Here is a 72089-nt window from a genome sequence, read left to right as displayed (position 1 = left end):
AAGGGTTGTTTAGTTTTAATTAATTAGGTTTAGGTGGTTAGATTAGAATGGATTAGTGTTTATTAGTCAATTGTGATGCGAATTAGACAAATTGAGTGCGCATTTAACAAGTAGACGTGATCTACTATTTATTGAAAGTATCTCAGGATTTTCCCGACCCTTAGTGGTCTTCAATTAGGCTTTTCGGGCCTAAGTGGAATTTTTGGTATTTAAATATTAATTTTCGGAATTAAATTAAATAATTATTTATTTTTCAAAAATTCAACTGGATGGCTCATGACCGGAATTTTATGCTGGTGACTGTGGTGAAGTCCGTTTATTTAATTGGGCTTTATTTTGAGCTAAATTGAATTTTTGATATTTATTAATTAATTTTCGAAATTAATTAATTAATTAATTATTTTTCGGAAATTAAGATTTAGATGGCCAACGACCGAAATCTCGTGCTAATCATTATGGCGTAGTCCGTTTATTTGATTTGTATGGAGTTGATTTAATTATGAATTTTTAGGAGTTATTCATATTGAGTTGATTTTTAATTATTTGATTGAGAAATCGTTGGGTATTGGTTATCACCAGAAAGGAAATACGTGGGCTCGGGCAATTGGAATATCACCTGGGAATGCACGTGAATTCAGTGGTCGAATATGTCATCTTGGCGAAGAGGTCACCTAAGAGAATGCACGTGGCTCGAAGACTCGGTATGTCATCCTAGAGAATGCACGTGCCTCGGTGACAGAGTTTGGCATCTAAAAGGGCACGTGGCTCGGTGAATTGATGCATCACTTTGGTGAGTTACCACCTAAGAGAAGGCACGTGGGCCCGGGCATTGTAAAAAGGACACGTGGCTCGGTAAATTGATACATGCACTTTGGTGAGTTAGCACCTAAGAGAAGGCACGTGGGCCCGGGCATCGTAAAAAGGACAGGTGGCTCGGTGATCTGACGCGTCACCTTGGCGAATTAGTGCCTTAGAGATTGCATGTGGGTCCAATATTCGTAAATAGCATCTAAAAGGGCACGTGGCTCGGTGACTTGATGTATCACTTTGGCGAAGAGGTCGCCTTAGAGAATGCACGTGGGCCAAAGGTTCGAGGCACGTGGCTTGGAGACTTGGGATGTCATCCTAGAGAACGCACGTGGCCTAGCTTTTAGATACTCCTCAGTGGAGAATGTTTTGTGTGACATGTAATCAACTGGTTCGATTCGTATAAGTAAGTGGGTGCCTATTATGAATTGTACTGACTTGCAGGTGAGATTTGAGGCCAAGGTAAGTCCTCTGACCTATGTGTGTTTAGGCAGCCTATAGTATAATGGTTTACTAATCGGGCCTTAGTGGGGTAGAACTCGATGAGACGTAGTCTCATCCTGGTTTGGGGAAAACATTTCAGGACCCCAATAAGGAGCTGAGGAGGAGGGATCTGAGACGGAGAACTCTGAGGTGAAACCTGAGGAGAAGAATTTTGGAAGAAGAAGATAATCCCGAGAGGGATCTTGAGTACGACTCGGATGGACTGAGATTCTATCTTCTTTTGAGATCTCCATTTTGATGTGAATAGTTAGAAGTACTTTGGTTTGTGTTTTGTATAAAGGTTTGGTTATAAATTTCAATATGAAAATTATAGCCCTGCTTTTCTATCCCATCGATTTATTGTTTGGGGATTTATAACTGCTTCTGCATGTGCTTAATAAAAGAAAAGGTCGGCGATACATAGTCCTGGGATATCGCATTATAAAATCGACCAAGTGAGAATGATGTGTGCGTGCCCGAGGATCGGGGCGTAACATCCCCTTTTTGTGGTATCAAAACGAAGTTCAAGATTGGAGTGATAAGGAGCGATGACCATGGGATAGTTAGTAGGAAAGGCCTTTAAATTCATGCTGGTGCATGTCTGTGTTAGCTGAGTACTAAAATTGTTTGTTGTTTGGATCGCTTTGTTTCTAATTTGGTGTTGAATTGGAAATAGGTGTTAGTTGAGTAAAGCTACACCATGAGCGATCAGAAGCCGAGAACTCCTGCAAAGAGGACTAGTAGGGTCGTTATTCGGGGTAGAGCTCTAACTCATGTCGGAACCCAAGGCGGACGTGGTCGAGCGCCAGCATAGGCTAGCGCAAGTGGAATGGTTCCCCCTATCATAGATGTCAGGGTAGCAGCCCCTAATGATCCCAGGGTGGATGGGATCTTGCGTGTTCTAGAAGCGATGGGCACTAGAATGGATCAGTAGGCCACTACTGTTGAAGCCGCTACTCAGGCCGCTGCAACTGCCGCTGCCGCCACCGGAATTGCCCCTACTACCGCACCTACAGTCGCACCTACCGTTGCTCTAGCCGCAATGAATGTTGAAGGTCCACCGGAGATAGTGGTCACTGCAAGACCAATCCATAAGTTGGTGGAGCATTTCCTAAGGCTAAATCCACCATTGTTCACTGGGTCTAGAGATCTTGAAGCTGCTTCTTCATGGGTTCAGAAGCTTGAGAAGGCGTTTGCATTGCTGATGTGCAATGAGACTGGGAAGGTAATGTTAGCAACTTACCAACTGGATGGAGTTGCGGACACTTGGTGGATGACTACTCGTGAAACAATCTTTCCATAAGGCACTGTTCAGGACTGGAACACTTTCCGTGAAGCCTTCAATGATAAGTTTTTCTCTGAGATTGCCAGAGAGGTGAAGATGGCAGAATTTCAATGTCTTCGCCAGGGTTCCCTATCTGTTGATGAGTATGAGGCGAAGTTCGCTGAACTTTCACGATATGCCCTCGAGTTAATTGAGAATCCTGTGAACTGAGCGAGGAGGTTCAGAGATGGATTCAAATAGGATTTGAGAAGCGCCTTAGTCATTCTGGATCTGAAGACTTATAACGACATATATTAGAGAGCTCAGAAGATTAAAAAAGATTAGAACAATAAAGTTGCCTCATCTGGATCGAGGTTTAGCTCTCATAGAGACAACATCCGCCAAGGAAAGAGGCCGATGTTTGGAAATAGATTCCAAAGCCCCCCAGCAAGAAGAGTGGATTTAATAGGTCAGGACCTATTATAAGTGATGCGTGTCGCTTGTGTGGGAGAAGGCATGGGACAGCACCGTGCCCAGCTAGGATGGGTGCTTGTTTCGAATGTGGTCAACAGGGCCACATAGCCAGATATTGTCCAAAGAAGTAAAGAGGACAACCTCAGTTGCCGCCGCCACCACCAATGAGACAGATATGAGGGTATGCCCCTCAGAATGCACCGCAAGGAGGACAGCAGAGACCTCCAGTTCAGGGCACTGTGTACGCGATTACCCAAGGTCAGGTAGAAGCTGCGCCTGGCGTGATCACAGGTACGGTCTCACTCAACGAACGACCAACCTTCTTATGCTTTGTTTGATTCGAGAGCAACCCATTCCTTTATTACCGAGCAATATGTTAGGATGCAAGGGTTGAGTCCTGTATTGTTGGAGTCAGCAATTTGCATATCTACACCCTTGAAAGATAAAGTCATTGCTGCTTTGAGATGTTCAGGGTGCAAGTTAGAGATTGGTGAGTGAGTGGGGAAAATTGACTTGTTAGTTCTAGTCATGTATGATTTTGATTTGATAATTGGCATGGACTGGCTCACCAATCAACGAGCTAAAATGGACTGCTATTACAAGGCGATTCAGTTTGACCCGTTAAGGGGTAAGACCTACGAATTTGTCAGGAATTGAGGAGGACCCTCGATTTCCTTAATCTCGTCGCCAGAAGCAGCTCGTTTGTTAGACAAGGGTTGCCGTGGGTACTTAGCAACAGGAGTTGAAGAGCTGAAAATGGAAGATATTGTAGTGGTACAGGAGTTTCCAGATGTCTTTCCAAAAGAATTGCCAAGGTTACCGCCAGAAAGAGAGATTGAATTTGTAATTGAGCTAGCACCAGGGATAGAATCTATCTCAAAGACACCTTATCGAATGGCATTATCTCGAGTTGAAGGAACTGAAAGTGCAGATGTAAGAATTACTGGATAAAGGATTTATTCGTCCTAGTGCATCACCTTGGGGAGCACCAATTTTGTTTGTTAAGAAGAAAGATGGTTCATTGCATTTGTGCATCGACTATCAACAGCTCAATCAGGTAACGATCAAGAACAAGTATCCATTGCCGATGATAGATGACTTGTTTGATCAACTGCAAGGAGTGTCAATATTCTCGAAGATCGACTTGAGGACAGGATATCATCAGCTGAGAATTAGGAAGGAGGATATTCCTAAGTCAGCATTTCGTACCCGGTATGGTCATTACGAGTTTATAGTGATGCCGTTTGGGTTGACGAATGCTCCAGCTGCTTTCATGGATATGATGAACAGAGTGTTCAAGGAATACTTAGATTAGTTTGTGATTGTGTTCATTGATGACATCCTGGTCTATTCGAGAAGTAATGAAGAGCATGAGAATCATCTAAGATTAGTACTTCAGACCTTAAGAACTCATTAGTTGTATGTTAAGTTTAGCAAATGCGAATTTTGGTTAAACCGTGTTGCTTTCTTAGGTCATGTGATTTCCGGAGAAGGAATCTTTGTCGACCTGAGCAAGATAGAAGCCGTGATCAAGTGGCCGAGACCGACAACGGTGACAGAGATAAGAAGTTTTCTAGGGTTCGCAGGTTATTACAAATGGTTTGTGGAAGGGTTCTCATCGATAGTGTCGCCTTTGACAAAGCTCTTGAAGAAAGAAGAGAAGTTTGTATGGACAGACAAGTGCGAGCGTAGTTTCCAAGAGCTGAAGGAAAAGCTTACTACCGCACCTGTACTGACGATTCCATCTGGTCCTAGAGGATTCGAGATCTATAATGATGCGTCATTTAGGGGATTGGGTTGCATGCTGATGCAACATGGCAGAGTTGTTGCATATGCTTCTCGGCAGTTGAGACCTCATCAATTGAATTATCGACGCGTGACTTGGAACTTGCAGCCATCATATTTGCGTTGAAGATTTGGAGGCACTACTTGTGCGGAGAAAAGTTTCAGATCTTCACGGACCTTCAGAGTCTCAAGTATTTGTTCTCTCAGAAGGAGTTGAACATGAGACAGCACCGATGAATGGAATTACTGAAGGATTACGACTGTGACATTCTACATCAACTTGGAAAGGCGAACAAGGTCACCGATGCATTGAGTCAGAAGTCTTCAATAGCACAAATCTTGGTTAAGGAGTGGAACTTAATCGAGAGAGCTCGAGATTCGAAATTCAAATTTGAGGTAGGCCACCTTTCAAGTTTTATGGCCACCCTCAGAATTAAACCGGATGTCCAGGTCAGAATCAAAGAACTCTAACCGACAGATCCAGATGTACAAAGAATTCTTCAAGAGGATACTGATAAAAGAAATGCTGATTTTCAAGTTTCTGATGATGGGATATTGAGGCTTCGTGGACATTTGGTTGTACCTGACGATGTAGAGCTTAGAGAGGATATTTTATCTGAAGCACATCGTAGCAGTTACAGCGTTCATCCTAGAAGTACCAAGATGTATCAGAATCTGCGTCAATTAGTGGTGGTCAGGTATGAAGGCGGATATCGCCAAACATGTGGCCAAGTGTTTAACTTGTCAACAAGTAAAAACCCAGCATTGCAAGCCGGGAGGACTTCTACAACCTCTCGCGATCCCAGAATGGAAATTAGAGCATATCACGATGGACTTCGTGACTGGACTACCAAGGAGTCAGAAGGGGGAATGATTCAATTTGGGTAGTAGTCGACAGGCTGACAAAGTCGGCTCACTTCATTGCAGTTCGAAAGGACCTCAGTCTTGATAGGCATGCAGACCTGTATGTGCGTCAAGTGGTTCAAATGCATGGAGTGCCAGTTACGATAACATCCGATAGAGATCCGAGGTTTACTGCTGCTTTTTGGAAGAGCTTGCAGAGTGCTTTAGGTACAAAGCTTCAGTATAGTACGGCATATTATCCTTAGACGGATGGCCAATCTAAAAGGACAATTCAAACTCTTGAAGACATGCTGAGAGCGTGTGTAATAGACTTCAAAGGAAGTTGGGAAGATCAGCTTCATCTGGTGGAATTTGCCTACAACAACAGTTATCAGCAGAGCATCAAGATGGCTCCTTTTGAAGCGTTGTATGGCAGAGCATGCAAAACTCCAGTGTGTTGGGATGAAGTCGGAGAAAGGAAGATAACAGGCCCAGAGTTGGTTTAGCAATCAGTAGATGCCGTGGCAGTGATTAGAGACAGATTAAAGACAACACAGAGCAGGCATAAAAGTTATGCAGATAAGTGTCGAAGGTCTTTGGAATTCCAAGTTGGTGATCACTTCTTTCTGAAAGTGTCACCAATGAGGGGAACTTCGCGCTTTGGTAAGAAAGGCAAGCTGAGTTTGAGGTATGTAGGTCCGTTTGAAATTCTTGAAAGATTCGGAAACCTAGCGTATCGTCTTGAGTTGCCACCAAGATTAGCACAAGTGCATGACGTCTTTCACGTGTCGATGTTAAGGAAGTACGAGCCTGACCCGACCCACGTGCTCAATTTCGAGGAATTGGACGTGGATGACCGTGTGTCATACGTGGAAAGCTCGGTTCAGATTGTCGATCGCAAAGAACAAGTTCTTCGTACAAAGACCATTCCGTTGGTCAAAGTGGTCTGGCAACACCACGGCACTGAATGAGCGATTTGGGATAATGAAGAGTCGATGAAACAATTGTACCCCCACATTTTTGAACAAAGTGTAATGGTTTAAATTTCGAGGATGAAATTTTTATAAGAGGGGAAGAGTTGTGACATCCTGAAATATATTTTCGATAAAGTGAAATGGGCATTTCGTCGACATGCTTATAGTCCTTTTTCTCTGAGTTGATCACTCACGAGTTAACTAACCTATTGGGTGAAGCTGTTAAGCGATGTATCTACAAGAAAAATCCCGAAAAGCTACTCAATTGGTTGGATTGGACTAAAATCACGTTTGATTGATTCTAACCATGAAATTTAATTTGGTTTCGGGAATCGAATATTCGAGCGTGTCACAATTCATTTTAGGATCCTGTCTCATCGTCTGTCAAATTATTGACGAGTCCGAAATTTCAATAAAGAAATTATCGGAGGAAAAATTTAAGACCACAAGAAAATAGAAAGGGAAAGGGAAAGAGAAAAGAAAAATAAGAATAAGACTTATTTTATTTCTTTTTCTCTCTCTCCCTTTTCACTCTTTTCTCTCTCTTCTCTCTCCTCTCCCCTTCCCCCTTCGTGCGCACCCCCCCACCGAACACTCCCCTTGCCAATTTTAAATTGGCTTCTCTTCCTTCTTCTTTTGCTTTTTTTTTTTGACTAGTCAAACCCCCTCCCTTATCTCTTTTCTCTCTTATCTTCTCTCTCTCTCTCTCCTCTCTCTCTCCTCTCTCCTTCTCTCTTGGTACACTCTCTCTCCCCCTCACCATTCGAACGAAGACAAAGGCGGAAAAACAGAGGTAGTAGCGCTGATAGAAGAGGAAGACCGGAGCAGCTCGCCGAAGCCATTGCCACCGCCCGCCGTGCCGCTCGCCACTTGCCTCCTCCTCTCCTTCACCCCATTCGGCCACCGTTGAAGCTTTTTATTTTTGTTCCCCTCTGTTTCGTGCGAAGACCAGCGGCGAGACGAAGCGAAGCAATCGCGGACGTCGCACGAAGAACAGCTTGCCGGCCGTCGTGCTCGCTCCTCCGCCCGCCACTGTTCCATCGTTCACACGTGCGCCGCCCCACCGAGCTGCCGTTCATCCCTCTCCGCACGCCAGTCCAGCGTCGTCTAGCTCCAGGCGCCTCTGCCCAGCCCCTGTTCGGCCACCACCGGCGGTTGCCCGACCATCTCCAGCCACCGTTCGGACCGCCAGAGCTCCTTCACCCTCCGTCGGCCTCCCCTCGCCGCCCTAGCCGCCGGATCAGCCTCAGCCAAGCCAAACTAGCAACCCACAAAGTGGGTTTCCAGCTGGTTTGGGCCTGCTTTTGGACCGTTTCTGGGCCCCGAACCTGAGGCCCGCTTTGGAGTTTGTTGTTCCTCACGTCGCCCCCATCGGATTGATCCGATTTGCGCGTGATTCCGGTGAGTAATCTCACTAATCCCTGATTAGTTGGCTAATTATGCTTAAGGGTTGTTTAGTTTTAATTAATTAGGTTTAGGTGGTTAGATTAGAATGGATTAGTGTTTATTAGTCAATTGTGATGCGAATTAGACAAATTGAGTGCGCATTTAGCAAGTAGACATGGTCTACTATTTATTGAAAGTATCTTGGGATTTTCCCGACCCTTAGTGGTCTTCAATTAGGCATTTCGGGCTTAAGTGGAATTTTTGGTATTTAAATATTAATTTTCGAAATTAAATTAAATAATTATTTATTTTTCGAAAATTCAACTGGGATGGCCCATGACCAGAATTTTATGCTGGTGACCGTGGTGAAGTCCGTTTATTTAATTGAGCTTTATTTGAGCTAAATTGAATTTTTAATATTTATTAATTAATTTTCGAAATTAATTAATTAATTAATTATTTTTCGGAAATTAAGATTTAGATGGCCAACGACCGAAATCTCGTGCTGATTGTCGTGGCGTAGTTTGTTTATTTAATTGAGCTTTAACTTGTATGGAATTGATTTAATTATGAATTTTTAGGAGTTATTCATATTGAGTTGATTTTTAATTATTTGATTAAGAAATCGTTGGGTATTGGTTATCACCTGAAATGAAATATGTGGGCTCGGTGAATTGGAATATCACCTGGGAATGCAAATGAATTCAATGGTCGAATATGTCATCTTGGTGAAGAGGTCGCCTAAGAGAATGCACATGGCTCGGAGACTCAGTATGTCATCCTGGAGAATGCACATGGCTCGGTGACAGAGTTTGGCATCTAAAAGGGCATGTGGCTCGGTGAATTGATGCATCCCTTTGGTGAGTTAGCACCTAAGAGAAAGCACATGGGTCTGGCATCGTAAAAGGACACGTGGCTCGGTGAATCGATGCATCACTTTGGTGAGTTAGCACCTAAGAGAAGGCACGTGGGCCCGGGCATCGTAAAAAGGACATGTGGCTCGGTGATCTGATGTGTCACCTTGGCGAATTAGTGCCTTAGAGAATGCACGTGGGTCAAATATTCGGAAATAGCATCTAAAAGGGCACGTGGCTCGGTGACTTGATGTACCACCTTGGCGAAAAGGTCGCCTTAGAGAATGCACGTGGGCCAAAGGTTCGAGGCATGTGGCTCGGAGACTTGGGATGTCGTCCTAGAGAATGCACGTGGCCTAGCTTTTAGATACTCCTCAGTGGAGAATGTTTTGTATGACATGTAATCGACTAGTTCGATTCGTATAAGTGGGTACCTATTATGAATTGTACTGGCTTGCAGGTGGGATCTGAGGCCAAGGTAAGTCCTTTAACCTGTGTGTGTTTAGGCTGCCTAAAGTATAATGGTTTACTAATCGGGCCTTAGTGGGGTAGAACTCGCTGAGACGTAGTCTCATCCCAGTTTGGGGAAAACATTTCAGGACCTTGATGAGGAGCTGAGGAGGAGGGATCTAAGAAGGAGAACTCTAGGGTGAAACCTAACGAGAAGAATTTTGGAATAAGAAGATAATCCCGAGAGGGATCTTGAGTACGACCCGGATGGACTGAGATTCTATCTTCTTTTGAGATCTCCATTTTGATGTGAATAGTTAGAAGTACTTTGGTTTGTGTTTTGTATAAAAGTTTGGTTATAAATTTCAATGTGAAAAATATGACCCTACTTTTCTATCCTATCGATTTATTGTCTAGGGATTTATAACTGTTTCCGCATATGCTTAATAAAAGAAAGGGTCGGCGATACATAGTCCTGGGATATCGCAGTATAAAATCGACCAAGTGAGAAGGGTGTGTGCATGCCTGAGGATCGGGGGCTTGACAACAAGAGTATGAATAAAGAAGGAAATTAATGATCCTATAAATCAATCTATTCTAGATCTAATCTTAAATCGATTTGTACAAATCAATATCAGATCACAATCAATTCAAATCTTCTGTCAAAGCTGCATATCTTCCAACATAGGGCTATCTTCTTCTCGAGGACTTGTTTCGACAGAGACTTGAGATCCCTTGTGAAGTATATGACCATGAAAGCCAGGCGCCATCTTCACCTATGGATGATATCCATCAGGCCATCGTGGCAGTCGAGCACTGCATCAGTTGCTGCTTCTTCACTAGGTTTACGAAGCCTCATCAATGACATGGATGAACAACAAAGAGAGAGAAGACAAAAGGGTGTGCTTGGATCAACAAAACGAGTCGGGTTGAGAGGACGAAGATGAGTCTGTAGGAGTTAACACTGACTGGCTTGGGTTGAACGGATGGATTTGGTCTTGATAGATTATATTGTCGCATTGTAGATATATAGTGCAGTGTGAGAAAATATAGGGTACCTTAAAAGTGCCACGTAATTTGTGCTCTGAACCATTCAAAGCGTGACACCTATCCGTGCAGCGCAAAAGGGTGAGAGCAATTTGGTCACCGTCTACCCCCACACTTTTTTTTTTTTTTTTTTACATCAGCAATTCCAAATTTGTATATATGTGACACATATACCTCAAATCTATACAATGAGATATATCTATACCAAACTTCTTCTTATGATATAAAAATTCTCAAATTTGTGTTTGTATGATACATTCACCCTTAAAATTTGGTGTCACAATTTTTTTTTTGGAGATTTTGGTATCACAAAAAAATATTTGGATCTAATTAGGCCCACCCACAATTTATATGCAACTTTTCCTTTTTAATCTCGTCTTTTTCACTTTTTTCATGTATTTAGGTGATATTTTGGTAAATTTAAATGTACTAAGTTCATTTCGCTTTCTGATGTATACGCCACCCTCCCAGAATTAGGAGATATGTATATATGTAATGAAAATCTTATTTAGAGTCACATCCAGAAATTATGTCAAAACATAAATAATTGTATCTTTGGGCATTTTCATGATACAAAAAGTTTTACGGTTAGTGCTTTCAAATTTTGTCATGCATTATATATATATTCAGAGAATCCAGAATCTCCACGTATGATTCTAGAGAAAGCATTCGACTCCTCTATGTTCTTTTACATATAGATCAAAGTTCAACGCAATATCTCATAGAATTTGCCCAACATCCGGCGTGACCAAAGCATTATGGATCCCCTTTTATCTTTTTGTTTGTTTAGTGAAAAATTTCTTCCTTTATCTTTAGGCTAGAAATACCAGATATTAAATGCTTTTGTTTTGCTCATCATATTAAAAATGATCAGCTTTTTTAATCAGCCTACTATTAACTGATTAGTGACGTATCCTGAAAAAAATACGATTTTGCATGTTAAAATGATTAACCTCCTTGCGATGGATAGAACTTGAGAAAGTGCTAAGATTAGCTTTTCTTGGTTGGGGCCAGACTTCCATTCTGCTTTGCTGAGCCAAACAAAGCAGATCTTCTTACATTTAATCTGAAGTCATGGCCTGATCAATTGATTTTTGCCTATATTCCACTTTCCACTCGTTTTCCTTCGTCAGAGCAAAACTAGAAAATGTGAAATCAGCATAAGGTCGCCTTGTGCACTTAAGAGTCGTTGGTCGAATGTAATGCATGATGTGCCATTAAAAGCCTATGGCTTTTACAAACCCATGGCTTTTACAAACCCATGGAACTTTAAAATCTACTGATGGTCTCTACATTTTATCGTCTTGGTATATTCATGATCGTAGAAGTAATTAGCGTGCTTAATAAGTATGAATTAGTCTAATTGAAAAAAAAAAACATTTTACCTTGCCGCAACTTCAAATTTCCGGTTAAGTTTTGATCATGTACTTTTCTCCATCAACTTCTCTAGATTGCATTCTTTCGGAGGGGCCAACTAATCACACTTCTTCACAAGGGCCCGTTTGAGGCTAGATCACTCATCAGGGAAATGTATGTAACCATCCAACTAAGAGCTTACAGTACATGATAATATGATATGGAGTTCAATGTCTGAAAGATACCATTTCTAATGAAGCAGAGAACAATATTTGTAACTATTGAGCTCAAGCTCGAGCTCATTTTATAACTAGATTGTATCGAGTTGAGTTGAGCTTGAATATCTTGATTTTTTTTGTTTCAAGTCAAGCTAAAGCTTGATATTTAATACTTCATAGCTAGAGCGGAACTCCAAGCATTGAATATCTAATAGGAGTTGAGCTTGAGCTTGGCCTTATTTTATTGGCTTCACCCGAATGGTAATTATTATATAAAAAAAAAAGTTATCCATTTAGTAATTATACTATTATTTAATAATTAGTTCATTTATTTTTTAGTAATTATATTATGATTTAATTCTCATCGATTAATAAAATAATGGTTACTTACAGTAGAAATTAAAACATTGCAAGTATTTAGAAATTATAGTAGGTTTTCATTTATGTCCTATGAAAATATGATAATAAAAGAAATTAGACTTTGATTATATATCGTCAAAGGGTATTATGGGTATTCTCTACTATTCTTAACTTATTCTCCCTCCTATCATGGTAAAACAAACAAGAGGGTGGTTTTGAATCCATTCTACAAACCAAACTACAAAATAGTTGTTCCATTCTCAATCCTACTCTCTTCCAATTTTTTACAAACATCACATGACATATCTGAGATGGCTTTTTCTAGCAAAGTCACCTCATCATAAGATTAGATTTCTAACTATCATACATAAAGAAACGTAAGAAAATTAATCTCAATCGTCTCACTTTTTCACTTGATATATAGGTTACTCAGTCTTGTCGTAAAAAAATATTTTTGGAATAAATATCTTCTACATGGTAAATATCATTTCTTTGAGGTAAAAAGATTCATTTGCAATAAGGAAGTGGTCTCTCCATGCCACATTTCCTCATTGTTACGCCGATCATCTACAATCTTGTGCCTTGATGTATTCATGATTTATTTTAATTACACCGATTAGACAATAATTCCAAAGAGATTCTTTCCAGCCAAGAACAAAAGAAAAAAGCATATTCACAAACAAAAGTCACTATGACTATACTGATGAATTGTGCCATGAAATATCATAGCACAGTTCATCAAACCCTTTTATACAATGACAACAAATAACGTGAACATATTGCAGATGATTTCATTTGAATTACTTGGGCTCATAATTTTCCATTGTCCTTCATAGCCAAATCTTGAGCCCACGATTTGTCTCGTCACTTTGAAACCGGTGCTCTAAGCCAAAGAAGCTGTGAAAATAGCAGCTCCTACCAAAATTCTGAAGTCCGTTGCTTCGAAGGGAAGACTGTCAGTCTCAGATGCCGAGAAGAGAAGACTCCGTAGAAATTTTTTTATTCGTCGAATTCTATCATCTATCCCTTAACAAGAATTGTGCAACTCCGGATGACATGGTTACTGACCTCGTATTATCATGCCCCCTCTTTGTAACAGTGGAATCAAATTCATTTAAAAAAGGAAGGCAAGCTGTTGCAGCTGCTGCCTTTGAGAATATATCCAAACTGTATTTTTCTAATTGCTATTACTCTCAAATATTCATAATCTTTCCATTTTACTAACAAAATCAATGCCATCAATGTACATAATAGAAAATCTAGTAGACACTTGATCACCAATTTCAAATAGAGAGAAGCTTCAAATACTTTACATCGTAATCTCTCTCTTAACCAAATGGTCATGGAGGATCCTCTCATTCATGCATGACGAAACTCATCAACCATTTTAATTTGGCCACTTCAACGGTTATGGGAGCTGTTGTTGACAATAATTTAGTTAGAACACCTTGGCTGCAGTGGGAGCATCCTTATTGCTGCTGCTAGTTATCCGATTTTGATTGCTAGCATGAGCGAAAGAGTCGTGACAGAGACTTTAGCAAATCCTTTATGGAAACTACGTGGACGTTGTGGTTCCTCCTTCACAATGATTCCAACAAAGTTGAGATTTTTGAAACATTTTATTCTTGAATGTTTATCTTTGTGCTTTTTTTATGATATCAACCTGAGTTTCCTAGTATTTTCGAGGAATTGAAATTGCAAAACACATTATGCTTGTGTGAAATTGACTAGACAAAACATACTTCAATACTTTCTCTTTTGCCTTCACAAGAGGGTCGGACAAAGACTTGACGATGGACTTGTGTATGTTCTAAGCAAAGACAAAATGCCACAAATTTGTTCTTAATTCCAACTAGGCAATTCAATCATGGCGTGAATCCTAGAATCCCAATCGAGATATTTTTCATAGTGCATTTCTATTTGGACATACGTAGAATAATAATAACATAAGATGATTTAAGGGGATGATTCAAAAAACAAATTATTTCAATTGGCGCATTAGGTCCACTCAAATTTACAAAGCAAGCATAATGGATCTCTTCCTTCATTTCTAGGCTAGAAAAAGCATTGATTTTGTTCTGGTAATTAAATTTGTTGGAATTCAAGTCGGCGAAAGACGACTTACCTTTATTTGATGCACAAACAACAATTAACCTCGGAACGAATGTTGAATTGCGGATGAATCATGAACAAGATTACTTCACGTTCGTCTGAATGCAATCACGAGGAAAGCACCTAATTTCCACAGCATAAATGCCGATTGTTATTGTAAAATTGAAATGGAATGCCTTCTCTCTTTGATGGAAAGTGAGGAATTTCTAAGTGTGTAATTTGCCAACCGGTGCCAACGGTTGTCTACAAAAGACTTTTATACAACTCCCTTCGTACCCTTTCAAATGATGTCTTTCCATCATAGCACATCAAGACAAAATGGTGCGGTCCAATCGCACTCCATCATGGGCGTACTAGCTAAAGTACAACATCTCCCACTCGGACATGGTGGGCTTGCTAGCGCTCTATCAAGAATATAAAGCATTCAACATTCATTAACTTTACAAAACAATTCATATTGGCAAATAAGCCGTGCGACCAGTGAGTACATCTGCACTTGGGAGCTCAAATTATACACATGTTATGGATGACATAATGGCTACAACCTTGAAAAGGAATAAACAATCGATGTCTCACGGTGCCCCTGACATATTTTGTTACATCAATCCAAGTGTACCTATCCCTTAAAGACTATACTTGACTTTTCTCAAAAATACTATGTATTTACAATTATATCCACAACCACAGAGGGCGATATAACTGGTTGACCAGTAAATACATGTAATAGATGTAAAACAACAATAATCTTCCTTCGCACTTATGTCTCTCTCCATTTAAGAACAACCGCTTTTCTAGACACGTCCCATAAGGCCATATCTATTCATGACCGTCAGTAACATGTTAAAGTAGCAACATTGATCTTTTACTTCAAGAACATAGTTAGAAGTAACATAGGGCACAACATTGAGGTAAATTATAAATTACTGCAAGGGCTCACATGATGAATAAATATGGATAATATTACACACCTTCCCTTGTTGGTCGTATAATGCACATGTAGTATGAATTACATGGTATAGTGAATTTCTCTTTCTATAAGAGCATATGTCATTTATTAAATATATCCACTATACGAATCTTAGCCTAAATATAGTCACGTGCTCCTCACGTGCTCATGTTTAGCTCGAGTACTATATCAGCTCGTTTTCTATAGTGCCCAATTAAGTACTCGCATCCGACATCTTTTAGGCATACATGATTGTGGGACTATCATGTTCAGTTTTATTATAGACAAATCACAGACCTCATCTTGAATCCAATCAAGGTGACATCTTATTTTATGTACTAAACTTGCTCTTCAACATTCATTTGTACATAATGTCTCATCTCAACATGCTTACTATAGCACTTGAGGCGACTACTCGTGTGAGTGAGCCAATCAATGCTCGCTGACATACTTTTTAATAATATATGTATGTATGTGCTAGTCTCATAATGGATTTGTACTTATTGATAAAACATTAAGTCACTAATAAACAAACAAGTATAATACATATGTCCAAAAATACATAAGCCAATGATCCTCTACAATAACACATATCACATTCTAGGTAATCCTAGTGACATCATGTGAGTCAAGAATATGTCTCTAGGAATAACTTTTGTAAATGGATCAGCAACTATTCTATTGGTTGAGATGTATTGTGGGATCACTTATTTCTGCGCTATAATATCTCTGATGAAGTTGTTCTTTATATCAATGTGCTTCGTCCTTCCATGATACTTGGGATTTTCACATAAGCAATGGCTGCTTGATTATCGCAATAAACTATCACCGGTCTTAGAACTTCAGTCACAGTGGCTAAATTTTTCAAGAAACGTTTTAGCCATATTGCTTCTTGCACTGCGGCAGAACATGCAATAAATTTTGCCTCCATAGTAGACAAGGTCGTGCATGTCTGTTTCTTGCTATTCCAAGAAATTGCACATTCATTTAGCAAGAACGCATATCTAGAAGTCGATTTACGCTCATTTAAGTCTCCACCCCAATCGGTATATGAATAGCCTAATAGGCATAAATCATTCCCTTGGTAACAAAGTTGATAGTCCATAGTGCCTTTCAAGTATCCAAGGATCCTCTTCACTGCTTTCTAGTATGCTTGACCGGGATTTGATTGATATCGGCTCACCAATCCCATGGCATAACATATGTCGGGTCGAGTACACATCATAGCATACATCAAACTTCCGACCGCACTAGCGTAAGAAATGGTTTCCATTGCTTTAATTTCTTCTAGAGTCTTAAGACACATCTCAGTACTTAGGCCTTTACTTTGCATGACAGGGGTATCAATGGGATTACAGTGCTGCATATTGAAACATTCAAGAATCTTCATAATATAAGACTCTTGTGATAAAGCAAGGAGTTTCCTTGATTGATCTCTTTCGATCTTAACTCCTTCGATCTTAACTCCTAATATATAAGCAGCTTCTCCCATATCCTTCATTTCAAAATTAGAGTACAACCATTCTTTTATAGTAATAACCAAAACTTTGTCATTTCCAGCCAACGGAATATTGTTCACATAAAGTGATAAAATCACAAATTTATCTTCGAACCGCTTGACATATACATAGTGATCTTCTTTGATCATCTTGAAACCAAAAGTTTTTATGGCTCAATGAAAATGAAGATACCACTATCTAGATGATTGCTTAAAGCCATATATTGAGCGATGAAATTTGCAAACTTTATGCTCTTGACCTTTTAACTATGAGACCTATTGGTTGTTTCATATAAATTTGCTCATCCAAATCTCCATTGAGAAATGCCGTCTTTACATCCATTTAATGTAATTCAAGGTATAAATGTGCAATGATGGCTAGAATTAGGAGTATTGAGGCAAACCTTACAACTGGTGAAAATATTTCCTCATAGTATATACCCTCTTGTTGAGTATAACATTTTGCCACAAGGCGAGGCTTATACTTTTCAATGGATCCATCCGTCCTTCGCTTAATCTTAAAATCCCATTTATTTCTAATGGTCTTATGATTGGGTGGTAGATCAACAAAGTCCCAAACATGATTTGTCCTCATTGACTCCATTTCATCTTCTAAAACTTTCCTCAATTCTTCCTTATCAGAGGATGAGAGAGCTTCTTGAACAGTCTTAGGTTCGGTATCGTCTTTTTGAGCAATCATAAATGCTTCCCCTTCAATCTCAAAACGACGAAGGCAAATACTTTTACGATTACTTTTACGCAATTGAATTTCTCTTCAATTCAATTCATCAGGCAATGCAACACTCCCACTAGGTCTTGTGTGTTGAGGTAAATCTTCATTTCCCTCTACAACATTAGTGGGTGTATTATCAGGATATTCCATCTCATATAATTAGAAGTTATTGTCAATCTCACATCTACTAGGAAAATCGTTCTCCGAGAACGTGATATCTCGTGACTCCATTCCAGTCACACTTCCATCGGCTTGTTCACTTATGAACACATACCATTTAGAGTGTTCAGAATATCTTATAAAGATACATTTCTTCCCTCTATGACCTAATTTGTCATATTTTTGGGAAAAATCGTGAACATAAACTGCACATCCCCATGGACGTAGAATACTCAAGTCTGGTTTCATACTAGTCCATAATTCATAAGGGGTGGAAGTGGCCGATTTTGAGGACACTTGGTTAAGTACATAGGCAGTAGTCAATAATGCATCTCTCCAATAGAAGATAGGTAAATTTGCTTGCGCCATCATAGACCTAACCATTTTCAATAGGGTTCTATTCATTCTCTCAGCTACCCCATTTTGTTGTGGAGTACTAGAAATAGTCAATTGTTGTACAATTCATTTTTCATCACAAAGAGCCTTGAATTGTTTAGATAGATACTCACGTCTACGATCGGTTCTCAATGCCTTTATTATTTTATTCAATTGATTCTCTACCATCGTTATATATCATCTAAAGTAGTCTAATGCTTCTGACTTATGGGAGATCATAAAGACATAACCGAAATGTGTGAAGTCATCTATGAAAGTGATGAAATATGAGGCTCCATGCCTCGCCCTCACATTCAGAAGACACAAATGTCAGAATGTATGAGTTGCAATGAAAATTCGGCTCTAGTCCATTTTATGAATGGTTTTCTAGTTGCTTTTCTCGCTAAACAATATTCACATACAGCTAGATTGACATTAGTGAGTGACCCTAAAAAGCCTTCTCTAGCTAATCTTTGCATTTTTTTGTAACCCGACATGACCTAATCTAGCATGCCAAGTACTTGCATCAATCTCAACATTACTAGAAGATGCAATTAATAAAAAACAACCGTCGATATTAATATTGTACTAATCATAGGCAATGTCTAACACCATAAAACCATTCGATACATAATCTAAATCATAATAAATTGTTCCATACAAAACGTCAACACAATTACCATGAAAATTCAATATATAACCTAAGCTAAGAAGAACAACTATGGAGACCAAGTTTCATCAAATATCCGGAGCATAGAGGACATCATGTAGGAATAGGCTTCGACCACCATGTAAAATTAATTTACATGTGCCGATACCCTTCACTTCAACTCTTGAGTTATTCCCAACATATATCCATCTTCTTCTAGGTTGTATCCGATGATACTCCACAAATGCTTCTCAGTCTCTAACTACATGGTTTGTTGCTTTTGAGTCTACAGTCCACATTGGATGAGATTTAGCAAGCATTACAGTGCTTGAAACAAAAGTATTACTTAAAGTAATGGAGTAATTGAGAGTGCTAGTATGAACACCTAGAGGGGGTGAATAGGTGTATAAAATAAACCTTGGCAAATATATGCGGAATAAAATAAATTTCGAGTAAAATAAAGGAGTTAGGGAAGAGAATAAGAACACAAGATTTATAGTGGTTCGGTTTCAGCATAGAGTCTGTCTTCTGGTTCAGTCTAGAATTAGTCAGAGTGAGCAGACTTCTGATGTAGAACAGACTTTGACACTAAAGTCTAGCAGTCTTCAGACTTTGAGTCTTGAGTCTTGAGTCTGGCAGTCTTCAGACTTTGACACAGAAGTCTGGAAATCTTCAAAATATACTCTAGACATATGTTACGTTCAGTCTTCTGGCCGTCTTCAGACTTTGACAATATCCTTTACATGTTCTATTATCTGCATGGTCTATTACTTAACCATTAAACATGTTAGTAGCCTTTGATTTATTTTGTCATCTTCAAAACAGCATAAGGGATTTCCCTAACAGTATTAGGGTACCTCTTTTGGCTCAGTGCATTCAGGAGCAAAGTGACCCATCTTGCAACAATTATAGCACTTCATCTTGGTCTTGTCCTTCTTCCCACCACGCTTCTTGCGTTGGAAGGTCTTAGCCCTCTTAGGTGCCTGATCAATCTTCTTCCCTTTATTGTTGAATTGAGAATTCCTTTTGCACTTTAAGCCTGAAGCTTTGTGCGGACTCAATTCAGCAACATAAGCATGGATAGAGGATCTCGCAGCCTCTAGGCACTCATTCTCTAATTCCAATTACGTACAATATCATCAAAAGTGACAATATTCTCATTATGCGTCGTATTGATCTTCATATGCTCCCAATTGTCAGGAAGAGATCTTATAACAGCCTGAACTTGCTGGTCATCAGTAAGGGAGTGACATGTCAACTTCAACTCACGAATCATATTTGACATCTCCCAAAGATGCTGCCTCATCGTTACATTTTGGCGCTTTCGATATATGTCAAACTTGATGGTGAGTCTCCTTAGCTTAGTGGCAGATGTACCCCTAAACTTATCTTTCAAGGCAACCCACATAGCTTAAGCTTTATCATAACTTTGAAACTCACACATGAGATCATCTTGCATACATGTGATGCGAGCAATGTTATTTTTCTTTTGTCAAGCTTAATAAGCTTTTAGATCTCTCCTGTGTTGAGCTGAAATTCCATGCTCAAGTTCATCCATGGTGTGGTTGAGGGTTTCAAAACCTTGCACCTCAAGGATGTACTGAGCCTTTTGGTGCCAAATATCATAATTGTCACCGTTTAGCTTCTCACCCTTATTGAGGTCAGCCACAATGATTTTAGATGCCGAAGCCATAATCAATCGCTATAACATATCGACATAAAAAACACAGAATCAATACTAGCACACTTTATCCGAGTAACACACATATTTAATTTGCAGTAAAGACAAACTAAATTAATGATAATTTAACAAAAGACACAGAATTGAAAGTTCACTATATTCCCAATCAGCTCCTATGTACGATTGTTCCATTATCATTAATTAGTTTAATTTGCACAAATTTTAAGTTCTAGGTGAGAACTCCTTCGAATTCTACCAACCTACGAACTCCCACTAAGAAAAATAATTACATGACCTCATGTAATTTCTACATTTTTGCATTTACACAAAAGTATAGCATGATGTAAACCAACGTACTAAAAACAATCATGCTACAACTACAATCAAAACCACAATTCAACATGTAATGGAAAAACAAGGATTTCCTACCATTGTTCGAATTTTCATGGAACTAGAAAATTGCAAGTAAATTAAACTATATACATGCTACCATCGAACCAAGCTCTACACAACCTATATTATATCATTTTCATGTAGGCAAGCTACTGTATTTCCAAAACCTTAAGAAATACAAGCCAAAAAATGAATAAATAGTGTATTTAAACCTCCAAAATACGTGTATTTAGGGTTCCCTACACATTTTCATACGTTTAAAAAATTAAAAATTCAAAAATAATTATATCACAGTGTAGAGAACATCCATACGAACCAAACGTCGCTGACCATGCTCCAATCGGAACTCCCAAACACCCACATGCGCCAACTGAGTGCGTAGCGCGTGTGGCACATGCGCTAGTGAGCCAAAAGGCTCTTGGCCGATCCAATCGGTTTGACCGTTGACCAGTCAATGGTCGGTCAAGTCAGGTCAACGGGTCGGTCTCCGGTCGGATCAACGGGTCGGGTTGGGTCGCCGGCCAACCAACCGCCACCGTCGGTGATGTCATTGATGACATCATCCGGTAGTTACCAATGGTTGGATGACGTTATCCGTGATGTCAGCACATGTCGTTTCGCAACACGCGCGTGATGCTCATGCGCTGGCTCTCCCAGCGCTTTGAGCGCGTGGTGCCCACGCGTCGCAGCTTCTGGCGGCGCGTGTGGGCGCATCCGGTCTCCTCGGCGGTGCTCAACTCATCGTCGAACTCGTCTCGACGAGTACTTTCACCCTATATATTTGAAAATTAATTTTGGCTGAAAAAATATTTTGCAAAATGGCCAAAACCGTACGGGTGTACGTGACCCCAAACCTGTTCTTTCTCTTTAGTTCGTTTTTTTTTTTTTTTTACGAGTTAGATTCCAATTCCGAGTAATAAACTTCCAAACAGTGTAGATTTCATAATTTTGATCTCAACATCAAATGGTAAACGAGAAAATTCGATGAGAACAAGGCAAAAATCACAACCTGGCTCTGATACCAATGTTGGAATTCAAGTAGGCGGAAGACGACTTACCTTTATCCGATGCGCAAACAACAATTAACCCCGGAACGAACGTTAGATTGCAGATGAATCACGAACAAGATTACTTTACGTTGGTCTAAATGCAATCATGAGGAAAGCACTCAATTTTCGTAGCGTAAATGTCGATTGTTCTTGTAAAATTGAAACGGAATGCCTTCTCTCTTTGATGGAAAGTGAGAGGAATTTCTAAGTGTATAATATGCCAACCGATGCCAACAGTTGTCTACAAAAGGCTTTTATACAACTCCCTTCATACCCTTTCAAATGGTGTCTTTCCATCGTAGCACATCAAGACGAAACAATGCGGTCTAATCGCACCCCATCATGGACGTACTAGCTAAAGTACAACAAAAATTAAAAAGAAAAAGAATTAGCTTTCGTCAGCTGGAGCCAAATTTCATTCTACTTTTGCTAAGCCAAACAAAGCAGATCTTTTAACTTTCAATCTAGATTTGTGCTAATCAGCATGATCAATTGATTTTTACCTTTATTTCACTTACTACGCTTGATGTACCACTAAAATGCCAATTGTTTATGTTTGGTGTTCACACAATCTTAAATTTTTCAATTAGAATTTTGTTCATGACCACCCCCCAAAAAAAAAAAAAAAAAAGATCTAGCTCATTAATATTCTATTTGAAAGGCCCACAATACTAATCAAGTTTTTATTATTTTGTTCAGTCAAATATTTGATAGTAACAAAAAAAAAGGGTGAGTTATTTAAAATTTGTAATTTACATATATAATTACATAAATGCAAAGGATAATATTTGAACTTATTGAGCTAAAGCTTGAACTCATTTTATAATGGTGATTGTATCGAGTTGACTTGAGCTTGACCTTAATATCTTGATTTTCTTTTGGTCAAGCTCCAACTAGAAATTGATTTCTTCATAACTTGAGTGGAGTTTCAAGCATCTAATATTTGATAGGAGTTGAGCTCGAGCTTCGCACTAACGGAGTATTATACATCTGAACATTGGTAGGTTAGAGTGCAAAGCAATGGTATTGAAAAGAGTATCAATAGTCGTTAATACCATAAATAAAAATTCATGTTATTCTAGAACTATGTAGGGGTTGAAAGACAAGCCCATGGAAAGAAACATGAACATGCTGGCGACTTTCGAATATTTGTGCTTAATTGTTTCTACGAGTAAAAACACATCTCAGTAATAAAATAAAATAAAAAACTTCAACTCAGAATATACAAGAAGGATAATTATTGCGTGAAAACTCATTAAGAGGAAGTCCGCTGACATAATGCAACTCTGGCTCCACAACGCTATCTTCTTCTGAACTGAAGCACTTAAACTGTCTTAGAACATCAACTTTTAACTTAACCCCACTTTGTCCTTCAAATCTCCACGAGCTCTTCAAAGAAAAAAGGCATGCTGCCTGATACCCTCAATAACAAATTGAAAGTAAAAGCGTTTGTTTACCGGACAGACCAGACCAGTCATGTATGGAGTAACAGCCACTTAGTACATGCACTTAGGGCTGGGCAATGGACCATGTCAGCCGTGTGGTCCAGACCCGTTGTGAGCCTAAGCCGAATCATGCTCATGGTCCCTAATTAGCCGATCCTGGCCCGACAAATTTTTGATGGACCAGTTGAGGCCACATGGGCCCAACCTTAAGGAACTTTGGGGCTCCAAAAATACAGTCATTGGACAGTCACTTATCTAGTGACCCAATCCGGCCCAACGATGGGCTACTCACTTGGTCAGGGAATGGCCGGAAGGCCCCCAATAGTTGATTCGGGTTTTCATTAATTTTCCTCAATTACTTTGATTATTATTCATACTTTTTTGGTTTTTTTTTTTTTTAAATTTCATTAAATTAAAAACAACCCAAGCTCGGGCCAATAGTGCCGTGGCCCGACCTAGTGTCCACTCCTACTGGGAATTGGAGTTCGGGTCGGCAATTTAAAGACAAAGCGAGGGAAGATATGGAAGTAAGGATGGTCCTAAGGATGGTCCTAAAACCCTATCGGTAACTGTATTTACTTTTGCGATAGGAAGTAAGAGTGTAAAGGAGGATGTGGTCACAAATCCTCAAAATTCTCTCCTAAAATCCCTTGGGCTTCTCCATCCAAATCCTCAATTTAGAGATAGCAGCAGCAGAAGAAGAAAATCCATCGGAATGTCAGAATGTCGGCATCAACAATGAACAATATGGTTCAGTAATCATGGGCATCGAATTCAGAGCAACTCGACTTGGCAGTGATGGCAACGAGAAACCTCTACGGTCTTTTCTTCTTGAAGTATAAATTGCAAGGTCTCTTTACAACCTCTAGCCATGGTTCCGAAAGTTTAACAAAGAAATTCTTCGATACAAACTATTTTATATTTCCATATGGAGAAAGAATGAATTTTAGGCTTTTTTGAAGGAAATATAGCTCTTACGGTATTTCTTAAGTACTTGAAGCTGTGAAGGACAAAAAAAAAAGTAATAAAATAAATTTTTTGACTAGGAACTAGCCAGTTTTGTCCCATCTACAAAAGTTGGTGCCTTTACTTGTTGCTCTTGAAAGTGGAGGTTATGATTGTCCTAAAATGCATAGTTAATGCCTCCTAGCAGAAAAAGCGTGCTATACATAAGATGTTGTGTAAGTAGATGTTTATAGGATGGAGGGGCCCTATCAATATTCTGTTACCATCTAAGAAAATGTTGTCCATGGTCACATGACAACTTTATAAAACTGCAAAAACTCTTTGCTCCTCTTCTGAGACTCCCATAGCCCTAACTTCATTTTCCATCACCGTCTTTGGGAAAGCAACCGTTCGCCTATGCATGTGACAATCACAATCACCGACCCTCATCCCTCTCCTCCTCTTAGTTCTCATTGTCGCGACTCATGGAGAGAAAGCGGATTTAGAAGTAACCAATGGTCCTCAATCGGCATAAGTTCTCCTAGGCTCTTACTTCACACGATATTGGGAAGTTCACTTCATTTTATTAACCTATCAAAACTAAGTTGCCAATAGCTACTAAGACTAGTTAGAGCCAAGTGAGATGTAGGAATATACCTCACATCCTACACAATCAAATATCTAAGTACGGAGACTTAATTGCACTAGTTATCTAATTAATATCATTTCATATCTAAACTTGATTATTTGTCAACCAAGTGTCACATGCAAGTTTTTTTTTTTTTTCAAATCCAATTATGAATTCCAAAGTTCTTATTTATTAAATGTATATGCAATGTCTTTGCGTTTTTTATGATCCTAAATATAATCTAACCATTCAACTAAAATGAGGAAATGACCACATTGAAGCAATATAAAAGAATCATTTCATCAAAGATAGTAATAAAAGAAAGAGTTAGATACAAAAAAAAAAAAAAAGGTAATAAAATAATCCGATGCAAGTTGAGCAAAGAATATAATGACATTGTTATTGAGTATCAAGACAACAACCCCTTGTGTTAAATTCAAAACAAATCCAATTTCTTGAGAAAAGGCTAATCTATCTAAACCCAAGATATCCATTAAAATCCCTAAACTATATGTATACCAACTATATGAAACTAAATATAATATTAAAATCTACAACCTAATGAAAGCCTGTTTTTCTAATCATTTTCCAATTTTCTGTATTAGAAACTTTTTATTTTTTATTTGCCCATTAGGCCGGCCTGTAAGCAAGCTTGATCTCTAGGTCGAGTGGGTTAGAATTTAAGAAAACATGTAGGCCCTTGTAAACGAAATGGGCTTGCTTGCTAAAGCCCAACCAGCGTATAGCCAAAACAAAGTCCAGATCTATCAGACCAAGTTAGGCTCATATTCACCAAACCAAGCTAAGCCCAATTTCATTAAGCTAATAAAACCCTAAGCTCATTAAGCCTAATTAAGCCTAATTCTTTTTTATTCTCTATTTTTCTCATTTCTTCTCCCTTTTTTCAATTTTATTTTATGCACTATGTCTCCTCACTTTGAATTCAGTGCTCTAAGCCAAAGAAGCTGTAGCAGTTGCCAAAATGCCGTGACTGCTCAAAATTCGTGATTGGAAATCGCAAACCACCTGATGAATTGTTCTATAAATGCCGCGGCCCCATATGAGAATGAGACTATTGCAAGGATTAACTACAACAGCCGCATGATAGGCCACTCTCAGAATCTGCAGTTAAAATTCTGACTGGAGGTGCACAACCCTAGTCTTGGGAAGAGATGATAGAATTCGACGAATGGAGAGAATTTCTATGGGGTCTCTTCTCGGCATCAAAGACTGATGGCCTGGTCTTGGAAGCAACGGACTTTAGAAGCGAGTCAGTTATAGTTGGCTTTTTCCCATGTTGACCTCTGCTATCGAGAAGATCGTCAATAGCTTGAAGCTGTGCATCTGAAAGCAGAGCTTGAAGATCCATTTTGCTGAATCCTTCTAACATATGAGCTATAGCATCAAAGTCCACATCACTGGCCAAAGGAAGCTGCACAAGGGCATTAAAGCATGCACTTAGCAAAACTTCAACATTGCCTGATGGTTGCCATTTTCGCTGACTGATCATACAGAAACAGAGAAATATAATTAATTGAATCCACCCAATATCTTCCTATTTAGTGAAAAGAAAAGAAAAGGAGAGGATGGTGATGTCTCAGAAAGGTTATACTAAATGATACCCAAAGGTAAGTCTTAGTCCCGTCTCATGGATTCAGTTATAAAGGCCTTCTCATTTTTTTTTCTGAGCATCATTGGTAGATGTTAAAGCTACCAGTCTCAAGGTTCGAGGTTGAAAGTGATTTACTATTGAACATCTAAACTTTACCCGAGCCTCACCTGAGCATGTCGCAGATTTAACCCACAACGCCTTTTACAATGTTCTCCTGTAATTGACAATATTTAGGGTGATTTGGGGTGCAAGGACTTTAGAGAACGGGAGAAGGGCTTTTAACTTTTAACTCAACGTGTTTCGCCAAATGTACTCTGTCAAATGCCATAAGTTCTAAATAGGATCTTAGCGGCTTAAATCGACTCTGTTTCTAACTCTTGTTGTTTGTTTTAAGCAATTTTCTGTTCATATGTAATTTTTCTGATGCATCTTTTTGGAAAAAGTAGGATTGCGGTCATATAGTTCTTTAAAAGTAATCCCATAAATTTCAATATGTGCAACCTGTTTCAGACCATGTAAAAGATGAAATGCTAAAAGCAAAAAAATTGGCAGATGGATGGAAGCTAAGGCCCTGCTTGGTGAATTTTATTTATGTTCTTCGAATAACTATTTCTATTCTTTTGTTCTAGAGAACGAAAAAGAATAGAAACCCGTTTAGTAAAGTTTTCATTCTTATGAACAAAAGATCTTTTTTTTTTGTTCCTGTGAACAATTTCTAGAATCTATTTTTTTTTTTATCTCTTCTCTCTTCTTCTCCTTTCTTCTTCTTCTTCTTCCTTTTGGCCGATTGCCGGGCTTGGCCATGGCTCGCGTTGGCGATCAACCGATGAGGGCTGACGACCTCGCTGGAGTGTTGCCGGCCCCTACAGATGTCGAGCCACGATGAGGCCCGTCGGCTCGAACTTCGCCGTGGCTAGGAGTAAGGCTCGCTTGGCCATCGGCAAGGCTTGGCCTCACCCAAATCTAATGAGGCCGAGGCTTGCCGTGGCTAGGTTGGCCTCCGATGAGCTCGTCGGGCCTCGCCTTGGCCCGGTGAGGCTTCGGCGACCTTGTCGGATCTCACCCAGCCGATCGCCAGCCATGACGATGGCCGACAATCAACCAAAGAGAAAAAAAGAAAAAGAAAAATAATAAAATATAATAAAAAATTAAAAAATCTAAAAGTCAAGCCAAACGTATTTCTTTCTTGGGACTAGAAATTTTGGGAAGTTACCAAACCCATTCTTTTGCTAAAAATTTGTTATCGAGAACAGAATAAAAAAAAAATAATTCCTAATAAAAATTGTTCTTCCGAACAAAGTTGTTACCAAACGTGCCATAAGTTTTTACCTTCCGGGATAAAAATTGTGAAAATATCCAGCCTCTCCACTATAGAAGGAAAATCACAGAACATAAGTTGAGCCAACCAAGTCTCAAAAGTGCGATTTGCTGCTTCTCATCAAATGCAACACATAACTAGACAATGACAAAATAAAGAAAAAGTATCCTCGGAAAGAAAATTGAATTAGAATTATTAGTAGATAGATGAACCCATGATGTGACATCCTGATTTTCCAATTTTATTTTCAATAAATTGAGACGGGCATTTCGTTGGCACGTATATAGTTATTTTTCTTGAGTTGGCCATTCATGTGAAATCTAGTCTATCAGGTGAAGCCGTTAAGAGATTCTAATGTATCAGACTTGAGAATTTGACTAGGAAGCGATCTTTTGACCGAGCTAATCTGCAAGGGTCATTACGGCACAATTAAAAATCGATTAGAGATTGGAGATAGGTTGACTCGACAAAGGCATGTGATCAGGTGTGAGAAATTCCACCAGATCACACAATTCTTGTCAATCGGCACTGGACCAACTTTTCTGTCGATTGGGTACCCTGTATTCGTATTTGAAATCTTGAGATTACCCCGACAACCGAAATTCGCCAATGTTTCAAAGATGTACATTGTGGCTTGAGATGATCAACCACAGGTCAAATGTATGAAAATTTCTAAAGGCTACCCGGTAGGTTGGGCCGCGCTAGTATCATGCCAAAGTGAAATTAACCGTGAAATTGAGTTCGAATTCAGAAATTGAAAGTCTAGATGTGTCACAAATCATTTTAGGAATATTGACTCATCTTTGGAAGAATTTTCATGCAAGCCGAGTTTTCGGCAAAATGATCGAGGTATGGTTAATTTGGTTCAGAAAATTAGTAGGCCTATCCTTAGTCATGCTTTTAGGATTTAGGCTGGTTCTATGGAGAAGTGAAGATATGAATATTGAAGTGTGGTGACATTAGATTAATTTTATGGACTTTAATTGGACTCAATTGGAAGAGAATCAATTGAAAATTAAAGACTTTGATGTACAAAGAATTGGACCCCGGTGGAAATTGATTTGGACTCATTGAAATAGGTTGTAGAGGAAATAAGTTAATGGATAATGACATCATGGGGTGATATCACGGTGGGTGGCCAATTGGAGGGGTGGATTTAATCCCTAAAAAGTGAAGGGCCCCACCACTTCATCTTCTTCATTTGAACTTGGAGGAGAGAGAGAGGAGAGGAGGCAACAGGTGGAACCAGCCAAGCTTGTCCGCCCGCTTGGCCGCTCGTCGCCGTCGCCGCCTGCACGCCATCGTCGCCATTGCTGCTGCCGCGCGTCTGCCTTGCGCCGCTCGTGCGTCTCCGCCTCTCGCCGCCATCGTCCCTGCTCGCCCTTGTCTCTAGCAACTTCACAGGCCAACATAGGCCGTGATTAAGCCACCTCCAGCCACCGTGAGGCCTCGCCTAGCCACCGCCTCGCCCATCCAAGCCACCGTCAAGCTGCCACCCCATTCCTCCGCCCAACCAGTAGTTGGTTTTATGGGTATCGCAGCAGAGTTTTGGCCCGTTTTGGCCGCCTTCCCGACCCCGGATGCTCAGCCCGCTTTGAGGAAAGTCGATTATCACGTCGATCCCGTCGTTTTGGTCTGCTCGGCTTGCTAATCCGGTGATTTAGCTCACTAAATCTTGATTAGACGGTTAATGATGCCCTAAGTGTGCTTAGTCTAAGTTAAGTAAGTTTAGGTGGTTAGATTAGTTTATTTGGTTGATGATTAGATTATGGTGTTTAACTAAGTTAAAGTGTGTTTAGTTTAAAGTTAAGTATGATTATATTAATATAAGCTTTGATGTGACTTAAAGAAATTTTTTTGATTTATTTAAGTATTCAAAAATTATTAAATAATTTAATAATATATATTTATTCGAAATTATTAAAATATTATTATTTTAATTAAATTTCGGAATAAAATTAATTATTTAATAAATTTTGAAAATTATCTCGAAACCTTATTTGCTCGAATTTCATGTCGATTGCTGCTGTGTATTTAGATTTTGCAATTGATGGTTGGATATTATAAGTTGAGTGTGGATTGCAAAAATATGGATATTATTATTTAATTAATTTTTGGAATATATTTAATTATTTATTAAAATTCGAAAATTTCATCTGGACTTTATTCTCTCGAATTTCGTGCCGATCGCACCGTGTGCATTTAGAATTTGAGTTTGGTGAATGGATCTGGCAAATTGAGTGTTGATTGTGATAAATAGGGATTTTATTCATAAAAACCCAAGTGTCGGGTTTTGATGCAAAAATTGGATGTTAATGATTATATTGAATAGTAGGGTTTGAAAAAGTGAGATATTGACTTTTTGATTCGAGTTAGCGTGTCCCCACACATGTGAGTAATTTCTTGAATATTTTTAATATGAAGAAAAATGGCCGGGATCATTATTTTTAAGTGGAAGCATTGAGTGAAATGCAAAGTGTCATGGGGCCGAGTATCATTTGACTGTGTGATAATTAAGAGGAATTGTTCCTATATGGGATGCCCACGTGGTGGTTGCGGGTCGCAATAGATTCTGGGCCCATGCTCCTTCGGGAATGCCGTCGACGTATTGACGAAGCCGTGCTCCAAGGTGAGGAGGCGATGCTTGGCTATATTCAAGTAGATAGCCGAACTGCGAGTAGGCTATGCCCTTGTGCGGTAGTGAATATCAATTGGGACGCATGCTGAGTGTTATTGATGGGTCGGATTATGGGACGAAATTGTGTGACATGGTATGGGACGTGTCGTAACGATTTGGTCTTATAATCCGGACTCTTGTGGTCATTTGAAATATTGTTGGCGTTCCAGTTGTTTAAGTCCCTATTACTATCTATGATTAAGTGATTTGAATTGTGCTAACCTGTGACATCTCAATTTTTCAATTTTATTTTCAATAAATTGAGACGGGCATTTCGTTGGGACGCATATAGTTCTTTTCCTCGAGTCGGCTACTCATGTGAAAACTAGTCTATCGGGTGAAGCCGTTAAGAGTTTCTAATGCATTGGACTCGAGAATTTGACCAAGAAGCGACTTTTTGACTGAGCTAATCTGCAAGGGTCATTACGGCACAATTAAAAATTGATTAAAGACCAGAGATAGGTCGACTCGACAAAGGTATGTGATTGAGTGTGGGTGATTCCACCAAATTGCACAATTCTTGTCAATCAACACTAGACCGACTTTTCTGTCGATTGGGTACCCTGTGTTCGTATTTCAAACCTTTAGATTACCCCGACAACTTAAAGTCGCCAATGTTTCAAAGATGTACATTGTGACGTGAGATGATCAACCATAGGTCAAATGCATGAAAATTTCTAAATGCTACCTGGTAGGTTGGGCCGCGCTAGTAGCGTGCCAAAGTGAAATTAACCGTGGAATTGAAATCGAATTCAGAAATTGGAAGTCTGGGTGTGTCACAAATCATTTTAGGAATATTAACTCATCTTTGGAAGATTTTTCTTGCAAGCCAAGTTTTTCAGTAAAATAATCGAGAATGGCTAATTTGGCTTGAGAAATTAGTAGGCCCACTTTTGGTCGTGCTTTTGGGACTCAAGTTGGTTCTATGATCGGGTGATTACGTAAATTGAAATGTGGTGATATTTGATTAATTTTATGGAATTCAATTTGGTTCAATTAAAAGAGAATTGAAGAATGGGATGCACAAAGTTTAAAAATTGGTATGCCACGGCGGAAGATGAAATTGAACCCATTGGAAGAGGTTGTGGAGGATTGGGTGAGTGGAAGATGATGTCATCTTAGGTCATGGTGGGCCATTTTGTGGGATTAAAGAAAGAGAAAAAGAAAAAAGAAATGGTCCCCTCCTTCTCTTTTCTCCATCTCTCCTTCCTCTCTTCCATTGCCTCTCTCCTCCATCTTCATTGTGCGAAGACCAGAAAATGCAGAGAGGAAACCGGAGTAGCCCCTTTGCCCGCTTGCACACTCGTCTGCCGGAGGCTTCGCCGTCGCCATTCGTCTGCCATTTGTCGCTCTGCTCACCCGCATGTATGCTGCTCTGCCTTCTTTCTCCCCCTCTATCTGTTGCTCGAGATCTCAGATCTAGTAGGACGCGAGGTAGAAGTAGCAGCCGATGTTGCCAGGAGCCGTTGCTCGTCGCATGCCGTCCTTGCCCTGCGTCACCTTGCCGCCATGCTGCCGTCCCCGCCTACTGCTACTACCGTGTGTCTCTGCCCACCTTATGTCGAAATCCAGCTCGTTCTTGCCTCTGTGGGCTGCTGTAGGCCGCGGCTCAGCCGCCTTCGACCAATGTGAGACCCTGCTAGGCTGCCGTGAGCCACCGCTCGAGCTACCGCTGCCCCTCTCTGCCAGTTTTGCGCCCGAACCGCCGACGTGCAGCCCTCCATCAGCCTCAACCAGCAGCTGGAAAAATAGGTATTCCAGCTTGGTTTTAGCCCGTTTTGGCCGCCTTCCCGAGCCCGGATGCTCGGCCCGCCTTGAGGAAAGTCGATCCTCACGTCGTCCTCGTTGTTTTGGTCCGCTTAGCTCGCTAATCTGGTGAGTTTAGCTCACTAAATCTTGATTAGACGGTTAATGATGTCCTAAGTGTGCTTGGTCTAAGTTAAGCAAGTTTAGGTGGATAGTTTAGTTTATTTAATTGTGATTTGGATTAAGAAGTTGGTTTAATTTAAAGTGTGTTTAATTAAGGCTAATAGAGTTATTTAATAATAAGCTTTGATGGGACATAATAGGGTTTTATTTTTGAATTATTTAATTGTTTCGAAATTTTGGAATTTATAATATTATATTATATTCCGAAATTATTAAAATATTATTATTATTAAAAACGGAAAAATTATTTTTGACCCCAGCTTGCTCAGAATTTCGTGCCAATCGCTGCAAGTGCATTTAGAATTTGAAATTGATGATTGGTTATGGCAAATTGAGTGTGATTGCGATAATAGAGACTTTTTATTTATGTAAAATCCTAATTGTCAAAATTGATGGGAGATTGGCCGTGATTAACCACCTATTAGAGGTCGTGCCCAATGGGGCCATGATTAACCACCTATTAGAGATCGTACCCAGTGGGGCCGTGATTGGCCACCTATTAAAGTTTGCGCCCAATGGGGTCGTAATTCGCCACCCGATAAAGGTTGCGCCCAGTGGGGCCGTGATTGACCACCTATTAGAGGTCGTGCCCATTGGGCCGGGATCTACTACCTTTTAAAGGTTGTGCCGAGTGGGGCCGTGATTGCCATTGGTTGTTAAACCTTCCTATAGGGCCGTGATTAGAAGCAGTGATTGATTTGCTAGAATGACATATAATCGTCCGAGTCGATTGATCGCTGAGACGATCCAAGTGGTTGAATTGTTCTGATAATGTGATTGTGCCACAGTTGTTTTGTTATCATAATTGCACGTGGTTGAATTATATGAATTGTGCTAATCTGCAGGATGGAACCGAGGCGAGGTAAGTTCTCTGTGTGATGTGGCTAGGCCATCCTTGGGCATATTTTCTTTCTAATAGGGGTTTAGGGGGTTGAACTTGCTGAGACATTGTCTCATCCCGGTTTGGGGATTACAATTTCAGGTCCCTAGTGGACGGAGCGGCTAGATAGCTTTGGTTGACCTTGAGGAGTTGCAGAGGTGAAGTAAGGAGGATTGGAAAACGTGTCCAACTTGTAGGTCGTAGGACAGTTCATTTTTAAGAGCCAGTCTTTTGTAGACTTTTGGCTGTAGGCCTTCGTTTGTAACTCCGTTGGCTTATGTAAGTGATTGGTTGTGAATTTGCTTCTTGCTTTTCTATCTCGTATTTCATTGTCAAGGGTTTTATAATATGTTCTGCTTGCGCAATAATAAATGAATGGGCTCGGCAGCACTATCTAGGAATGTCGCATTTGCATGACCATGGTGGGATGTTGGCGCGCTCAAGGTTCGGGGCGTGACATCCCCGTTTAAGTGGTATTAGAACATGATCTATGTATGGAGTAATAAGGTGCGATGAGTCATGGGATAGTTAGTAGGAAAGGCTTTTAATATGCTGATGCATGTGGTTGATAGCTGTTTGGTAGTGTGTTTATGGGGTCACTCAAATTCTAACCTGATGTTGGAATCAGAAAACAGGTGTCTATAAAAAGCCTGTAGGATGAGTGACCAGGAGTGGAGAACTCCTTGAAGGAGGTCGATAGGACCTGTACCTCGGGGTAGGATGCTGACAAGAGTTGGTACCCGTGGTAGAGCGCAGGCTTAGGCCAGCGCAAGTGTAAGTACCGTCGCAAGTCAGTATTGAGAGTGTAGCAGCACCGAATGATCCTATGTTCGACCGGATTATTTAGGCACTAGAGTCTTTGGAAAGCATTTTGGGTCAATAAGCTCAAGACCAAGCAGCCGCTGTTGCTGTTGTTTCTACTGCTGCAAGTGTTGTGATTGTTGTTGTTGCCACGCCTGTTGAGGCCTAATATGGAGTTGTGATCAAGGATCAAGCCACCGTATCTGAGTCAAGGTTCAATTTAGACACAGATGGAAATCAATTGGAGAAAAAGGCCGATGTCAGAAGAAAGGTGTCCTGTTTCACCCAACTGGAAGAGAAGAATTGGAAAGTCAGTGCTCAGCTTGATCGATGTGTATCGTATTTGTAAGAAAAGACATGGATCTGTCCTGTGCTGTAAGAGGGAAATGACTTATTACAAGTGTCGCAAATAAGGCCATTTGATGAAAGATTGTCCATATAGATGGATGGAATCACAACTGTTTCTGTCACCGCCGTTGATAAGATAGAACATAGGAAACATGCTTCGGGACATTTAGTGGGTTACTTGGAACGAATCTCAGTGCAAGGAAGGGTGCATGATGTTCCTTAATGGGAGGTAGATGACTCACTGATTGTGTGCCGAGTTTGTGGAAAGGAAGCATGAGTCAGCCTAGTGTCAGAGTAAAAATGGAGTATGATTTGAATATGGCCAGCACAGCCATTAGGTTAGGAACTGTCCGTGTAAGTTCAGGAGAGTGTAAGCACTGTTACTGCAGATAGGATGCCACTAGGATGGTTAGAGGAGCATGAAGGGATCAATCCTGCATCAATTAGAATGAGAATATTTTCGAGATATTTTTATCAGAGTAGTGCAGTAGAATTTTCAGTGAAGGTTGTAGGATCTTCGTTATGGTAATAAAGTGATAGAAAGATGAAGCTCTGACTATAATTGTACTTGAAGGGTTTGCTTAAGTATGACTTGGAAGTCATTTGTAAGAAAGTTTGGCTTAAGGAGTTTTTGTTGTTTTGAATCATGGTAGTGATATAATTTAGCTTGTTCTGTTAGCGTACGAAAGTTTTGAATCACTGAAAGTTGAAGAGGAACTTCAATCTTTGTTATTCGTCGCTGAAGATGACCTGGTTCTGGTTGTTGGTTATTGAATCTACATGGCAACTGTAATGGATGCGTCAATTGAGGGGCCGAATATGGATAACATAATCGTGGTACATAAGTTTTCTAAGGTATTTTCTGAAGAATTGCCAGGTTTGTTGTCAAGAAGAGAAATAGAGTCGTGATTGAATTAGCACCTAGAATAGAGCCAGTCCCTAACGCTCCTTACCGGATGGTGTTACCCGAGTTAAAAGGACTGAAAGTGTAGATGCAGGAATTATTGGATAGGGGATTTATACATTCCAATGCATCACCTTGGAGAGCACCTATTATATTCGTGAAGAATAAAGTTGATTCATTGTGTTTGTATGTCAATATTTCTCAAGATCGACTAGAGGTCAGGGTATCATCATTTGAGAATCAGGAAAAAAGACATATCGAATTTAGCATCTTGCGCTCGATACAGCAGTTATGAGTTCATTGTAATGCCGTGTGGTTTGACGGATATCTTAGCTATTTGTTTGGGTCTTATGAGCAGAATGTTTAAGGGTACTTGAATTAGTTGTGATCGTGTTCATTGAAGTTATCCTAATATGTTCAAAGAGTGTCGAGGGGCACAAGAGACGTTTGAGGACGGTACTTCAGACCTTGAGTACTTTTGGATTTTACAATAAGCTTAGCAGATGCGAGTTTTGGATGACTCGTGTTGCATTCATAGGTCACGTGATTTCAGGAGAAGGAATCTCCATAGACCCTGTCTAAGATTGAAGCGGTGATCAACTGGCTAAGATTGACTGTAGTGACAGAGATTAAAAGTTTCTGGGTTTAGTAAAGTATTACAGACAATTTGTATACGGGTTTTTTAGTGTTAGCATCGCTGATGACGAGACTGCTGAATGAGAGAAGAAAAGTTTGTGTGATCAGATAAGTGCGAGCGTAGTTTTCAAGGGCCTAAGAAGAGGCTGACTACCGCAGTTGTGCTTACTATTCCATCTGGTCCAGGAGGGTTGAGATCTACAGTGATGCATCATTTAAAGGATTGGGTTATGTGTTGATACAGCATGATAGAGTTGTTGCATATGCGTCCCATTAGTTGAGACCTCAGGAGTGGAATATAAGATAGCGTCGCTGTATGGAACTCATTAAGAATTATGACTATGATATTTTGTCACTCTAGAAAGGTGAGCAAAGTCGCAGATGCATTGAGTCAAGAGTCCTTAGTTGCATAGTTGGTACTCAAGGATTGGATCTTATTTGAGAAAGTTTGAAATTCAGTTTTCAAATCTAAGGTATGTCACCTTTTAAATCTTATGACCACCCTCAGAATTGAGCCGAGAGTACAAATCAGAATCAAAACGCTTCAGTGAACAGATTCAGAAATTCAAAAGATTCTATAAGAGAATGCAGATGAGAGAGGTTGATTTTCAGATTTTTGAAGATAGGATGCTATGATTGTGTGTAATTGACGATACAGAGATTAAAGAAGAGATCTTATGGGAAGCTCATCATAGCAACTTCAACGTTGTCCAGACAGTACGAAGATGAGTCAGAATCTATATCATCGGTATTGGTAGATCGGTATGAAGATGGATATCACCGATCAAGTTGTAAGTGTTGGATGCGTCAGTAAGTGGGAATTTGGTAATGTAAGCCAAAAAAGCTTTTTCAAGTACTGGAGAGAGTCCGGTGTGGGAATGGAAGTATAGCATGATGGAATATTATGACAGGCTTATTAAGGAGTCGGGAAGAGTATTGATTCCTTATGAGGTTGTGGTCGACAGATGAACAGAGTCAACTTGCCTTAGTACAGCATGAAAATAATCTCAATTAGAATAGGTATACCGAAGTATGTGTATATCATATAACTCATCTGCATGGAGTGCCGGGGATGAATTGTATTTCAAATCTAGATCAGATGTTTCGAGTTGGCAGAGCTTTCAGATGGTTCTTTCTTATGTAGTGCATAGTAGAGAGTGCAGAATTTCAATTGCTGAGACGAAGTTAGGGAAAGAAAGATCGTAGGTTAGGGTCAGTACAGTAGTCAGTGATTGCAGTTGCCGAGATTAGTGTTAGAGTTATATCATATCTTGACCAGAAGTCCCCAGTTTCAGCAGATCAGTCAGATAGTTTCTTTTTAGTTAGTGTAGAGCATAGTGTTCAGTAGGGGTGAGCGGTTCCCGGTTCCTTACATGTTTCGCTTGGAACCTGGAACCTACCCTCGGCACAGGTTCCTCATTTTTGGAACCTGAACCTACCCGTCGAAACCAAGAACCCGAACCTACCCCGTCACGGGTTCCGGTCGGTTCCTGTTCCAACAGTTCCAACGAGTTTTTTTTTTTTTTTTTCATTTTTAGTTTAAAAAAATTGAAGACTCATGAAAGACTCAACAGCAAGAATAGGAAACTGCCGAATTATGCTAACGTGAAAATTTATTGAACGAGGGATAAGTCATGTGGAAATAGCATGTTGATTAATCGAAACAAGTTTAGTACAATGTGTGAGAGGTTATACACCATAAAAGACCTCATATGAACAGAGGAATAGCCTTCTAAACATTTACATGATTACCTGTCATCCATCCTTGTCTGAGCTTCAATATAAGAGAGAGCTACACATGATTTAATAATGCTTTTTGTATATCTTGTGGATATTATATCTCGCTTCAGTGTCATTTCCTGAAAATGGGCAAGAAACAAGATTGTTCTCCTTTCATGGGAAGATCAATCAATATATTGGTATACACAGGGCCGACAATTCATGATTAGTAAGCACATGAGCTATCATTTAATGTAGTCTGGTGATGGCGGCTAATGGACATGCAATCCTCTTTACCAAAAAGAGCACAGCAAATGACGAAGATAGAACAAGAAACATACCCGATAACGAAAAAGCCGGTCTCTCCACATCTACCCGAAGTGAACATATATCTGCAACATAAATTCACATGTTAAGTTTGATATGGGCGGGACCATGGATTAACCACAGTCAGTCTTTTCTCTAATGTTAAAGAGACATTTTACGGCTCTAAATGTCATATTACCTTGTGAATCAACGATGCGGAATTGTCGGGAAGCCCTGTTTTAGAGTCCCCGTGTTGGATTTCTGCAAGGGCATGAAGAACATTAAGATAGATTCGACGAGTATGAAAGAGTTGATAGTCTTCCACCTGGATTCTTTAACACGCAGAAACTTTGGGCCCCGTATTTGCTGTTGCTGCAGGTATTGGGGTATTGGCCTCATGATTCGTGTTCGGACTTGAGACGTATCTTCTTTGGTAGAAGCCATGTTGGATTTTGTTGTCTGGTGGCAAGAGGATGTGCTGCAACTTGTTAAAGGAACTTTTTGAGCAGCTGCTCGGAGTTCCTATTATCACCATCGGCAAATCGGTGTTTGGTGTATGAGCTCGTATATTTTTGCCCTTCATAAGACATGCTCATGTTGAATGGTGTCCGTGAGTAGCACCATTTAATGCTGTATGTTGGCCCGGTTGAGTGACCTTAGTTCTCTCGTGGCATTGTAGTCTTCCATCAAGGGAATCGTTGTGAATTCTTCATCAATTATACGACTCCAGCTCCAGATTCGTCCTCTACATCTCCTCCTACCATCACAAAACAGAAAAACAAACGAAATCCCATCAAAACCCCCATCAATGCACGAACCCCAAATTAAGATTCAAAAGAAACCCTCGGGCGGAGGTAGTGAGCAACGTTGCGAGACAGAGAGGAAGTGCGAAGTGAAAGTGGAACCGAGACAGGGTAAATTAATTTGGGGCTTAACCTAACAGTTCCGGGTTCGGGCGGAGGTGGTGACGGTTTGGAGCAACAACGGCCCGACAGCCAAGCAAGCGGCAGCAAGAGGTGGTGACGGTGGCTTGGGACGGCGGCGGTGCCTCACGGCGGCGCGAACGGCAAGACAGCTCGTCGGGCTCAACAAAGAGACGGCTTGTCGGACGAGCGGTGGGTGGTGGGGGTTCGGTGGCCAAGAGGTGGTGGTGAGTAGGGCGTGGGGCAGCGGTGTGGTGGTCGGTGAAGCAAAGAATCAAGCGAGAGGAAGGAAGAAGAAGAAGAAGAAGAAGAAGAAGAAGAGATAGAGGTGGGAGGGTTCGGCCGAGAGAGGAGGAAAGAGGAGAGAGAGAGGGGAAAAGAAAAAGTGGGGGCAGGAAGTGACGTGAGGAGGAAAAAGGGCAGAAAAGAGAGAGAGAAAAAGAAAGGGAAAGGGGGAAAATTGAAGGGGGAAATTCGCGGGAAGGGGTTAGGGTTTTTTATTTTTAACTTTGCTGGTTCCGGTTCCTCGGTTCCGGTTCATATGGGAACCGGAACCAGAACCGGAACCGCCTGGTTCCGAAAAGAGAACTGGAACCAGAACCGGTCCCCTTAGAACCGGGAACCAAACCGGAACCTCCTCCGGTTCGGTTCCTGGTTCCCGGTTCTACCTTAACCACGCTCACCCCTAGTGTTCAGAACTTCGCTTGTTGAGTTGAGATCGAGATCAGAAAATTGCAGGTCCAGAGTTGGTTTAGAAATCAGTGATTCAGTTGCAATTATCAGAGACAGTTTAGAGACTGCTCAAAATCGCCAGTTTAGCTTCGCAGATTTTGTGTTGAAGACCTTTGGAATTTTAAGTGGGCAAGTGTTTAATATTATGCATCCGAAGTGGTTTGGGCAAGATAATAGTGATCTGGCAATATTGGTATAGAAGGAGCAACCTGAGAAAGAGAAGATTATATGAGACAACTGTACCCCCACCTTTTGGTTTAAGAATTAGTAAAGGTTTAAATTTAAAGGACGAAATTTTTATAAGAGGGGAAGAGTTGTAACATCCTGATTTTCCAATTCTATTTTCAATAAATTGAGATGGGCATTTCGTTGGCACACATATAGTTATTTTCCTTGAGTCAGCCACTCATGTGAAAACTAGTCTATCGGGTGAAGCCGTTAAGAGTTTCTAATGCATCGGACTCGAGAATTTGACCAGGAAGCGACCTTTCGATCGAGCTAATCTGCAAGGATCATTACGACACAATTAAAAATTAATTAAAGACCAGAGATAGGTCGACTCGACAAAGGTATGTGATTGAGTGTGGGTGATTCCACCGATCACACAATTCTTGTCAATCGACACTAGACCGACTTTTCGTCGATTGGGTACCCCGTGTTCATATTTGAAACCTTGAGATTATCCCAACAACTGAAAGTCGCCAATGTTTCAAAGATGTACATTGTTGCTTAAGATGATCAATCATAGGTCAAATGCATGAAAATTTCTAAAGGCTACCGGTAGGTTAGGCCGCGATAATAGCGTGCCAAAGTGAAATTAACCGTGGAATTGAGATCGAATTTAGAAAATGAAATTCTGAGTGTGTCACAAATCATTTTCAAAATATTGACTCATCTTTGGAAGATTTTTCATGCAAGCTGAGTTTTTCAGCAAAATAATCGAGAATAGCTAATTTGGCTCGAGAAATTAGTAGGCCCGCTTTTGATCGTGCTTTTGGGATTCAAGTTGGTTCTATGGTCAAGTGATTACGTAAATTGAAATGTTGTGATATTTGATTAATTTTATGGACTTCAATTTGGTTCAATTAGAAGAGAATTGAAGAATGGGATGCACAAAGTTTAAAAATTGGTATGCCATGGCGGAAGATGAAATTGAACCCATTGGAAGAGGTTGTGGAGGATTGGGTGAGTGGAAGATGATGTCATCTTAGGTCATGGTGGGCCATTTTGTGGGATTAAAGAAAGAGAAAAAGGAAAAAAAAAGGTCCCATCCTTCTTTCTCCTCCCTCTCTCCTTCCTCTCTCTCGTCGCCTCTCTCCTCCATGTTCATTGTGTGAAGACCAGAAAATGCAGAGAGGAAACCGAAGCAGCCCCTTCGCCCGCTCGCACGCTCGTTCGCCGGAGGCTTTGCCGTCGCCGTTCGCCACTCCGCCGCCAGCATGTGTGCTACTCCGCCTTCTTTCTCCCTCTTCGTCTCGCCGCTTGAGATCTCGATCTAGTAGGACGCCGGGCAGAAGTAGCCGCCGACGTCGCCGGGAGCCGTCGCTTGTCGCACACCGTCCTCGCCCCGCGCACCTCGCCGCCGTGCTGCCATCCCTGCCTGCTGATACTGCCGCGTGTCTCTGCCTACCTTACGTCGAAATCCAGCTTATCCTTGCCTCTGTGGGCTGTTATAGGCCACGGCTGAGCCACCTCCGACCACCGTGAGATCCTGCTAGGCCGCCGTGAGCCACCGCTCGAGCTGCTGTCGCCCTTCTCCACCAGTTTCACGCCCAAACCGCCACCATGCAGCCCTCAGTTGGCCTCAACCAGCAGCTAGAAAAATGGGTATTCTAGCTCGGTTTTGGCCTGTTTTAGCCGCCTTCCCGAGCCCGGATGCTCAGCCTGTCTTTAGGAAAGTCAATCATCGCGTCATCCTCGTCGTTTTGGTTCGCTCGGCTCGCTAATCCGGTGAATTTAGCTCACTAAATCTTGATTAGACGGTTAATGATGCCCTAAGTGTGCTTAGTCTAAGTTAAGCAAGTTTAGGTGGATAGTTTAGTTTATTTAATTGTGATTTGGATTAAGAATTTTGTTTAATTTAAAGTGTGTAATTAAGGCTAATAAAGTTATTTAATAATAAGCCTTTATGGGACATAATAGGGCTTTATTTTTGAATTATTTAATTCTTTCGAAATTCTAGAATTTATAATATTATATTATATTCCAAAATTATTAAAATATTATTATTATTATTAAGAAAAAAAAAAAAAATTATTTTTGACTCTAGTTGCTCAGAATTTTGTGCCGATCGCTGCTGTGCATTTAGAATTTGAAATTGATGATTGGTTATGGCAAATTGAGTGTGATTGCGATAAATAGGGATTTTTTTTTTTATTTATAAAATCCCAAGTGTCAAAATTGATGGGAGATTGGCCGTGATTAACCACATATTAGAGATCATGCCCAGTGGGGCCGTGATTAATTACATATTAGAGGTCGTGCCCAGTGGAGCCATGATTCGCCACCCGATAAAGGTTGCGCCCAGTGGGACCATGATTGACCACCTATTAGAGGTCGTGCCCATCGGGCCGGGATCTACCACCTGTTAAAGGTTGTGCCGAGTGGGGCCGTGATTGCCATTGGTTGTCAAACCTTCCTATAGGGCCGTGATTAGAAGCAGTGATTGATTTGCTAGAATGACATGTAATCGGCCGAGTCGATTGATCGCTGTAACGATCCAAGTGGTTGAATTGTTCTGATAATGTGATTGTGCCACAGTTGTTTCGTTATCATAATTGCACGTGGTTGAATTATATGAATTGTGCTAACCTTTAGGAAGGAACCGAGGCGAGGTAAGTTCTCTGTGTGATGCGGCTAGGCCACCCTTGGGCATATTTTCTTTCTAATAGGGGTTTAGGGGGTTGAACTTGCTGAGACATTGTTTCATCCCAGTTTGGGGATTACAATTTCAAGTCCCCAGTGGACGGAGCGGCTAGATAGCTTTGGTTGACCTTGAGGAGTTGCGGAGGTGAAGTCAGGAGGATTGGAGAACGTGTTCGACTTGTAGGTCGTAGGACAGTTCATTTTTAAGAGCCGGTCTTTTGTAGATTTTTGGTTGTACGCCTTCGTTTGTAACTCCATTGGTTTATGTAAGTGATTGGTTGTGAATTTGCTTCCTGCTTTTGTATCCCGTATTTCATTGTCATGGGTTTTATAATACGTACCGCTTGTGCAATAATAAATGAATGGGGTCGGTGACACTACCTAGGAATGTCGCATTTGCATGACCATGGTGGGATGTTGGTGTGCTCGAGGTTCGGGGTGTGACAACCTGTAGGAAGGAACTGAGGCGAGGTAAGTTCTCTGTATAATGTGGCCAGGCCACCCTTGGGCGTATTTTCTTTTTAATAGGGGTTTAGGGGGTTGAACTTGTTGAGACATTGTCTCATCCCGGTTTCGGGATTTCAATTCTAGGTTCCTGGTGGACGGAGCGGCTAGATAGCTTTGGTTGGCCTTGAGGAGTTGTGGAGATGAAGTCATAAAGATTGGAGAACGTGTCCGACTTGTAGGTCGTAGGATAGTTCCTTTTTGAGAGCCGGCCTTTTGTAGACTTTTGACCATAGACCTCTGTTTGTAATTCTATTGAATTATGAAAGTGTTATGTTGTGATTTGCTTCCTACTTTTCTATCCTATATTTCATTGTCAGGGGTTTTATAATACGTTTCGCTTGCGCAATAATAATTCAATGGGGTTGGCGACACTACTTGAGAATGTCGCATTTGCATGACCATGGTGCGATGTTGGCGCGCTCGAGGTTCGAGGCGTGACACATGAACCTTGCACAAAACAAGAGAGCACTTCATGCAGCAAATGTCATGATGACTGAGAAATTACATGTGCTCGATGTAACAAGACTCAAACGATCGGAATCAGTTGATGCCATTGTAAAGGCTCAATACCAGCATAATACATGTCTTGCAAGCTACTTAAACAACTGAAAAGTAATTTATGCAATCCCATCATTTGTTACCTACTTTTTGATACATATGTAGTTTATTCAATATTGTGCATCCAATGTTAAATAGTTCTAATTCAAGGAAAAGTCATGTCTAGCATTTTATTGTCTACCTTGAAGGTTATTACATAGTATCCATACTAAATGCTTCATAAAAAATGTTTGTCGAAGTGTTCATAATGGCCATGCAATTTGCAGTAGCAATTGATAGTTAGTGTGCTATCAGAAGAGAATACTTTTCGTTATCATATAATACAAAATTATTACCTTTTTTTCCGGCAACACAAACACACTGGTTAAAATTGCAACACCATCTAATTCAGTAAAAAAATGCACCAACGAATAACATACCAGTAGTGACTCATAAAATTAGATAGATTTCACATGACCACCTTATAATTACTATTGAATGCAAGAAACTAACTTGATTGATGACATGGTCAGTGACCCCGTATCATCATGCCCCCTATTTGAAGCAATGGAATCAACTTCATCAAAAAAGAGAAGGCAAGGTGTTGCATCTATTGCCTTCAAGAATATATCAGAATCTGTAGTTTTCTAATTGCCGTTACTCTCAAATATTCAAAATCTCTCCATTTTGCTGACAAAATCAAGGATCATAATAACACTACATCATTTAACAACCCGAAACTCGTAGTAAAATCCTTACAGATGGACCAATTACAGGAACAAATCAAACATTGAAGATTGAGCTCGAGCGAGACCAATTTTTTAACTTCAACTAATCAAGATCAATAAAATCCCGAGTATTCTCCCTTCGACTGAAATGAAACTCACGAACCCGCTTCAAACAGCTTCGCTCTCCTATATCTCGGTTCGAAGGTGGATGGACACAGATCCCAAACAATGGAGCAGAGCGATAAGGAGATTCTATTTTTGGCCATGAGGGATTATGGATTGGAATGTATTAAGATAGGTCACAAAGTTTTGTGATTTATAAATTTCAATTAGGCGTTTATAAAATTAAGGTTTAAGGAGGATTATTAGGATGAGGTGTGGGCCAAAGTATTAGCTCAAGACCATCCCACAAGAAGCTTTACCCTTCGGCCATTTGGGTCTAGCCGCGAAGCCCAAAGGAGGAGGAGGAGCCGCCGGCCCATGACTGGCCTCAAGCCCAGCCAAATGGAGCCCCATTGGGCTATTGAAAAGAGGAACCAGCCCATGAGAGGCCCACTCCTTTGCATGAAGATTTTGCCAAGTGTTAATTCCCTTTGTCCATGTGTCATTCATGCAAAAGCAATGATTGTTCATCATTGAGGAGAGGAAAATTGAGGGAACTGGTTGATGATGAAGGGAAAGCGTCGCCAGAGAGAGGGAGTGAGAGAGAGAGCTACCGAGGGGAAGAGAGAAATCAAGAGAGCAGAAGAGAGGAAAGAAAGGGAGCTGTCCGTCGACCATCCGCCGTGTGTCCGTCCCTCGTTGCCATCCGTGTGCTTGTTGTTTGCTCGGTATAGAGGCAAGTTGGGATCCTTAATCTGCTCTTGCATGCTATGTCTAGTATGTGTGCTTGAATGGTGATAGAATTCGGATGTTTAGGGTGTTAAAAGTTGAAGTTTTAAGAGGGATGTTTGAGACTAGTAAACAGTTCTTGAAAAAACAGTTCGACCTTGGATGTTTTATTGGCTTGCATGTGTTGTTTGAGTTGGATTTTAGCCGTGACTTCTAAATGAAAGTTGTTAAGGAATTCTTGAAATATAACATACTCAAATTTGGGACAAAACGAATAAGTATAAGTGGGTGAAATCCTTATTTTTCGGAGAGACTGAATCTGGAGATTTCGGTAACTACCTTTGATGAATGCATGGTCTGTAAGCCTATCTTTTTGTTGAAGTTTCACTTCAATTTCTTATTGAAAGATGTAAAGTACATCCTGAGGTTTAACATATCAAAAAAATTAGAGAAAAATAACAAGAATAGATAGGTAAAATCGTGGTTTTTCGGAAGTAGTCAGATCTGGAAACTTCGGTATTGAAACAAAAGATTTAACCGTCTATATTAAATCATCTAGAACGAATTTGACTTTTATTTATTCATTAAAAACCTACCTTATGATCTTGACTACAACATAGTCGAATTTCATGAATTTTGAAGGTCATTAGGGTATTTAATCGGAAATATTTCAAAAACCGTGTAATCTGACGCGTTTGGACTTAGTCAGTTTCAATGCATGGGGCATATCATTTTTTATGAAGCTCTTTCGGCAAAGTTTTCTTCACAAAGTATCTTTCGTTATGTCTTCCCTGAAACATATTCAAATTTCATAATTGTTGAATTACATTTGCCTATTTAACCAAAAATGTTTCAAAAACTGTGCAAGCTGTATTGTTAGAATAGTAATGCTATGATGCACGGTCTATATCAAATGTTATGAGGGTCTTTTGGTGTGGTTTCCTTCATGAAATATCTGACTTTATGTCTTTACTATCACATGTTCGAATTTCGTAATTTTTAAAGGTCATTTGGGTATTTAATGGAAATATTTTCTAAAACTGTGCAAGCTGGATTGAGCGAATTTTAAATGCTGTAAGCTATGATTATTCTGTTTTGGATGAGCCCCATGAATTATATTGATTGAGGTGATTGAATCTTGCTGAGCATGTGATGATATTTGGCATTGCATATATAATCAAATGCTGAAATTGACTTTGTTGCCATTACATCATGTGCCATGTTGATTGTGAGACATAAATTGGTGAATATGAATTATGATGAATGAGGAGACTGTTGGAGGTGGGCCAATAATGCCCTAGGAGTGTCAGGATGCCCGGGATGGGGGGTGCCGGATGCCCGAATGTATTGTGGTACATGCCCGGATGTTCTCAGGAGTTTCGAGATGCCCAGAATGGTTGGGTGCCGGAAGCCTTGGAGGTTTGTGCCCGGGGAATGCCTCATGATGCCATGCCAGTTGGGATGCGAGATGCCCGGAATGTGGGGGTGCCGAATGCCCGATGGTGTGCGTCGGAGGTTTTCTCGTGATGCCAGGTTGGGGTGCGAGTGATAATGTGGGATGCAATTACTGATCCCGGGGAAGAAAGATGTGGTGATCAAATTAAAAGATAAAAAGTGGAAACTGAATCATGCATGGTATAGTGATATGTATGCATGGCTGTATGATATGATGTGTATGAGTGCATGGCTGTATGTGCACCTATGGCATGATGGTATATGAATGAAAGCTTGGTGATGAGTGCATGAGGATGTATGCACATATGGTATGATGACATATGCATGGCTGAAAGGTAAGTTATGCTTGGATGCATAGATGATATGTACTATGCTATGATGTTGTGATTGTATTTGTGATGCATTGAGTAGTTTACTGGATCTTTTACCTGCTAAGTGGTTGTACTCACCTCTTCAAAGACCAACATTTCAGATTAGGAAGATGGCACTCTCTCCAGTCACGCAGGGTACCTTTTATGGCCTCTGTGACATCCAGATTTTCGAGTTCTAATTTCGACTGGATAAATAGGGCCGTTTTTGTTCAGTTGAAGCCAGGGATTGTGAATTCGGGATACAAGTGGGCTATACTGATAAGAAAAAGTACCAATTTTATCGATGAAATATTGAATGAAATTATGGGGGTCAAATTGATTTGATTCAAGTGGGATTAAGGTTTAAATTGGGAAGAAAACCTAGCAAAAATTCGTATGCCCATAAACCCAACTTTTTGAACTACCTAAATGCTTCTAGAAGGGGGCATATTTGTCAAAAATTGAAGAGTGGGAGACAGCTGGTGGTGGCCATGTGTGGCTGACCTAAGAGAGAGAGAGAGAGTGTGAGAAAAGAAAGGGAAATTGAGTTTTTCTTCCTCCCTCTCTCTCCTCCTCCGTCGACAGATCCTCCCCCATCCCCCTTTTCAACTACTTGACTCCATGGGAGCCGAAGACCAGTGAAGACTGAGCTGCAGTCGCAGCCTCTCGCCGTCGTCATCGCACGCCCGAAAGCACCCGAGCTGCTCGCGCACCCGAGCTCGCCACCGTGCTGCCGTCCGCGCACCTCCGCCCTCTCTCTCTTTTTGTCGAGCTCTGTCCTCCATCTCCGGTTGTTGCTTGACAAAACCCGGCCAAGTCAAAGAAGCCGCACATCGCCGGGAGCCACCTTTCGTCGCCATCATCGCTCACCGAAGCCGGAGCCGCTGTCGCTGCTCCGCCCCACCAGTGCCTCACCGCACGCAGCTCCGCCTTCAGTTGCATCGTCCCTAGCTTGGCCGACGTCCTGAGCTGCTGTCCAGCTCGTGCAAGAGCCGCTGGAGCTTCCTATGACCACCTCCGGCCACCGTGAAGCCCCGCCTAGGTTCAGTTCGGCCCCTCCGTCCATTTCCAACCCAACCTAGCTCTGGATCCGCCCTCCTTCGCCCCCAACCAGCAACGCACAGAGAGTGCAGAAAATGGGTATCGCAGTGGGTTTTGGCCCGTTTTGGCCGTCTTCCCGAGCCCGGATGCTCGGCCTGCTTTGAGGAAAGTCGATCCTCGTGTCGAGCCCGTCGTTTTGAGTGAGTTTTACTCACTAATGCCTTCTTAGTGTGCTAATTACACTTAAAGGTTGATTAGTGTTAATTAAGTGTAATTAGGTTGTTAGATTAGAATTGATTAGTGATTATTAGTTAATTGCTTTGCATATTAGTTGTGTGATTAGTGTAATTAGATAGAGAATTGCCTGTAGTATTTATTGGATGCTTCTTGGGATTTTTCCCGTCCCTTATCGGGTGTTAATTAAGCGATTCGGGCCTAATTGGAATTTTTAGGAATTAAATATTAATTTTCGAAATTAATTATTTAATTATTTAATTCCCGGAAATTTAACTGGATGGCCAAAGTGGCCGGGATTTTATGCCGATGATCGTGGTGCAGTCCGTTTATTTAATTGAGCTTTATATTGTGCTAAATTGAATTTATTTTATATATTTATTTATTTTTCGAAATTAATTATTTAATTATTTATTTTCCGGAAATTTAACTGGGATGGCCAAGGATCGGAATTTCGTGCTGATTGTCGTGAAGCAGTCCGTTTATTTATTTGAGCTTTAATTCGTGTCGAATTGATTTAATGGTGCATTTTTAAGTATGTTATTAAATAATGCAATTTTGGCCTTGTGATTGAGAATAGGTCGGGTATCGGTTGTTAGTATCGAAAGTGAATTGGTAAATCACCTTGAGGATGCACGTGGCCCAAGAATTGGAATGTTACTCGGGAAAGACACGTGACTCGGTGATTAGATATGTCATCTTGGCGAAAAGGTAGCCTTAGAGAATGCACGTGGCTCGGAGACTCGGTATGTCTTCCTGGAGAATGCACGTGGCACGGTGACATAGTATGGCATTGTGAAAAGGTCGGGTGGGACCATAAAGCCACTAAATCTTGGAAAGGTCGGGTGGGACCGTAAAGCCACTAGATCATGAGAGGGTTGGGTGGGACCATAAAGCCACTAAATCTTGAAAAGGGTCGGGTGGGACCGTAAAGCCACTAGATCTTGAGAGGGTCGGGTGGGACCATAAAGCCACTAAATCTAAGGAATTGCTTGGTGTGGGATGAATGACGTAGAAATGATTCGTTTTGCTTGTAATCGACTAGGTCAATTGATCGATGATTCGATCTGAGTGTGACTTGATGTGATTCATTGCCTTGGTTTGATGTTGTGAATTGAATGATTGAATGGAGATGATCGTGAGTGGTCTTCCTGATATGAAATCGACTAAGTCGATTAGATCGATGCTTCGATCTGTGATGTGATTGCTTGTGTGCCTATTCGATCTGTATTAATATGCAGGTGGAATCTGAGGCTAAGGTAAGTCCTCTGACTCATGTTGTGCATAGGCAGCCCTAAGGTGTATTAGTTTACCAATCGGGTCTTAGGAGATAGAACTTGCTAAGACGTTGTCTCAGTGGTTATTGAATAACCATTTCAGGACCTGGAAGAGGAGCCTAAGGAGCATGAATCTGATGAGGAGATCCCTAATGAGGAAACCGAAGAGGAGTACGTGGAGGAGGACCCGAGGATAACCCCGAGTATGACCCGGATGAGGACTGAGATCCTGTCCTGTCTCATCAGACCTTGTTTATATGTGATTAGGCGTTAGACCAGAGTTGTGTATATATAGTATTGTAGAATACTATGAGATGCATGTAAAAAGATGTAGTTGTGAATTTTTAGTAAGGAAAATATATGGCCTGCTTTTCTATCCCATTGCTTTATTGTCTGGGAATTATAATCGCTTCGCATGTGCATATATAAATGAAAGGGTCGGCGATACATAGTCCTGGGATATCGCATTTTTAAATCGACCAAAAGTAAGGGATGTGTGCGTGCCTGAGGGTCGGGGCGTGACAGCCTCCCATTGGACGTGGAGGTAGAGTGTTCGGAGATTGATTGCATTACCATCCCTGGTCTGACGTTTGTGCGAGTTCGCATGCTGGTCATGTACGATGTGGGCTTGGCTAGGGGCCCGGTCATTCAGGAGTTTTTATCAGTCCACGTCCACCGAGATGGAGAGATTCGGGGGATGTTGCCATCACCACCGCTCGATGCCCAGGATGGGTGTGATGGCCACGTGAGGGGTAGTGAGCTGACATTTTTTTTAGAGTAGCCGACATTGATAGATGGAGGATGACACGTGATCGTTATAGGGGTCGATTATCTTTTGGGTTGTGGCTAAGTGTAGTTAAAAGTCTTGGCTTTCTTTTTGGTTGTACCGACCCGAGAAAATCCATCATGAAAATATATAAATAAAAAGTGGTTCGGCCTTATCTTTTCATATGATGTGTAGTTGATGTGCATTGCATTATGTTATTGGAGGGAGAGATGGTGAGACTCAATTATGCTTCCGCTAATAAGTTGCGCTAGAACCGTTTAAAAAAAAAAAAAACAATGTGCCTAAGAACCTCAATCCTTCTTTAAACCCCTTTTATAAAAGACAAATAACGAATATCTTTCGAGAGAGAAAGCGATAGGCAGGCTGTGGCGACCCTAACGGATTGGGGGCATTGAGGGGTGCCACATATAATAGAAATCTCCAAGACTTGACAACAAGAGACCCACTAAATTACAGCACTAATAAGTCACTTGATCCAAAAACACTCTTGCCGACGTGTATTCCACAGTAGACCTCAAGCAGGCCCATGTTTTTCCCCGAATTCAAATTTAAATTGGTTTTTACTAAACATACGTAGTCAAGGTGAAAACAACATAAAATAGATGGACCCAACATTAATTCAAAACTAGCACACCGCACACAGAAAGTGAATAATCAAGCCCAAGAGGTTCTCAATCAAAACATTTACATGACAAGCTCTGTGTAATGCAATAAATCGAACTAAACCTAACCAAAATCACTCGTTGTCAGTCTTATCCATTGCAATAACAGAGCGATACATAATTCATTCACCGGATTGAAAATGGAGAAATCAAAGTCATACTCTCATCCAAGAGTACACATTCTGCTACCATGATTCGACTTGAAAGATCCCTTTAAGAGTATTTGGCAGGAGCACCGGCTTGACGGATTCTCTTTTGGTGAACATCCCAATTATACACACGAGCCATCATAACCTGCCAAATAAAGATTGAACTCTCAAGGGCCGTTTCACCCCCAAAAAGAAAAGAAAATTTCCAGGGGCCACCAACATAATTGCCATGATATAAACGAAAGAGTTTGGTCCTCCAACAAGTTTCGAATTTTTCAATTTCACTTAAGTGCAATATGACCACACTCCAGGTTGTCACAAATCAGCATGTCTTTGCAATTTATAGCCTCAAGGCTCACACCAGTTACAAAAATCACGGCAGCAGTAATTCAACAACAACAAACCTACCCAAAACTGACATAATAAATGGCTTGAAACTAAAATGGACCTCCAAGTTCCAAAATATTCTGACTTACCTGCGTGATTGTTACTTGGTCCAGTAAGAACTGTAGATTAGCAACAAGAACTTCTAAACTTGCTTTAGCGTTTTCTAGGTTCTTTTGTAGAAGAGTTGTGGCCTGCAACACGAATGGATACAATAAATAAGATACTCGACATCATCATTGGAGATAAAGGGACATTGCTTCAACTCGAGTACCTCTTCGCATGAATACTCCAACATAACATTTGCTCCCACCATAAACATCCTGAATCAGCATGTTCAATGCGAGCTCGAGAACATATGCCTTCAGAGACTTTAAAATCAGCAAGATGTGCCTGCATCCACGATAAAGAGCCGTAAATACCAGTCAGTTCGGCACCAATTATTATATTTTGCGTCTTAGAAGTTTTGATGGTCTTAGATTTTAAAGCCCAATATAGTAATCCCACCATATTTTGCTTTCTAATAGGACCTTTAGACATGAAAGCATAATATTACCGTCGTTATTCAAGTGTCCAAATCTAAAACCACCGCACAATTATTGAGATTAACATGGGTTCTTCAAAGCACTAATTGAGATTCTTAGGAACATTGCTTCCAGAAGTGCATTTGTGAAGGAAAAAAGACAATCAAATATTCCATATTTAGTCAAGTGCACCAAAAGTAGTTCCTAGTATGGCAAGAATAAGACTACCGTATCCTCTTCCTGCTTTGTTAAGATAAAAAAGGATGATCAGGTAAGATATCATCGAGGAGCAAGAAGATATTTGAACATGCAAATTTTCTAGCATAAGATATGAGAATATTTTAGTTCACATTACATATGCCAAGGATTCCAGATTAAAAAGTGAAACTGTCAAGTGAAAAATTGGTGGTTTAATGACAGAATGAAGAACTTCAGGCGATAAAATGAGAAATGACTCTATATTGGATAAATATGATCTGTTTATGAGTAACAAGTTTACTTCGTAAAAAGCCTCAACAGTCAATAGCATGAGTTCGATAGATATCCAATAAGTATACTCAGTTACAATACATGCACCGAGAAGCATTTAGCTTGAATTTCAATCTTAAATTCCAGTTCTAAGGCTACAGTTCAATCTTTCAGTAATATGGACACATGCTCGTTGCCCACATATAATGGCATGCTCGATAAGAGGTCACTTTGCTATAGCACATCTAAACATTCCTCTTGGGTCAAAAACAATTTGGGATCCAACAATTGAGCTACCCAAGTACAAACTTGCAGGTTGGAAAGGTGAATGCCAAAAAATGGGAGCTTTCCAATCAGCCAGTTTACTTCAATCATAATGCAGGTTCCTAGTTCAGTATCAAATAATCTAGAGCCTAAAAAAGAGGATATCTCTATGGTCGAATGGAGTGGTGAGGTTAAGTAATTGTTGCATCAAGGTGCCCCAATTTGAAATGATTGATCAATTCAAATCCTAGATTTTTGCATTGAGAGAGATAGCACACCTTATTTATGCAACATTGCCAAGGGGGGTTTAAAGGTTGTAGCCTATTTGAGGGAGAAAACCTCAGTGTAGAGACAGATCGAGGTAGGAGAGATGAAGGGAGGACATAGTACTACTTGCACGCTCTGTGTTTTGGCAGAGAGGCTGAGATGCCTGGCTACCTCGTAGTTGGTTTTATGAAGGACTAGTGCAAGATAATTCTAGCAGATTCTTGTTCACTATAGAGATATGCAAATGACAGCACACGAGCAGGAAACTTTGTTGATGGCAGAAAGTATTGGGATGTACAATTCACCACTTGCGCAGAGACTAGTGAACAGACGAGAACAAGATTGTCAAACTACAGTTCTTGCATGCTAGTTAGTTGGTATGAAAGAGACGGGGAAGGACTCTATCTAAAGAAGGCAAGGGATATTAGCCGCTTATAAGATGAAAACCACATGGAACCATATGGCACCACTAGCGATTGCCTTGGGAGTGATTTAAAATAGCCAATATACAAAAAGAAAAAAGAAGGATGCAGACAAATCAATACTAGATATAGCAAAGTCAATGAGAATCCTCAGGTCACCCACTTATTATGTTGTTGTTGGACTAAATCTCCTCAGGACATGGATCTGTCAAAGAGCCGCAAATAAGATGGTGACCATGGAATTGAACAATACCCAATCCAAATCTTGACTAGTTTACACAGTCAGAAGAAAGAGTTGTGCGAGACAACAAACCTTATCAGAACTCTTCTTGGCCTGCAGAGTAGCGACTATGTCTAACCACTTCTCAAAATCAGTTATTTTTGCTTGGCATTTGATATAGACATGGAGTTGATAACAAATTTAGATGTGAGATTGCACAATGGAATTCAATCAACATCGCTGTAGTTGAAAAGAAGCCTCTTACAGCTTGCTCAGAAGTTCCAATGTACTTATCCAACAGTTCAGCCCTTTCACTGATATGGATTGAAGAGAACAAGCTGCTATTGCTGCACTAACAATGCATGTCTTGCCAAAGGCCGTACGTCCATGTAAAAGAACATTTGACCATGGCCTTTGAGGAGCTTGCACAAAAACACTTCATCAGCAAAGGTAAGAATGATAGATATGAAGATCAAATAATTTTATTTAACAAGTTAATATTAACCACATTATTAGCACAGAGAGAGAGAGAGAGAGAGAGACAGAGAGATAGAGAGACAGAGACAGAGACAGAGACAGAGACAAAGAGACAGAGAGATAGAGAGAGATCAGACACAATCAATGCAGTTATACAAGCTTCCTTGAATAAAATCCATGCATAATTTAGCTCACTTACAAGAATGCATCAGGGAAACAATGTTAGGTAGTTAAACCCCAAAATCTCAAGCAATCCCATTATCTCATTGAAATTTTGCAGAGTCTAACCACAAGCTCCCTTCACTACATTGTCGATCAGCAAAAAGAGGATTAGACAACTCACCACCATATAATGACTTTGATGTTACATGAAAAGTAAGGCACCCAATGGGAAACAGACACTTAGGAACCTATGACAGAGATTAGTATTGCTCGTCTAGATACTCAATCGGGGAAGACACTCATAAAACAATAATAGGATCCTCACACGTGTTGAGTACAAGGAGCTACTCCCTTTTCCAACAAAATAATGAATTCCTCATCCACCAAGAAAAAGTGAATTAAGCGATCAAACAATGTGAAGTATGTGGGAAGCACACTCGAGAATATGAAAGGAAGTCGCAGATCTTTCAAGTTTTAGTCCCCCAACATGTCCACTACTTGATTGATTTACCAAGGTCTATGAAACAAATTATGAACTTTGATTAAGCTAAATATGAGTATTGAAAAATAAGTACTTCAGCAAACAAAAGCTAAGGTCAATGCTCAATACATTAACCCATTGAATGCCTAAGCAGAATAAGACTATTAACCACACAAACTTTGGCCGGCAAACAACTTTAAGTTGCTCATGTAGATCCCCACCGTTACATCTGAAGACATTTCAATAGGAATAGTTGACTGCATTCCAAGACTCTGCATAAATAGGATGAAAAAAAAACTAATAATTATGGCCAGAGAAGCAAAACTTCTACTTTAAGAATGGGAGTATTTGAAAATTGCAACTATAACCATCAGCATCGGATGTAGAGTAAAGCTGACAGTGATCTTTGATTGTGCAAAATGATAATCCCAATTCAATCTCTAGAATTGCAGGAAACAAAATTCATGTAAAAGGGAGCAACTGAGGTTATTGCATTTGCCTTATTTAATTCGTGAATGAGTTAAGAGTCATCAAATTCCCGAGACCCAGCTCAAAACAACAAAAGGATTCCAAAAAAAAAAAAAAAAAAAAAAAAAGACATGTCATTTGCACAACAAATGATAGTTCAAGAACGTAAATGCCTTATCAGGTGAATTGCAACATCTTCCCCAACTATGTTTGGTAATTTAAGATGGGAGAGAATGAACAAATAGCAAACAAACAAACAAACAAAATGAAGTTCAGAAGTAACTAGAAAAGCACCTTCAATTCTTCATGAAGGAAGTAACTAAGTCACTCATATAGCATAAAAGGTATCGGCAATTCACTCTTTCCCTGACCAAGCATTAATTCCTTTAATTCATTCCTCACAAATCATGATTATTCTGTAGTGAAATTGAAAAAACACTACATAAGGTATGACCAGTACTCTCAATAACCTCTGCCTTTCAACAAAACATAGCATTTGTTAGCATCTTCAGTGTGATTGCTATTTAGCCAAGTTATGTGCTACGAAGCATGTCAACCCCAACATTATGCTGATGCGCAACATAAACCAAACTAAGTATCACCACCATGGAGGCAAGTGAAAGTACTGCATGTTCATGACATGCAAACAAGGAATTTTGCTCAAAGATAACAGGATGAATGAATACAAGCAGTGGTTCCAAAACTAAGATGAAAGATTAGCTAAAAGAAAACTCACAAACTGGATGCAGCAAAAAATGAACTTTAGTTCTATGGACTTACCATCATCGATTATCTTTGCCAATCAAATGATACATACCTTATCCATCTCTATTGAGCTTTGGGCAGTCAATGAGGATGAGTTGACAAGATTTTGGCACACTCAAAACTGAAATGATCGACATCCATTGATGTTGTTCAAGAGGCTCAAGACCAGTTTACTACACTTCTTGTAAGCTACTTTAGCAACTGAAAAGTAATTCAAGTAATCATGCCGTTAATTACCTTCTTTGATATATATGTAGTTTATCCAATACTGTGTATCCGAAGTTAAACAACTCTAAATCAAGGAAAAGTCATGTCTAGCATTTAATAGTCCGCTTTGAAGGTTATTACGTAGTCTCCATATTAAATGCTTCATATAAGTGCAATTTCCAATAGCAATTTACAGTTAGTGTGCTATGGAAAGAGAGTACTTTTTGTTACCATGTAAGACGAAATTATTACCTTGTTCCAGCCAACACAAACACACCGCTTAAAACTTCAACACCATCTGATTCGGTAAAAAACTGCACCAATGAATAACATGTCATTTTTTAGTCATACCATCAACTATATTTCACATGATCACTTTATAAGTGCCATTGAATGCAAGAAACTAACTGATTGATGACATGGTTGGTGACCCCTGTACTATCATGCCCCCTCTTCAGCACAATGGAATCAAATTCATGAAAAAAGAGAAGGCAAGGTGCTATAGCCACTGCCTTCAAGAATATATCCAAACCTGTAATTTTAAAATTGCCATTACTCTCAAATATTCAAAATTTCTCTAGTTTGCTCACAAAATCAATGCCGTCAATGTGCATAATAGATAATCCAGTAGACATTTGATCACAAATTTCAAATTTCTAGTAGAGAAAAACTTCAAATATCTTACATCTTAATCTTTCTCTTAATCTTCATAGAGGATTCTCTCATTCATGCATGAGAAAACTCAAGAACCATTTTAACTTGGCCTCTTGATTGGTTATAGGAGAATCTTCATTGGTTAACTTGGCCTCTACATTAACTGCAGTGGTAGGATCCTCATTGCTGCTGCTAGTTATCATATATCGACTACTGGCATAGATGAAGGGACCTCTATTAAATGCATACAAAAGCAAAAGAAGAAAGCACAAAATTGTGAAATGTATGCAAATAACAAAGTTCAATAAAAAAAATTACATACTGGAACTCAATAAACATTCATGTAGTTCAAAAGAAGCCTCTTATAGCTAGCTAAAATGTACCAATGTACTTAGCGACAACTCTGCCTTTTACTGATATGGATTGAAGAGAACAAGTCGTTGTTATAGCACCAACAGTATGTCTTGCCAAAGCCTAGACATCCATGTAAAAGAACATTTCACCATGGTCTTGGAGGAGCTTGTGCAAAAACATTTTATCAATAAATGTAAAAATGATAGACACAAAAATCAAACAGGTTTATTTAACAACTTAACAGTAACCTTAGCACAGAAAGAGGGAGAGAGAGATGAGGAAAGGTGCAATAAGTCAGCTGAAAAAATAAACAAAACCTAGTCTTCAACAACACAAAGGTGCTCTTTCCTAACACCAGAAATTGCAGAATGCACAACTCGATGCAGCTAAACCCAGTCTTCAACGAAATGGTGGTTTGACCATATCGACAAGTTTACTCCAATATCAATTGTCTCCCAGACGAATTTCACACATAAATGGCTAATTACTAGAATGAAGAAAGATAGTTCACAAATCACACCATGACTCAAGACTTGAAGCTTCTCCACCTTAGTTCAAAAGTAACTAGAGAAACACCTCCAATTCTTCATGAAGGGAAATAACTAAATCACTCATATTGCATAATAGGTATCAACGATTCACTCTTCCACTAACCAAGCATTAATTCCTTTATTTCAGTCCTCACAAATCATGATTGTTCTCTGCTAGTATTAGAAACACTCCATAAGGTGAGATTAGTACTCTCAAGTCTCAACCACCTCAGCCTTACAACAAAACCTAGCATTTTTCAGAATCTTTAGTGTGCTTACTATCTAAAAGTTCCCTTCCACTTTATCCATTTTTTGTAAGCAAAATAGGTGCCGCGAAGCATGTCAATCCCGACTTTATGCTGGTGTGCAACATAAACCAACTAAGTATCAACATTGTCAAGTCGAGGTAAGTCAAAGCATCACACGTTCATTATACACGAAAGAGGATTTTCCCTTAGAGACAACAAGGTGAACAAATGCAAGAGGTGGTTCTAGAACCAAGATGAAAGGTTAGCTGAAGGAAAACTCACAAAATAGGACACAACAAAAAATAAAATCTAGTTCTATGGACTTACCATCATCGACAATCTTTGCCAATCAAATGATACGTATCTTATCCATCTCTATTGAACCTCGGGCAAGCACCAACCATGAGTTGACAAGATTTTGGCACACCCAACACACTCTCCAATGATTCACATCCATAGAACATCAAACTTTTCAGATTCTGTAGATTATAACGATCAGATTCGCTTAAGCTTTTGACAGAATTGCAGCCTGAGATAAACAAAGCCCGCAATGATTTCAATTCTCCTAAACCCTGAATCTCAGTTAGCAGAGGCAATTGGCGCAGGGACAAACTCTGGATCTTCTTCAGGCTAGTTAGAATGGATAACGTCTTCAACAATGGACAGTCTTCCATCAACAATTCATTGAATTTCCGTAGCTCTCCAAGCACCTCGAATCAAATCTCTCCTAGTGAATATCCATAAACAAACAGCTTCGACAAATTCTCCAAGTTGGAAAAGACTGACCAATCTATTGGTGATTGCACATTGTATAAATTTAACACTTGAAGGCTAGATGGGAGTCCGATAAGAGATTGGGGCTCAGCACAACTTATGGAGAGACTTCGTAAATGAGAGAGGGAACTAAAATCGGGCAAGGCCATTTTTCCGATGCACAAAGTCAAATGCCACAGAGTAGGTAGTCTCACAATGCCCTCTATGTTAGGTTCTTGGATTGATGTTCCGATTATCTCAAGGTCAACTAAATTGGTTAGGTTTGAGCAGTCAGGGATCGTGGTCAACGAATTTGCTGAAAAGGCTAAACACGTGAGACTCTTGGGAAGCTCCGGCAGCTGTTGGATTGAATTACAGCCCTCTAAATTAAGTTCTTGCAGATTTGTAAGCTGATTGATGGTTGTCGGCAATCCACTAAAGCAGCCATAGGATAATTCTAGAATTTTCAATGAGGATAGTGCCCCAATTTCACTTGGAATTTCCCCCATTAGATGTACAAATTGAGCATGTAACTCTTCTAGATTTTCCAACATTCCTATGGTTTTCGAAAGTTCACTTATGTGGCTAGAATTCAAATCTAGTATCTTCAACTTTTTGAGATTTCCAATGCAATCAGGTAAGCTCCTAATTCTTGAAAAGCTCAAATCCAACTTGACCAATGATTGGAGCCTCCCAATTGAGTATGGTAGCTTTTCTAGCTCGCAAACTGAGATGCGTAAAACTCTTAACCTTTCTAAATTTCCAATAGTATAAGGTAATTCCCGGATTTTTGAACATTTGACACTTAGCTTAAGTAGTGACTCCAATTTTCCAATAGAGTCGGGAAGCTTTTGAAGTTCCTGACAATTCAAGATTAGATGCTTCAGCTTCACTAAATTGCCAATTGAGTGAGGCAAAACTGAGATTATTTTAGCTTCTATTCTTAGCTTTGTCAAAGATTTTAGACGGCGAATGGACTTTGGTAGTGACTTAATAGCTTCAGACATTATTTTTAGGTAATCAAGATGCTGCAAATTGCCGATGGACTTGTCAATCTTTCTTAGTTGAGAGCATATAAGAATCAATCTCTCCAATTGCGAGATTGCGTAGAACTTGCACGTCTTTCTAAGGGATGGACAATCCTCGAGTTGTAGGACTTTCAATTGTTTTGCTACCTATAAAGCAATTGAGTTGAATCTTAGAAAAGAAGAAGAGTAAATGTAATACAAAAGTATGTCATGAGATCATACCATGATTTGACACCATCCTTCCCAGTCTTCGTTAATGTTATTCCCCGAAAGCATGACAACCACTAGGTTCTTCAACCCAAAGTTGGTTGCTTGGAATTCTAAAGGGCAGTTGCTCCAAGAGAGCCATCTTAACTCTGAGAAAAGATCTTTAAAGTCTCCTTTAAAGTTTCCATGGTCCAATTGAAGGAACCTAAGGTTAACCAACCTCTTAAATTCTTTACGTTTAAATTTGTATGCTGCGTCAGGTTTAGGTGTGCCAAGATTGAGGCCTACTATGTTCTCAGTTCCCTAGAAGATAAAAGTAGCAACTAATGAGTACATGTGTCAATATGACTAATGATCCTAATGGAAGGATAAGGAAAATATTTAAAGGTAAAAATTACCATTTTTCTATGCACTACATGGAAGGCATCCCTAGGTGACCACAATCTGCTACTCCTTAGATGTATGTTGCAGCTTTCCGAGTGGACAATATCCCTTCCGAGGTCTCTAAGTTGATCGTGCATCCATAAAATATCATTGTCCATGATCTGTATTAGAGACATATATGTGAGGGTCTTGACTTTGATTTCAGTAGGATACCCAAAGACCGCGTCCCAATATTTCATTGCAATTGTTTTATTTTTGTCAATGAAGAAACATGCAATATCAAGATAAATATGTTGTTGCTTAGCATCCAATGCTTCGTAGCTTATCATCAACTTCTTCTTCACATCCTCATTCATCACAGTATTTAACTTATGTAGGACGTCTTCCCATGTCTTTTGGGATTTTCCGCAAAGTGTGGAACCTACAACATCGAGAGCCAATGGAAGTCCTCCAAGTGTATTGATTAGCTTATTTGCAATATCCACGTAATTATATGGAGGCTTGGCACATCCCAAGGCACGCTTACAAAAAAGTTGAAGAGCATCATGTGAATTCATCTCCGACATATTGTAGAATGAAAATTGTCCGTTATTAGAGGCTGGGACATTGTCATCCTCACCTTCGTTTACAAGGAATTCAATATTCCTAGTTGTTATGATGATTCTACTGCCCCCACCAAACCAGTTGGGCTCGCCGGCAAGTCTCATGATTTGGTCTCGACTGTCAATGTCATCAAGAATAATGAGAACTTTCTTGTCATGAAATCTCGTCTTGATCATGTCAACCCCTTCATCAATGAAGCATAGGTCTATGCAACTCAAATGGAGAATGTCGGACAACAATTTCTTTTGTAAGTTTATTATATCATGAGTCTGAACATCCTTAAGAAAGCAGCAATATCTCTGAAATTGAGAGGAGATTTGTCTGAAGACAGTCTTAGCCAGTGTCGTCTTTCCGATGCCACCCATACCATGAATCACGATAAACCTTACATCAAAAGCTTCTAGATCTAATTGCTTCATAATCTCATCCGTTCGATCCTTAATTCCCACCAAATGATCAGGCAAAATATTGTCCAAAATCAGTGTTAAATTTATTGTGTGAATATCAATTCAATTATAAACTTTTCAATTTTAATAATATTGTCCAAAACTTTTACACAAAATTTCAATGTAGCCCTTGCAGTCAATATCCACCGAAAATTGCTAAAGTGGCAATCTATGCAGGATGTCATTTCAAGTAAAATTGTCCACGTCAACTTGCCACATAGGACAACAGTGATGAATGGACGTCATGTTAGTAATTTCTTGTGGCAATTGAGCAAAAAGATTACATTAAAATTTCACGCAAATACTTATGACCACATTAACAAAATTAAAATGTCTTGTGCTCAAATGTCATGCACAATAAATTTAGAACTAATTTGATAATTATGCCTCCACTTCATTTTATACTTTTTCACACCGGTTGGTTTCTTCTTGTCGCACACAGCTAAGAGCGAGACCTCTAGAAATTTGGTTAAATATCAAGTCCTCGGTAAACTCGGTCTTGATAATCTCTTCAAGCGATAGGGATGAGTTTGAAGGTTAATGGAAAATAAAAAATCTCACTCGCAATTGCCTTGAATATAGGAAACAAGAATAATCTCTCAAAAGCATTTTTCTTAACGTACCCATGGAATAGAATACTAACCGAAAATGAGGAAGATTTTCTGGAATCTATATCAACCTTGATTCGAGTTGCCAACAAACATTTCTCCAAATAAGTTAGAAATAATTTTAGGTTACCCATTCTTTTTATAATATTGGTAACTGCAAACTAGTTGGAACTTTAATCGGAATAAATTGGTGAGTAACTCAACTTAGGATTGGTAATTTAACAATAGATTTCGTTGCCTAATAATGTTCGTAACCTGTGCAAATAAAAGTTGGTGCGTTATTAACGAAAGCTTATGAAGGTTGGTTGTTTTGAAACAAATAATAAATATTGATAAGTAGCTCAAATAAGAATGTGTAGCTTAAACTAGTTATTAACTTAATTAGAAATTAGTTAATTTAGAGTTAGTAATTCGGTACAGGATTTGGTAATTTTGAGATGTGGAGTAAACAATATGGTAAGTTGTGCAGAAGTTGTAAATCGGCAAACAATCTAATAAACTTAGTAAATGATTTACATAAAAGCCGGTAAGCTAAAACTAGTTTGTAAAACAATGGAAAAAAGTTGGTAAGACACAAATTAAAGTCGATAAAATCATATGAAAACCGATAATTTAAAAATTAGGGATGGGCATGGAGCATGGGAAATCCGCGCCCCGCGGTGGCCTGCCTTGGATGTGGCAAATTTTTTGAGGAAATTTTTTCTCAAAACAATTGCCTCCCTGGGAATGTTGCACGAAACAAGTTGGGCATGGATAGTAATAGGCTAGCCCTTCCCGTTCTCGAGGGTTGAAACTATTAATGCGTTTAACGAAAGATAGAAACAGTAAGGTTTAATGAAGAAGGATGTGAGTAAGCAGAGAGTAACGGCTAGGGTTTATAGTAAAACTATCACAAACCAGGATAAGGGTAGCTACATATCTCAAGGTAATTTACAATTGTTAAAGTACTTATCCATTTTCTAGAGGCTTTTAAATTTCTCCAACCATAGCTACAACTACTTGGAAGTCCCTTAGGTGAATTTTTGGTTAATCAAGATATGGGGCCATGAATAGGTCCATGCTTAAAGCAACAGCAAGAACCAATTTTTATGTTTTAACATTCTACTATAAATCACTATAGAATAATATTCAGTTTAAGGTTGCACATCTTGTCTACGCACAATTGGCCACTAGAGGAGCCTTTGACCCTTGCCCCACCACAGTGAAAACAAAAGCCCAAGATTGATAATACACCTGGACCTAAGTCAGTCCGTCGCAAACTAATCAAGAATTACTCTAATAAAAAATATACTGGAAGACCTCTAACAGTTACAGAGATCCTTTTTTTTTTTTTTTTTTTTTGGTTCTTTTGCGTAATGGCACAAAGATCTTTGCAATGTTCGGTCTTGTATACTCAAACCAAATAGAAAAACCATAACCTATAGTTTCCTCTTATGGGGTTAAAAAACTATCATCATAAAAATCTCCGTTATTTTTGTGTAACTCGGTGGTGCCACCGTAATTAGCCGGTTATTTCAAGGGAAACATCAGCAAAGCATATGAATTCTCTAGGGCTGAAACCAAAACCACAAGGATCGGTTTCTTACTCTTGGCCGTAAGTTTTTGGATATCGCATAGACTGCGATAGACTAAGTCTATGCCATAATTTCTCTATGTTTCCTTAATGTAACAAAAACAGAAAGATCTAACATCAAACTCAATCTAATTTTTCAGGAAAACATTATAGGCATAGGGTTAAGGAAAATTACACCAAAAGTCCTTAATTTCATGTACGGAATGCAATTGAAGTTAATAAACTTAATTTTTTTATTTTTCACATATATATGGTCTTACTATTTTAACATATCTTAGATCTTAATGGATATCTTGGTTTTTTGGCATTATAGATTAATTAATTAATTAAGTTGCTATACCTTAACTTTAATTGTTATAAAAACTTGATATTAAAAGGGAAAAGTCAATTTGTGCAAGAAACCTCGCCCTCTGAGCAATATTTTTGGCTCCTCATAGCGTCAAATCCAACCATACGTTACATAAGGTTGGACAGCAGCAAACCGAATAGTTATTTTTTAAAGGAACGAGAAATTGAAAATCTCAACAAAGAAAATAAAGTCAATGGAGAAGCAAATAATACCCGTGATCTTTTAGCTTCCTTCCTCTAATTCTAGCAACCTTTCTTAAAGTCTTCTTCCACTTCTTTACTAAATCCTTCCCGTAGTCGCTCTTGTGCTTCCGAAGGGCTTTCCGATATAACTTAGTCTTAAGCTTGACATCATCCACGTCCACATCATAAAATACAGGGAGGATCACTTTCTCAGCATTAGCTCTCTTTAGCTCCACTATGCGTGCCAGTTCACGAAGGCACCACTTACTTGAGGCGTAGTCCTTGGAGAAAATCAGGATGTAAATTCTGGAGTCATTGATCGCTTGCAAGAGGCCACCTTCAATCTCTTCCCCAAATCGGAGCTCTTCATTGTCTTTGAAAACGCGGATCCCCGCACAGATCAGGTCATTGTAGAGACAATCAGCCATGGTTAAGCGGGTGTCGGGCCCTCTGAAACTTAAGAACACTTCGTAACCCCTCTCCGATCCGCCATCATGGCTACTGCCCGTCCCAGTTACCGTCGCCCTCCCTTCTCCCTCCCTCTTTCTCTTCATCCTAGTAGCAAGACGGAGTGATGGATCCCCGAATTGAGTCTGCCCAGTGACTTGGGAAGTCTTGAGTTTGATCCTTGTAACAACTTGATGACGCAACGGAGAGAGATCTCTCACTTTCGCTGCGTTCGCCTGGAAGTTACCTGCAGCCTTCCTCCACTCCCCACTCGTTGCTTGAAGGTGAAAGGTGATGCACAGCTCTCTCTCTCTCTCTCTCTCTCTCTCTCTCTCCCCTTCCGTGTTTCCTCGACGACAAGGGCTGACGGCACGGGAAGGGGATACGACGTCGACGGCGACAGCAACGGCGGCGCAGTGGCGAGGTGGCGAAGGCTTGCGGTGACCGATTGGTGGAGGGGAGAGACTGAGGGAAGAACAGGGGATTTTTCAGAGTCCGGATATTATTTTATGGAAATTCGTCAAGAAGAGAGGGCAGTTTGGTCATTTAGGAGGGGTAATCGCACCAAGGGGGAAAAGAGACTGCCGGAGTCGCGCGTTTGAAGCGCTTTGCGATAAGAAAGGATTAAAACTAAAAGCGAAAAGCTTGGCTGACGGTCACTCTAAATGGGGCATTCTTGTAGGGTATGCAACCCTTTGCTCTGATATTAATCGTAGAGTGTGCAGCTTACAAAATATGCGGAAGTGTTAAAATACTAAAATCAAACTAATTGATACATACACACACTCAAGCACACTAGCTGATACATGCATACACTCAGCTTTCTATTTTATTCCCTTCTCGATCACGGAGGGATAACTCGCTCACACAGAGCTACTGAGGCTGCAGTGTCTCCTGAGGCTCACACCTTGATTTCTATCTGAAGAGACTCTCTCTCTCTTTCTTAATCTCTCTTTATCTCGTGTGGCCTTGCCTGCCTTTTGCACTCCCAAGCCCTATTTATAGACATCTTCCCCCGCCAGGACTTCACCGCCTGAATTCTACCGCCATTGACTTCAACATGCAAGAGCTGAAGTTGAACTTTTCTTCTTGGCTAAGAGTCAACAATTGTGGGCTGTCTTGTTTTCCTTCACGTTCAAGTTTTGCAAGTTTCACGTTCCTTCCTGCTCTTGAAAGATTCCAGCAACAATTATAATATTATTTTAATATTTGCCCATTCTTGGCCATCGCCGGCCGCGGGCAAAGCCCCTCACAGCGTGGTGAGTCTGTGTGATTGTGAGCGCGGCCCGCTTCCCCTGTTAAGCAGCACGAGCGTTTGTGTTTTGACCTTTCGGTGAATCTGGGAATGGGTTTGGACATTGTTATTTCAGGTGATAGTGTGGAGAAGTACGTTCTGCAGAAGCACGTCGCCTTCTTCGACCGCAACCACGACCGCCTCATGCATCCATGAGAAACATTCCAATGTCTCTCTCTCTCTCTTTTTCCACGATTTTCTTAAAACGTTTAATGGGATTTGTTCGAGGATTAATTTTTTCCTGTTCTTTTTTGGGGGACGTTCTTGAAGGTTTTCGATCTATTGGGGCTGGCCTCCCCTTGTCCACCTTGCTGCCACCTTCATCAACATTGCACTCAGCCAGAAAACTCGCCCCGTAACTCTCTCTCTCTCTCACGCAGCCTCGAGCTCAAGGCTTGCGGCCATGGACACGAGATTTGGAGCTCGTGGCCATGGACACTAGAGCTTCAAGCTCACTGAGCCATTTGACTGCTGGATGTTGAGCTCCTAGCCATGGCTGCTTGAGCTCAGTACTCATGACGCCACAACCCTCGTCTGCTCGAGTTCGCGGCGCGCCATGAGAGCTCAAGGCTCTTGCAGACATGGACACGAGATATAGAGCTCGTGGCCATGGACACTTGAGTTTCAAGCTCATGGCCACATGAGTTCGAGCTCCACTCACGACGCCGTGACCCTTGCCTGCAACTGGCGGGGCCGAGGAGGCAGACTGCGCAGTGAGCGAAGATCATCAGCAAAGGAAGAAAAACACGGGAAAAAAATAAAAGATAATGATAAAGAATTTTAAAATTTATTGAAAATTTAGAAAAATATCAAAATATTATTAAAAAGAATCTACGTTAGTGCCGATCGTACCAAATAGGACAATCGGCGTCCATGTCAGCGAATTCCAACTAAAATTGATTAGATGAATTCAATTGGTAAAATATGAAAATATTTAAGAATCAATTGATAAAATTAAAATGTTTAAAACTAAATTGGTAAAGGTGTAATAGATTTATGACTATTTGGATAATTTTCTTGAAAATCCATGAGATTACATTTCAGTCTTGATGATGGTGACGGTAATTGTCTCAGCGTGATGACCTTATTTTGTGGTTCCGTCAAAACGCCATTAAAATGTAATGCAACTTGTCTTATATTCTAAACCCTATGAGCTATGCGGCAGTGATGACGTACTTGAGCGGCATGCTTTGTAAGACATTTATTTTTTAAGATACCAACGAATATGCTTGTGTCACGGCCCGAAAGAAAGCATGTCCAAGAGGTTTTCGATCGGCCCGTGATATTTGGCTATCTTATAGTGTACGATTTTGACATAAATTATATCGCAGCATCCAATTCCTCTCTTCTTTAACTATTTGACAATGATATTATATTGGTTTGATGATAATTTATTTTTCAACAAAACCAACTTCATTTTTTAAAAAATATTCTTGGCATTCATGCGGCAAATGTCATTTATTGAATTTTTTAATGTTGATCTGAGATATGATTAAACAGACTATTTTTGCCAAAATTGAGAACTTAATCGAGGTGATGACTACTCTAATAGATGGCTTTGAATCTTTGATACCATTGAAAAAGGTGCATTCGGTTGTCGATATTATTTGAAAAAGTATATATAGAATCTGATGGAATAGATAAGGAAATGACATTCTCTAAAGTGTGTTTTTTTTTTTTTTTTTTTTTTAAGATGAGATTCTCTATTGTGAAGGGGCAATTTTACATCTTAAATTTTCTTCCTAGAGTAGTTGGCACCATATTTAACATGTTAATAATGTCATCATGTCTTGAACATGTTATTATGTCATATTCAAAGTGGGCACCGAGTTTGAGATCTAACATTATGAAATTGTATAGATGTAAAGCGGGATAAGTACACTAATGGTGCCATAAGTTGTGTACGGCGCTCACTTTGATGCCAAAAGTTTCCGTTGGATCACTTAAGTGCCAAATCGGAGAAAAACGATCACTTTGATGCCACCAGCGAAAAGATTCTAGCCACTGGCGAAAGATTCCAGCGAAAATGATTACGTGGCTTTTTTTTAAAAAAATAAAATCGATAGGCCTTTAAATGACGTCGTTTTCGGTCCTCCTTAAGAAAACGACGTCGTTTTGCCATCCTACATGGATGGCTTCACGGAAATGACGCCGTTTAGCTCACATGGGGATTGAAATTAGGGTTTCCGCCGCTCAGCCACCGTCGCTCGGCCACTGTCACTCGGCCACCATCGCTGCTCGGCCACCGTCGCTCAGCCACCATTGTAGTTGCTCGACCAGGTGAGCGAGGAGAGACTGAGATTGTTGCAGGAAAAATCGAAGGCGAGGGCGGAGGAGGAGGATGAAGAAGATGGGTCGAAGGTGCTGCCGGTGCGCTGCTGCTGCTGGTGCGTTGCTGGTGTCGCTGCTGGTGTGCTGCCGGTGCTGTTGCTGGTGCCATGCTGGTGCCATTGCTAGTGTGGGTCTTCGAGGAAGAAGAAGACACGAAGACGAGCCTTCCCTCTCTCTCAATTTGGGGATTAGGGTTTCAAAGTTGGGGGAAAGATGCCAAACAATGTCGTTTTGGTGTTTGGATGCTGACTCAACTCTCCGACGAGCCACGTCAGCTTCAAAAATTAATAAAAAAAAATGCCACGTCAGATTTCCGGTCAATTTTGTCAGCGTTGGCACCAAAGTGAGCGTTTTTCAAAATTTTTGGCACTTAAGTGATCCGACAGAAACTTTTGGCACCAAAGTGAGCGCCGTACACAACTTATGCCACCATTAGTGTACTTATCCCGATGTAAAGCGGACATATGTGAAATACTTTATAAATATCGAGGATTAACTTCACTTAAAAAATTGGCTTCTCATACATGCACTTCAAGTCGGGAAACAAGAAGGGAGAAGGAAGAGGCAAAGGAATCCATTGGCCTTGTATGCAATTTTTTCTACCACAGATTTGCATTTAATTAAATTATGCAATTCAATCATTTCGTAAATCACGGGATCCTAATCTCGACCCTTATCCTAGTGCCTCCTTAGATAAAATTCGGCATGTTAAATAATATGAACATCCACATAATCTAATAGCTAAGATGAAGCAAGCTCATACACACTGGATGCATATAAGACTTTGTTCCTTCTACCCGCGCAAACTCCTAGGATAATTTCTAGAAGGCAAAGTGCGAGCACGCGCAGAGGAAGATTTCTGAAAGTGAAAACGAAAGGCCACCAGTTTATTATTCTATTTGCATCGATTATATTTGTTCCTAAGCCTATTTTACTTCTAAATGAAGAAATAGTGACTCCTTATAGCCAATGGGAATAATAGGCCGGTTGTTAAGGCCACTAGGGAGCATGCGTCGAGGAGCGCTAGAAGTCAACTACTGAGAAATTATATGATAATAATATTGGATGATTTAAGCGGTCAAAGTAACAAAAGAGATGATTTTATTTGGGGTGTTAGCTCCACACAAAGTTCAATTGGACTCAATTGCCATTTGGTCTCCCGCCGTTCGCGGAAATAATTGTAAGCTTTTATCGTAAATAAAGTATAATTCGAAAGGTGGCAATTATTTACACAGGAGATGAAAAAATCCACAACCCTCACATTAATCTTGTGATGCAATTATTTCATCCATTACATAAGCGGTAAAATGAGTCTACGCAATTATGCCAAAATACACATGTACATTTTTCAACAATTTATTTTTATACATGAGTTCACAGGTTGTTATAGGTTTGTTATGTTTAAAAAGAAAAAGAAAGGCGATTGACTTGATTCAGTTAAAAATGATCTTATCACAATTAGCTACATTTTAGGTGGCTAAACATTCAACAAGGCAAAATGCCAAATAAAGCACCTTTGACTTCAGCTATTTCTCTCTTCATAATCAAATTCATCTCGCAAATTTCTTTGCCCAGCTTCACAAAATTGCCCCCTCAATTGACATTGCGTCTTCATTTATTTCTGCTTCCATTATGGAACTCCGTCCGGTAAAGCTGAGAAAATTTACATGAGCATACACCAAAGAATTAATTCTTCAAAAAGCAAACGTGACGTCATTATCAACAAAGCTTGACTTGAATTACCACAACTACCAATTTCACAGCCCTTTTCATCATCATAGGATGTCTAAAGAAAAATAACAGATATATGGAGCATCAACTCATGTATCAAACACCGTTTGTTCAGCGAAAAATGAATAATTTAAAAATATATTTTTAAAAATAATCACTTACAAAAATGAACGAACGAAATATATATTTCCCTTGTCCATCAAAATATTAAAACATAAATTGTTATCGATAACAAAAATATTTTCCATTTACTAATTATTTCAAGCGAATTAAGCTATTCTTTGCTTCAAATATTTTGGAATATTTTATTCATTCTCCTCCGGAAATTCCTCATATAACACGTCATACAAATATGTTGGTTTTTTTTTTTTTTTTTTTTGGGCCTCTCCTCCTTTTGCTCCCCCAATCTAAGGTAATACACCAAGGCGATTGTATAATTTGACATCAAATAGTTGATGTGTTATAGAACAATTGATATATTTTAGTTTATTTGGGCAAATTACTTTATCTAGTCGACTCATAACAGGGTAATCTTTGTGTGATTAGACCTCACTAAATTTGTTAACAGACTTAAGGTTTCAGCTTTAACTTGCATACTTTCCACGGATGATAGAAATAGTGATTTAAGTGACGAAGTCCTTCAATTTAATTTCTCCTAGTGCATTGACTACCAATGACATCTATAGTACTTATGTTGACCAGTCAAGAGAAATGGACTACTATTCCAAATTATAAAAGACCAATTCGATCAAATCAGTTAAAAAGTGGTCTCTCCAATTCACGTTGCCTCGTTCTTGGGAAGTCTTGAGTTTGATCCTCGTAACAACTTGATGACGCAACGGAGAGAGATCTCTCAACTTTCGCTGCGTTCGCCTGGAAGTTACCTGCGGGCCTTCCTTCGCAAGTGAAAAAACCATTCAGATCGACAAAATAATTGCTTCGAAGAGGAAACACGGAAGGAGAGAGAGAGAGAGAGAGCTGTGCATCAGTTTTCACCTTCAAATCTGGTGTTGCCCACGGCCGCGCGAGCGAGGCTGCCTCGAGGAGAGAGAGTCGGGGACAGAGATGGTGGCTTGGCCGAGACGGGACGCGAAACGATCGGCGCAGGCGATGGCCGGGGGCGGCTCGACGATGACGACGACAGTGACGAAGAGGTGGCGGAGGCTTGCGATGACCGATTGGTGGAGGGAAGAGACTGAGGGAAGAGTAGGAGATTTTTCAGAGTCCGGATATTTTTTTAAGGAAATTCGTCAAAAAAGTGAGGGCAGTTGGGTCATTTAGGAGGGTAACCGCACCATGTACACGCGGCAGGTGAACAGATTTACCAGAGTCGCGTGTTTGGAGTGCTTGGCAATAAGAAAGGATTAAAACTAAAACTAGGTACTTTTGCCCAAGCTTTACGCGGTATCATAATAAATGTACTTTAAATATGTTTATTTTCATTTTTATTTTTGTTAATGTCAATAAGTTCGGATTGTGTATAACACTCCGTTTGTTATCCATTAGGTATAAAATTACCAAGTAAAACCATTTGTCAAATCAAACATGGAAAATACACATGAAAGTTTTAAGTCAAATTTAACTTTTCATAAAGGTATAATAATAAAATTTTAAAAATTGAATATTGCTACTCTCTATACTAATTGAGATGCTTTTGCTAGTGCATTTTCAGTTAGACATTCATAAGATTATAATAACATAAGATGATTTATCCAATACGATTCATAAAAGAGATGATTTCAATTGGCCCATTAGGTCCACTCAAATTTGGCATGACCACAAAGGAAGCATAATTGATGATCCCCTTTGATCTTTTGTCTATTTTGTTTTGGAATGAGGAATCTCTTCCTTTATTTCTAGGCAAGAAGAAACAGATTTCAATTGCTTTTGTTATGCTAATTAAATTAAAAAATGATTAAATTTTCTCAGCTGGAAACAAACTTCCATTTTGCTAAGCCAAACAAAGCATATCTTCTTACGTTCGATCTAGATTCGTGCTAATTGGCATGATCAATTAATTCTTGCTTTCATTCCACCTACTAGCATGATGTATCAGTAAAAAGCCAATTTTTTGTGCTTCGTGTTGGCACAGTCTTAAATATTTCAATTATAATTTTATTCATGAACAGAAAGAAA

At 40.0% G+C, this 72089-nt stretch overlaps 3 protein-coding genes and 1 long non-coding RNA gene across 5 annotated transcripts; all 4 read right to left on the bottom strand.

Moving 5' to 3' along the window:
* Window positions 1-51013: 51013 nt before the first annotated feature.
* Window positions 51014-51996, bottom strand: LOC120293219 (probable prefoldin subunit 3). The gene is made up of 3 exons (XM_039312200.1): window positions 51781-51996; window positions 51599-51700; window positions 51014-51267 (listed from the first exon to the last, which is right to left on the bottom strand). The coding sequence occupies exons 1-3, from the start codon at window positions 51826-51828 to the stop codon at window positions 51187-51189; spliced, it is 231 nt and encodes a 76-aa protein (XP_039168134.1). The 5' UTR covers window positions 51829-51996; the 3' UTR covers window positions 51014-51186.
* Window positions 51997-52614: 618 nt separating this feature from the next.
* LOC120293220 lies at window positions 52615-57185 on the bottom strand. 2 transcript variants are annotated; one of them, XR_005550957.1, is made up of 5 exons: window positions 56917-57185; window positions 56640-56763; window positions 56484-56545; window positions 56077-56225; window positions 52615-55063 (listed from the first exon to the last, which is right to left on the bottom strand). It is a non-coding gene; the product is annotated as an uncharacterized LOC120293220 (long non-coding RNA). The 2 variants fall into 2 exon arrangements; XR_005550956.1 differs by lacking the exon at window positions 52615-55063 and having other exon boundaries at window positions 55449-56225.
* A 1186-nt stretch (window positions 57186-58371) lies between these two features.
* On the bottom strand, window positions 58372-61445 carry LOC120293217 (disease resistance protein RPV1-like). The gene is made up of 3 exons (XM_039312199.1): window positions 60404-61445; window positions 60021-60308; window positions 58372-59945 (listed from the first exon to the last, which is right to left on the bottom strand). Exons 1-3 carry the CDS (start codon window positions 61409-61411, stop codon window positions 58734-58736), a joined length of 2508 nt encoding a protein of 835 aa, XP_039168133.1. The 5' UTR covers window positions 61412-61445; the 3' UTR covers window positions 58372-58733.
* Window positions 61446-64158: 2713 nt separating this feature from the next.
* Window positions 64159-64704, bottom strand: LOC120293795 (TMV resistance protein N-like). Its single transcript, XM_039313545.1, has one exon. The coding sequence runs from the start codon at window positions 64702-64704 to the stop codon at window positions 64159-64161; it is 546 nt and encodes a 181-aa protein (XP_039169479.1).
* Between the last annotated feature and the right edge of the window lie 7385 nt (window positions 64705-72089).

This window comes from Eucalyptus grandis, chromosome 5 (assembly GCF_016545825.1).
Source record: "Eucalyptus grandis isolate ANBG69807.140 chromosome 5, ASM1654582v1, whole genome shotgun sequence".
In the NCBI taxonomy this organism is placed as follows: domain Eukaryota; kingdom Viridiplantae; phylum Streptophyta; class Magnoliopsida; order Myrtales; family Myrtaceae; genus Eucalyptus; species Eucalyptus grandis.
This window is presented reverse-complemented; position numbering and strand designations above follow the sequence as displayed.

Bases quoted from the DNA above. Each gene is read 5' to 3' on its own strand.
- LOC120293217 (XM_039312199.1), bottom strand. From the start codon at position 61,411: ATGAAGCAATTAGATCTAGAAGCTTTTGATGTAAGGTTTATCGTGATT. The intron at 60,309-60,403 runs GTAATTTTTACC...TTTATCTTCTAG, and splicing joins ATGTAGTGCATAGAAAAATG to GGAACTGAGAACATAGTAGG. The intron at 59,946-60,020 runs GTATGATCTCAT...ATTGCTTTATAG, and splicing joins AAGGATGGTGTCAAATCATG to GTAGCAAAACAATTGAAAGT.
- LOC120293795 (XM_039313545.1), bottom strand. From the start codon at position 64,704: ATGAAGAGAAAGAGGGAGGGAGAAGGGAGGGCGACGGTAACTGGGACG.
- LOC120293219 (XM_039312200.1), bottom strand. From the start codon at position 51,828: ATGTTTATGGTGGGAGCAAATGTTATGTTGGAGTATTCATGCGAAGAG. The intron at 51,701-51,780 runs GTACTCGAGTTG...TTCGTGTTGCAG, and splicing joins TGGAGTATTCATGCGAAGAG to GCCACAACTCTTCTACAAAA. The intron at 51,268-51,598 runs GTAAGTCAGAAT...TTTATTTGGCAG, and splicing joins ACCAAGTAACAATCACGCAG to GTTATGATGGCTCGTGTGTA.